General features: G+C 43.7%; 3 protein-coding genes across 9 annotated transcripts in view; all 3 read left to right on the top strand.

The window, feature by feature from the left end:
* The window catches only part of LOC134052122 (myosin heavy chain, skeletal muscle, adult-like), a 14,560-nt gene extending 14,526 nt beyond the window's left edge, over positions 1-34 (top strand). The window contains exon 38 of the mRNA XM_062506389.1: positions 1-34. This exon is cut by the window's left edge and continues 119 nt beyond it. Within this exon, the coding sequence (XP_062362373.1) occupies positions 1-34 (34 nt within the window).
* A 12,748-nt stretch (positions 35-12,782) lies between these two features.
* On the top strand, positions 12,783-28,529 carry LOC134052116 (myosin heavy chain, skeletal muscle, adult-like). 4 transcript variants are annotated; one of them, XM_062506366.1, is made up of 38 exons: positions 12,783-12,989; positions 13,081-13,224; positions 13,316-13,472; positions 15,405-15,432; positions 15,531-15,645; positions 15,728-15,820; positions 15,950-16,013; positions 16,110-16,208; positions 16,316-16,419; positions 16,519-16,657; positions 17,325-17,443; positions 17,545-17,694; positions 18,266-18,436; positions 19,216-19,529; positions 19,685-19,757; positions 20,009-20,096; positions 20,191-20,308; positions 20,630-20,753; positions 20,840-20,976; positions 21,081-21,336; positions 22,124-22,366; positions 22,581-22,757; positions 22,843-22,988; positions 23,076-23,166; positions 23,255-23,644; positions 23,795-23,921; positions 24,099-24,217; positions 24,667-24,863; positions 25,218-25,401; positions 25,488-25,653; positions 25,819-25,943; positions 26,093-26,401; positions 26,496-26,699; positions 26,967-27,092; positions 27,187-27,357; positions 27,445-27,549; positions 27,692-27,787; positions 28,374-28,529. In XM_062506366.1, the coding sequence occupies exons 1-38, from the start codon at positions 12,783-12,785 to the stop codon at positions 28,527-28,529; spliced, it is 5,832 nt and encodes a 1,943-aa protein (XP_062362350.1). The 4 variants fall into 4 exon arrangements, with proteins under 4 accessions (XP_062362350.1, XP_062362349.1, XP_062362351.1 ...); XM_062506365.1 differs by having other exon boundaries at positions 19,216-19,525; positions 19,678-19,757; XM_062506367.1 differs by having other exon boundaries at positions 19,216-19,521; positions 19,680-19,757.
* A 4,498-nt stretch (positions 28,530-33,027) lies between these two features.
* Positions 33,028-49,673, top strand: LOC134052114 (myosin heavy chain, skeletal muscle, adult). Of its 4 annotated transcripts, none has more exons than XM_062506354.1 (38): positions 33,028-33,234; positions 33,322-33,465; positions 33,557-33,713; positions 35,346-35,373; positions 35,472-35,586; positions 35,669-35,761; positions 35,891-35,954; positions 36,051-36,149; positions 36,257-36,360; positions 36,460-36,598; positions 37,266-37,397; positions 37,499-37,635; positions 38,207-38,377; positions 39,157-39,484; positions 39,625-39,698; positions 40,659-40,746; positions 40,841-40,958; positions 41,133-41,256; positions 41,893-42,029; positions 42,132-42,387; positions 43,383-43,625; positions 43,728-43,904; positions 43,990-44,135; positions 44,223-44,313; positions 44,402-44,791; positions 44,942-45,068; positions 45,246-45,364; positions 45,814-46,010; positions 46,365-46,548; positions 46,635-46,800; positions 46,966-47,090; positions 47,240-47,548; positions 47,643-47,846; positions 48,114-48,239; positions 48,334-48,504; positions 48,592-48,696; positions 48,836-48,931; positions 49,518-49,673. In XM_062506354.1, the coding sequence occupies exons 1-38, from the start codon at positions 33,028-33,030 to the stop codon at positions 49,671-49,673; spliced, it is 5,847 nt and encodes a 1,948-aa protein (XP_062362338.1). The 4 variants fall into 4 exon arrangements, with proteins under 4 accessions (XP_062362338.1, XP_062362341.1, XP_062362339.1 ...); XM_062506357.1 differs by having other exon boundaries at positions 39,157-39,466; XM_062506355.1 differs by having other exon boundaries at positions 37,266-37,384; positions 37,486-37,635; positions 39,157-39,475.
* Positions 49,674-70,450: the final 20,777 nt, after the last annotated feature.

A 70,450-nucleotide genomic window follows, 5' to 3' on the forward strand; every position in this document is an offset into this window, starting at 1 on the left:
GGAGTTCCATAGGAGGATAGAAGAGGAAGAGTGAGAATGTCATGAGGCAGTAAAGTGACCTGAGGGGCTGCACAAAATGTGAACCTCTCGGTCGCTTCCTTCTGCCATGAGTCTTTGTACCCATTTCAGTGTCTAGTGAATAAAGACTGTAGTAGATTCCTCTGCATGCACACTATGACCAGTGCCTTCTTTGGGTTTTGCTGTCTTTGGGCAATTGCATTGCAAAAGAAGTTTCCTTACTTTTCTTCCCTGGGACAAGGGAGAAGCTGGTGCCAGTGCTGGATTGAGGGTCCGCAAACTTAGAGGCTGGAGAGACTCCTGAAAATCCAGCCTGTGCTCTCTCCTGTCTCCAGCAGCTCCTAGTCCAGCACGTGCCTTCGTCTTCCTAATGCTCCTCCCATTGTTCCCACAGTTCCTTGACAGAGATGATTCCAGGCACAAAGAGCATGGTTACAAGACACCAACAGTGTCCCTACATTGTGCCACGTCCCTCACTCCAGATTTCCTCAGCTGCTGCCACCAGCTGCTGCCAGTTTCTCTTGAGTGGGCAAACAGTTGAGCCTGCCTGGGGCCAGCTGCTGGAAGGACTCTCAGGATTCTCCCCAAGTGCCCAGTTCTCACACACCACATGGCTCCAACACACCTCTTCACCTCATCAACAGAGAGAACACTCAGCTTTGGAGGATTTTCCCAGAAACCTCAAAGGCCACAGGGCTCTGTCTAGACACTGAGTCAAACACTGTAGTGGCAGCTGATGGCTATGAACTTAATTTGGAAATAATTTCAGCAATATCAGCTCATAAAATTGCATTGGGGTAGTACTGTGCCTTAATGAAGCTGTCACAGCCAGTCACCCCATCTCCTGTTGCAGATGTCCTTGATGTAGGGAGGAGTCAATGAGCCCTACTACCACATGAGACACCTGGAAAGTTTCTTTGATGACTTGTCCAAAAACACCGTCCCAAACACCAGTGGGAAATGACTGGCAAACCCTGAAAAACAACCCATTGTGGGTGCGACTGCATCTCTTCTGACCTACTAAAGCCTTCTTTAAACTCCTCTACAAAGTAAGCAGCTTCTTCCTCCACCTTTCTGCCTGTTTCTCTAGCATGAACGCTCTTCTATCTCTCTCTCTCTGTCATGGGTATGGTTGAGAATCAAGCAGGCAGCCCCATGCCCTGAGCTCAGGGACAGGTGCACACCCTCAGGCCAGAGCTGCCCTGGGCACAGCCAATGGCACTGAGGGCTGGCCCTGTCCTCCAGCAAACTCACAGCTCCCTCTGCCCTCTCCTGTGCTCCAAGGCCACCCCAAATTGCCTCTCAGCCTTCACAAGAGCCATTGCTAGAGGAGGGGACAAGGCTGAAAGGAGCTTTGCAGGAGGCCCCTACCAGGAGGATCAGCCCATCACGTGTCCCCTTTCATCCTCAGTGTCAAAAGCCCAAAATAGCCCCGCTCTCCTAAGACTCCTGTGCGGGGTCGTGCCTGTTTGTGGGGATGGTTTGCTTCCACGAATAGTGCCTGAAGACATTCCTGGGCGGGTAGGCTGCCTTCTATGTGGCAGCGCAACGTGCTGCCGTGGAGGAGCTGGACACGTGTGCTGTGTCCCAAGGCAGCAGCTGCTATTCTTACCCCGGAGAGACTGGCTGCAGCACAGCTCCATTGCCAGCTGAAAGGTTAAACATCAGAATGGGGCCCCAGCGTGCTCTCCCTGCTCAGAGCCTGAATCCAGAGTGCTCCCCACTGGAGCCTGTGCAATGGCCCTGTGCCAGCCCAGCTCCATGGCCATTCCCTGCTGGGATGTGCTGTCCAGGGACAACACAGCAGCTGCCCAGGTACTTCCAGCACTCAGCTGGGGCTCCTCAGGGTGGATGGGGCTTTGCCTCCCTCATATTAGCCACCAAATGGAAAAGACAGGCTGAGACACAGCTCTGGAAGTGCAGCATTTTACAGCTGCTGTCCTGGAGTCCCAGTCTGGGTGAGGGTGAAGGCAGAGGCAGGACTTGCTCCGAGGTCCAGCAGTGCTGCAGGGCCCATCCATGCCCCTTTGCCCAAGCTGTGCTTTACCAGCACTCATTTAGGGAAGGCTGTAGGGCCATACACCAGATGTCCCTCAAGTGCCCCAGGAGTATCAGGGCTGCAGGCAAAGCCCTGGCTGGGCTGGTGGCTCTGACATGATGGTTATGGAGACTCAGCCCTGCCTGCACCCTGACTCCCCTGAGCCTCTGGAGAGCTCAGGAAAGCCGTGTCCCAGCTGGGTAGAGTCACCGTGGGCAATCAGGCAGAGGACAGAGAGCCCAGGACATCAGCTGGGATGCTGGCTGTGCCTTTCCCTTCAGGCCTTGGCTGTTGCTCTGACAGCACAGGCCACATCAGCTTTCTCCTCAGCTTGGGCCTCGTCACCTGGCACTGAAGGACAGATAAGTTCCTTCAGGGATCCTTGGCAGGAAGCTGACAGCATTATTCCTGGAGAGGGGAGCAGGGGGTGCCGGTCCCACGGCCCCACCAGGCTGCTGTCAGTCACAGGGAGCTGACCAGGCCCTCTGCTCCAGGCACCCAGTGCCAGGGGATGGCAGCCTGGAGCCATCGAGGGCACCCTGATCTGGGCCCTGCTCCACTGCAGACCAGCAACGAGATCTGACTGAAACCTGAGGGCTTTAAACCTCCTGAAACTGCCTGGCTTACCTGTTAAGAGCAAATCACAGCAGATGGGTTAAAATCCAGCCAGGTGGGTCAGCCAGTTTCATGTGTTCCCAACTGGACACTACAAAAACCAGGTGGGATGGGCCAAAGAACACCTGGAATTGTTGGGGTCATCAGTGCTGGAAGAAAAGAGCCTGGGCTGACAGAAGCAGCCACTGCTCAGTTTTCAGGGCCTCATCTGCCTGGGCTCTCTGCCCAGAAAGAGAACCAGAGGTGCTTGGGAGTGTGCGACTATCAAAAGAACAAGACACTGTGTCAGTGGCCCTGCCACCTCCACTGCACACCCTGTGGAGCAGCCTGAGGAGAGCGACTACAGGTGTTCCTTTGGTAACTGTGATCTTCATAGTGCAGGCACCAGGAGAGGCTGGCGCTCTGAGCACCCTCACTCCTCTTAGGATGAGGTCCAACTGCTACACATTAGGACTTCCTGGACTCTTAGGCTAGCAGGAGTGACAGAAAAATCTCTTGGCAGCCTAAAATGCAGATGAGCCATTCCCACAGTCTACCTGTATAGAACCTCAAAATACACAAATAACCAAGATATTCTACCCTGTGAAGCAGATTTGAACATGGCACCATGAACCCAAGCAACGTCCACCTGACCTTCCTTCACTGCTCAATAAAAGAGAACAGCAGTACTACATTGGAAAGAAGAAATCCTACTCCTCATCTTCTTTGTCTTCCTCTCCTACCCTGACATTTCCTCCTGCAGAGGGGACATATTCCCCTGGGACATGTCAGAAGGACTAGTTTCAAAAGAGACAGGGATGAGAGGTGGGGTCAGTTTCCAGCACACACTTCAAACCTAGGCTCTTTCTGCCTCAGTCAGTAGAGCAGCATGATAGAAAACGATCAGTGGGGCAGAACAGCAAGTGTTCTTGCTAGCACCTAGCTCTTGGGCTGAAATAGGTTTTCAGGGTAAAGGGTGGAAGTCCCAAGAGGTGAATGCCTGTCTGAGGTGAGAGCACATTCAATGGGCCCCTAGATCATACCTGTAATGCAAATCAAACTGTGGGGCAACAGGGATTTGCTTCAATAGCATTTTCCTGTTTCACACTAAGTATTCATGAGGACATGATCAAAGACTCCCCATGCTGATGCTGATTCCATCATGGCAGAATGTGCAGAAACCAGATGAGGAAGGGCACCCCCAAAGATGCTGTTTCGGTTCCAAAGGGAATGGTTCCATCTAGGAGTCTCTGTGCAGCTGAGGCTGCAGGCACAGAAGTGCCTCCAGCTCCAGTGCCCTCCAGTCACCTCCTTCCTCTTGCTGACAGGGATGAGGTCTTTCCTCTCCTGCCCTGACATGTGGCAGTGAGTTGCCCACAGCTGCAGGGGGAAGGGGTTTTGGAATGCCAGGAACTGGTACTTGCCCTATTTAGGCAACCTGGGGCTTCAGGGGAAAAAGACTCTGGCCTAAAATACCCAGAGCTTAATGGCAGGTAAAGAATACATGAGCATCCTGTGATGTGATTTCTATAGCCTTTTAAAGCAGGGGTATTCAGTGCCACACTTGAAAACCACACCATGTATCTGCCACATGAACTGCCCTCTCAACCACACTGTGACTATCACAATCACCTGCCCTGATTACCTCACATTGTTGTCTCATTGCAGACTTTGTGAAGGTCCTGAGAAATTTTGGAACAGGGACATCCAAGCACTTTGGCAGGGTGAAATGGCATCAGAATTAAAAGTAACTCTGAGAAACTGGAGAATTTGTCTCAAATTTTCAGAAGTAAAATCAATAAAGAGAAATAAAGTAATTTTGTGAAGATTAGTCAAGAAGGTTTATGGCTCTTGAATTAAGATGAAAAGGAAGTTGAGGTTATAACCCATCAAAAGTTAACACTGGGGAGAAAAGGAGGGTTTCTGAAGGTTTCTAGGGAATTTTCTTGTTTGTATTTGTGTTTGTATTTGTGTTTGTATTGTGTCAGACTTAGAACGTTTCTGTAGTAGGAAAGAATTCACTGGGTTGCATTGGTAAATGAGTAAGAAAAACAGCATTTTTATTTTGGAGAATATATTTTGAATGATATAAAATTATTAAAATATCAGCCATGAATTATAAATACCTTGAAAAGAGAATATGCTGTACTTAGGGAAATTATCATATTCCTTAGGATTCTAAATTCATATCACACTTACTCAATGTTTTCTTTTGCAGGGATTTTTAGGATTCTTACAACTTGCTGTAATCTTCAGTCTAAACTAATAATTTCAAACAAGGTGTGCTCTTCCTAAAGCCATCTTTAGATAGATTATTCTAGTCCTACATGTTCTCCTGGGAATTACAGCTTTATTGAAGGTCCATATCACATTATTAGGACACATGTAGAACACCCATGAGAAACCAAAGTTGTATGCTTCTTAATGTGCATCCTCTCAAAACTGAAAGCAAATTTCAACAACCCTCTTCTTCTAATAATGAATATGGTAATTAACAATACAAAACATCTGATATCAATACTGAAAGCTTTTTCTGCACTTGAAAATGCCTGGTACAATTTGGTTTTAATGGTCTTCTTGTTCTATAAAGAAAGGTGGCAAACATTTTTTATGTAAATGCAACATTCACTTAGTGAAAAAAAAGGCTAGTTGTGCAAATCTAAGCAAATCTATTTCCATAGTGTAGTCTCTCTGCTTCTCTTGCAAGTGCAGTCAAAGTGCAAGTGCAGAGAAACAACCAAATTAATCAAGCTAATTTTATTTCATATTGCTGTTCTCATTTCTTCTCCTTCCATGCCACTGTCCAGCTCCTTTTGACTTTTCCTTCTCCTTCTGTTGCCATCAGAGCCTATCCACTTCACTCACCTGTTTGGTAACGGAAGATTTTCAGCTACTTTGGCATGTGATGGAAAGGGCATCCTGAATGTCACCTCTTCATCCAAAACCTGCTGCTCATGTTTCTTTCTCTGACATATGCTGTGAAGATGGAAGGAATTTGACTAACCATAGAAATCTCATGCACACAGAAAGCAGTTTATCATTAAGTCTAAAAATTCTGTGAGTCAACTGTCACTAATCTCTAGCTAGTTTTGCCTTCCCTCTTCACTTTCTTTTGCAAGACTTACTTTTCCTCAGTGGGTAGACACTTAGGTCTCACCAAGCAAAATGAAGACATTCCTAGGTTTAAAATACACTCTTGAAACTTCAGAAGTCACATGTTTTCCATGCTGTTAGGTCAAATAATAACTGTATTGAGCATTGCAGAAATTAGTCTCCAAAGGAAGGAGCAGGATCAGAAGATCACAAAGCCATCTTAGTCCATTCACAGCTACCCTGTGATACAAGGATGTTCGAAGCAGCCAGGCACAAAGGTCAGCTCTCTCATGTTCTGTTCTTGCAATGGCCAAGCCAGTAACTGGCCTGGAGTACCTCACCAGGCTAGTAAATCTCTTCTTTGTTAGGCTCATCACTCTTTTTTTGCTAAACATAATTCCCAACTGTTTTTCTATCCATCCATTTTAGTGCTGTTCATCTGGAATGATAGCTCAAGTCTCTGAAGGACTCATTTTACCCAGGTAAAAAATTAACCAGATTAAATATGCCAAAACCACAGAAAGTACTCAACATATTTAATTTAATTCAACACAACACCCATCTTTCAATAAAATAAGAACTTCTAATGTGAAATTAATTCTTACCATCTCCAGGATCCAGTGTTCAGCCACATCTTAGCAAAAGTGTCACAGTGAGAAGCTTGCACCAGAGGATTAATGTTCTGGCATATCTCCTTGTCTCATTCCAGCATTCCCAAGAGGTCTTATTTTACCCAGGGATCTTCAGTATGAGGCTACACATTCCTTATCAGTCATTAAGGATCCACAGGCAAAAAGGTCCCTCCTGGCATGTTTTATAAATCTTAACAGCATAGCTGAGAATAACATTTGCAAGCTGCAAATCCCACTGCATTTGCAAGCTGCCAATCCCATTGGAAATTCTCCTTCTAGATTAATGTAAAACTAACATGAAGCAGTAAAAAATGCTGAACATCTTCAATTTTTAACAAGAAACTTGGACTTATCTTTGCATTTTGGATTAAGTCAGTCTATGAGGCCTCTTTTCTTGCATGTCAATAATTTCTTTCCTACAGCTAAAGGCAACTCATTAGAAGATAAACTATTCTAATAACCCTGTCTATTTTCCAAATCTATGTAATAATAACCTGTTTTGTCAACAATAAGTATGTGTATGCATATGTGTTCCAGGTGTAGCATTACTTGGTTCAGTCTACTGAAACTAAGTTATTTCTGAAATGAGAAGGGAGAGAATGAATTAAAAGGCTTTCATCACGATTCTCAATTTTCATCTCCAAAATGTGAAGCTCCTCTTGAGGTTTTTGCTCTTTGAGACTGAAAAAGAAATGCTGAAAACTGTTAGCAATAAAAGAACAGTCCATTCCAAAATGAATGGTGTTGTAGTGATTTAGTTTTCTGGATTCCTATAGGAGTGACAGCAGAGCTGAAGCCCTTTCTATTCCAGCAAAAAATTTGCTGCATCAACTTCTCATTTACAATGCACCCACATTACTTCATCATCTCTCTTCACTGCCTGTGCCTCCTCTCTTTGCCTCCCCTATCCTGCGTTACCCCTTCTCAGTTTCCCCACTGATGAGTTCTCTCATTCTTCTCACCCTCGCCCACCTGACCTCGACAGGTTCTTGCAGCTGTGTCCCTTGCAGTACATCTGAGCCCCTGCCCAGGCACAGGGTGGGACCAGCTCACACACACTGCTCTGCTCTCCCAGCTGCCTCTGGGTTTAGTTTACATGGACCACGGTCTGCCAAAGAACCAGCACATCCATGCAGATCCTGCTCATTCCTGGTCCCTCCCATGGCCCTGAGCACCTCCCAGTTCCCAATCAGGGCATCAGAGACCCTAATCACCAGAGAAGGATCTGCAGTGACCTGTCCTCAGGCACTAAGGAGACACTGCTGTCTGTGTAGGCTCCTGAGATGCTCTCCATGTCCTCAACTCAGGAGGTTTCCTGCTGGAGCAGAAGCTGAGCAGCTTTGAGCTCCATCCAACCTCCCAACGCTCACTAACAGGAGTTGTTTCTTTATCCAGTGAGCTTCATGTTGTTAGGGAAATAAGTAAGTCACTCAGAGTCATACTTTTGATCTTAATTAATGTGGTGGTCGTAACTACTTATCAAGACTCAATTTCACTCTGCAATGCATCTTGTTATCCCCCTGAATCTCTACTTCATCTTTCCTATGCCATGCCATGCCTTGCCATGCCATTCTGTAAGCAGTAAAACCTCACAAGGTTTTGTGATCAGAGGACACGTTCATCATGAAAGTATAATTACATTGGATTCTACTGATGCTTATTAACTTGAATAAATTATATCCAAAGATATAGTCAGCTGAAAATAAATGTCATAGCAGCCAATCTTCAGGAAAAGTTTCTGAACTCAAAACTCCTGAATCATAATCTCAGTGAGGTATGATGCTACCTAACATGTGAAGGTTTCTTTATGAATCTATAAATAAGTACTTCTTCATCTACTGCCCACTGAATGAATGTACTACTGAATAAAAACACTTCCTGAAGACATGTCTGAAATTTCAGACTGTACTGGGAGACTAGTGAAAAAGTAGAAACTAATGACACAGCACGAGATAGTTGATGATCATATAAAAATTATAAATTGAACATAAATTCACTGCCACACCATAATGAAAGAGGAAATAGGACCTCACAGTTTATTTTCTACTATAGTGGACCCTGCTGGCTGCCACAGGGCAATCTGCAAGTAAGATTAAACCTAGACAAGATGAAAAAGCCTTCCTTGCCAAATGTGTGAAGCCAGCAGTGCTCATTTTCAATCAGTTTTTTCAAGCTGCAAAACAGAATGGATGAGAATTTTATGGAGATCTGATCACTCTTTTCCTAGGTATATTTTTGTCAATAGGTTCTGACATCAGAACAAGGACCATGGGGCTTCATCCACTGAAGAAACTCATGGATAAAAGTATTGAAACATGGATAAAAGTAATGAAGAAATTATCACTTTTCCAGGCTGTGAAAAAATCTTCCACACTAGAATGTTATAAACTCTAGTGTCCAGTTTGCAATGGAAATCTAAAAATTGTGAGATTTTGCCAGGCCATAGGCTGGAAATCTGTGTATGTACATACTTCTACTTGTTGCTAAGTATTCTCACTCTCTGTGCCTGCTAACACAGAGTCTGATATAGAAGTCATATCCTAAGGGCTGGCAGACAGTGAGGCAGCTGCTTGATGTCTTTCTCAAGATGGTTCTATTTTCAGTGTGCTTCAGTCTCTTCTTCATGGGAAATGTCAGCACTGCAATACCTTGCTCACACCACATTGCTGAGCAGGACATTCTGTATGGGTCTGTGCTCCCTCTCCCTCTCCTCTTTTTGAGTGTGCTTTGCTTTGCTCTCAGCTGCAGCAGCCCAGCCCTGCAGTGACAGTAGCAGAACTGGGAGTGGTAAAGATCAATTTAGTTTTTCTTTTAGCATTAAGGAATTGCTGCTCCTTTCAGTGCACCCTTTCCTGAGGACTGGCAGCCAAACAGCTGCCTGGATATGTGCCTCTCTCTTGCCTGTTGCAAGGGTGGATCCACATCCTGCATGGCACAACAGAAAAAAAAAACCAATAAAAGTGCTTTGCTGAGTAGACTGGCTTTGCCATTTGTCACTGGGAAAGCAAAGATTTGCAGTTCCAAATGTGAGGGGAGAGATCCCCAGCTGCCACCCTAGGAGAAGCATCAGACATCCCTCACTCTTCTTTCATTGTCTCAAGTAAGAGTTGTTACATACTTCCTCTGTCTGAACTTTATAAATCATAACTTTCATAATTTTGCTCAAAGCAGAACACTTCCTTATTTTTACAAACATGGGGATGGTGTAATTTTTAGCTGTTAAAATCAGAAGGCACATTTTGTTCTTATATGGTACATGTAAAAAATCTATACATGTAAAAACATGATAATTTGCAACTAATTTTTCATTATTAGAGACATGCAGAATGTCTTTTGTATCTCATCTTTCAGGGAAACTTAATTGAATATCTTTTAAATGTAATATACCTTCATATTCATCATTATAATATCTTTATATCCATCTGTATGTATCTCAAGATTCTGGAAATCACTTTAAGTGCTCTATATGTGAGCTGTATTTCAAGAGTTGATATATTGTTTGTGAGGGAATGTGACCTACAATATGTTTCTGCTTTTCTATTTTCAGTGGATTTAGTTACAATGGGTTACAGGTTTTTGCCAAATGGCACAGAAAGTCCTTAGCAACTAACCTTTTAATAAAGAAACCAGTTTTAAGATTTGTTTTTTCAGACAGGACAAAAACTATTAGTTCATCATGTGAAAACTAAATAATATTTCCTTTAGTATACATGAAACTGATTGTCTGACCCCTGGCCTCTCTTATTAAATGGTACTCCTGCAGTTTATTTTATTATGGGATAGTTTCATGCATTTTACCATTTTATATGCAGGGTTTTGACAAGATTTTTAGAAGACAAAGTCTCTCTAGTTTCATATGTAGGCCCTAGAGTTGGCTCTGTCATACATAGACTTCTCCTAATGTCAGTACAGACCATGGCCTTTGGAATATAAGAGCTTTCTTAGACCATGTCTAAAAAGTTGAGCTATAATTTTAGTGAATTTTTATATTAAAATTTCTTAAAATAAGTAATTTGGTTTATAAATTTATTTAAAATATCCAAGGAAAGTTTTCTTACTGATAACTATGTAAGGAAAAATACCCATATTGGCTTGGGTCTGTACTCAACAGACCCACATTGACCCTATGTTATCCTTCAGTCAAAGTTGGGAATGAATTTGTGACCAAACCTGTGTCACAAATTCCCTGATAGTCTTAGGGGAATTAGGGAAAACTGCTTTAATGAGGGGATGTGGCTGATAGCCCAGGTGAAATGCTTCTCTACTGTGGCAAACAGACAGAAAGAGCTGGTGGCCACTGCCCAGGCAAGCACTATGGCATTACTGAAACCACAGAAACTTGTTGGGATGAACTGTGTGATTGACATGTGCTGTGACTGACAGCTATAAAATATTTGGAAGGGATAGTCAAGGGGAAGGGATAGGAGAGATGAGGGATTTGCCCTGATGAAAAGCATCCCCAGATCCTGAGAGAACTGGCAGGTAAAATGGATAAACCACTATACATCATATGTGACAAGTTGTGGCTGTGTGATGAAGTTCCACTGACAGAAAAACCCCCATTTTTAAAACGGGACAAAAGAAAGACCCAGGGAACTACAGGCTGCTCAGTTTCCCTTTGCATGGCTAGATCATGGAGCAGATCCTTCTGGAAAGTATGCTATGGTGCATTGGCTGGATGATCATACACAAAGAGTTGTCATCAATGGCCTAAATTTCAGGTGGAAACCAGTAACAAGTTGTGTTTCCTGGCGGGTTGTTTTGAAACCAGAATTATTTAACATATTTGTCAAGAACATAGTGGGATTGAGGGCACTGTCAGCAAGTTTGCTGATAATACCAAGCCATATGTTGCAGTCAACACACTTGAGGGAAGATAGATTCTAGTTGGATATAAAAGTGACATTTTTTTTTAAGAAGAGGTCAGTGAGACAGAACAGAATGGCCCCAGAATAAGGGAATGTCCCATCATTAGAAGTGTGGAAGCTCAGGTTGAATGGGGCTTTGAACAATCTGATCTAGTCAAAGTTATTCCTGCCCACAGCAGTGGTGTTGCACTAGATAATTCTTTTAAGGTACCTTCTAACCCAAACCATTCTGTGATTTATCCTCTAAGATCTGTATGTCCATGGAAGTCAGAGACTGCACAGACACAGAACTTCTGATGTCCCCCTGTGCTCACTGTTTTACACAGGTTGTTTCTGAGCTTCTCCTGCTCAGTGCAGAGGGTGTTTCCACCAGCTGAGCTCTGGGCTTTTTCCCAGGGCTGAGCTCTGCTTTTGAACTCCAGAAAGTTGCATGCTCATCCTTGGAACAAGCTTTCCATGCCCACACCAGTGCTTGATGTTGGATATCTCCTTGGATCACATTTACTGACCTTGCCCTCTGCTCTTCACTGGGCTTTACCCACTGAGCTCTTTTAACAATCAAAACACCAATGACAAGGACAAGAGCATGCTTAAAGGAGCTCCAGTGACAGTGATATTTGTGATGCGATGGAAATGATGGACTGAGGATGTGTCAGAGTAACACCACAGTCATGCAATAAAAATCTGCCTTGAGTACATGGGGAAACCATTGGAAATGCAGTAGTATAGTTCATTCGTGCTACATCCAAATTTTCCAAATGCCTTGACTAACTGAACTTCTGTCCTTATGTCTCTAGACAAATTATTTATAGTCAATACATTCACAGCATTGGTAAGATACAAAACATTTCTAAATATATCTTATTAAATCAAATGACAATTTTGCCCTTAGTTCAGTTTGCCAGACAATGCCTTGCCAAAGAATGCTTGCCAAAAAATGTTTTGACCGAAGAAAGGGGAAGAATCCAGAGCATCTGCCAACCAGACTCTATAAAAGTGTCTTTGCAGCGCTCTGCCCTGTCTACTAGAAAAGTTTCAAGGTAAGTGCACTGGATGTAGCTGTTAGGTATCCCCATTATTTCATATTATGCATATATATTTTTTTCCTTTGAAACTGGTTTCCAACTAATTTTTTTCCATCTTCTTTTAAGGCTATAGTATCTATTCTATTTATATTTTTGTTTTGTTTTGTTTTACAGTGGAATAAAAAAGTTCCCATAACATGCTTCATATTCTCAAATATGACACTACAATCCATAAAGCCAAAGAAAAATCTGTACAGTACCATAAGACACAAATAAAATAAATGTTTACAAGGTTGCTATTATATATCATTTAAGGATGAAAGAATATTTTTCTCTTCTGTATTTAAACACAAGGAAGGCAATTTTTGGTAGTTTTAGTAATTCTAGTAAGCACTCAATTTTAAAACACTAGAAAAGCTGTCCTTGCAAGGAAGGTACATTAATTATCTATTCATGTTACATTTCTTTCCTCTCACAGGGTTCTTTGCTGATGTGCTTTCAGTAAAGCGCAGACATGACCTCTGCAGATGCTGAGTTAGCTTGTTTTGGGGAGGCTGCTCCTTACCTCCGAAAATCGGAAAAGGAGAGAATTGAGGCCCAGAACAAACCTTTTGATGCCAAGACATCTGTCTTTGTGGTTCATCCTAAAGAATCCTTTGTGAAAGGCAAAATTGAGAGCAGGGAATCAGGAAAAGTCACTGTCAAGACTGAAGGGGGAGAGGTGAGTCAAAAAACAAGGCTGAAGGACAACATTTGCTTCCCCACTTTGCGCTTTTAGGTGACACATGTGGAACCTTCTGTTTTCTTGGCAGACCCTGACCGTGAAGGAAGATCAAATCTTCTCCATGAACCCTCCCAAGTATGACAAAATCGAGGACATGGCCATGATGACCCACCTCCACGAACCCGCTGTGCTGTACAACCTCAAAGAGCGTTACGCAGCCTGGATGATCTACGTAAGTGGCAGCAGCAGCTTCCTTTGGGCAGCCTCAGGAGCTGCTGGGCCAGGCTCAGGGGAAGCCAACGTGCTGTGTCCCTTCCTCACAGACCTACTCGGGTCTCTTCTGCGTCACCGTCAACCCCTACAAGTGGCTGCCGGTGTACAACCCCGAGGTGGTGTTGGCCTACCGAGGCAAGAAGCGCCAGGAGGCCCCTCCACACATCTTCTCCATCTCTGACAACGCCTATCAGTTCATGCTGACTGGTGAGTTTCATGATTTTCTTTAAAATCACTTGGCTGTAAACACTCATAAAGGAGAAAAAGTCTTTTCACTGTACAGTAGTTCAGTTTAATGGTTGTGAGGTTTCATGCCTTCTTGTAGTTGGAAATGATGAGAACTTTCCCTTGATTGAAGAGGATCAGGTTAGAGATCATTTAGTCAAACCTAACATCCAGAAGTTCATCCTAATGGGATGCACATGCAAGTGCTGAGGGAACTGAAGGACATCTTATCTTGGCCTCTCTCATTCACCTTGGAATGGTCATGGCAGTCAGGAGACGTGTGTGAGGACTGGAAGAAAGCCAATGTCACAAGTCTTCCAAAAGGGCAAAAAAGAAGATCAAAGGAACTACAGGCCTGTCAGCCTCACCTGGGTGTTGGAATGGCTCATCCTGGAGGCTGTCTCTAAGAATGCAGAATACGAGAAATTGATCAGGAGTAGTCAGCATGGATTCACCAAAGGGAAATTATGCTTAACCAACTTGATTTCTTTCTACAATGGGACAACTTCATGGAGACATGAAGAGAGAGCACTGGATATTGTCTACCTGGATTTCAGCAAGGGTTTAGATGCTGGTTCTCATGATATTCTGATAGGCAAACTCAAGGAGTGAGGGCTAGACAAGTGGATGGTGAGCTGGACTGTGTGGACATCCACTGTGTGGATGGCAGATCTCAAACGGCTTTAAAAGGGTTTGTTCTTGGCCTTCAACTGTTCAACATTTTAAAAAAGATCTGGAAGTGATGAAAATATTTCTGATTTGACCAAGTTCTGAAGGTCCGCAGAAATTAAGTTTAACAATGCAGAATTTCAGAGAGAATTTATTACATTAAGTTCTTATTTAGTGAAGTTGCAAGAAGTTTTTGTGAACAAGAGTGTAAAAAAATGCCATTGGGGAAAAATCCCTCATTACCAAAAACTTTTATATGAATCTTCTAATACAGCTTTAAAATTTTTTATCAAGGATCATAAATATAAAAAGTAAAAAGCTGAAACATGGAGATCACTGAGCAGGAAATAGAGACCAAAACAGAAAGCATTACTATATCATGGATGCTACACAAAGGGTACCTGCACCTGCTGTGCTGTATGCATTTTCAAGCTTCCTTCTTCAAAAAAGAATGTAATAAAAATGGAACAGGTCAAGAAGAAGATGAAAAGGTTTCTCAAAGGTAGTACAGGATGTGCTGGTAACTCTAGAAAGAAGATTTTTATTACTTCATAAAATTATGCATGGCAAGGAGAAGATGAATAGACAACACAGAATACATGATGAAACAAACTCAACACCAGGAACAGATCTTTTCTGTCATAAGTAAGTGATTCAAAACTGGAGCATAACAATGGAACACAAAAAGAAGTGAGCATGGATTAAGAAAGCAAACAGACAAAATTGAGGGAAACAAACTCAGCTCAAGCTACTGAAAAGAGATACAATAATTCTAAAACTTAAGTATTATAGAGTATACGATGATGATAAAGGTTACTTCATGTTTACAATGTTTCTGTGATTTTATTTCAGCAACAATGAATTCAGAACCAACATAAAAACCATTCAGAGGGTCTTGTGGACTGATTAGGAGTGGATGTTCCAAATTAAAAAAGTTTATGAGAAGCAGAGGTTGCAGTTCAATTCAGCTTACTGACAGACCATTTAATCAGTAACTCTGCAAAACTGATCCAGAGTTGGAATCATTTTAATGAACAAAATGAGCAGTGTAACAGGAAGGGAATATCGAGGAAAAAAATCCATGTGTACTACACCTGACACCATGGGAGCGTGGAGATACTAGCTTCCCACCTGCAGCTGGGAACACTGAAGTATTCAAAATTGGTCAAGACATAAGGGTTTATAAAAGGAAATAGCTGCCTATTGCCAGTGCATTAATAAAAATCTCTTCTGCCTTGTTCACAGATCGGGAGAACCAGTCCATCCTGATCACGTACGTACACCCCCTGCGCGGGTCCCTGCGGGGCTGCCCGGTGCCAGGGCACCTCCTGCCTGACCACGCACCCTCTGCTTCCCTCTTGGCTTTGGCAGCGGAGAATCCGGTGCTGGGAAGACTGTGAACACAAAGCGTGTCATCCAGTACTTTGCAACAATTGCAGCCAGTGGAGAAAAGAAGAAGGAGGAGAAGTCATCAGGCAAAATGCAGGTGAGTCAGGGAGAACAGACTGAACGCTTGGCCTGTCATTGCCCTGTCAACTAAACACAGTCACTGAATAATTCCCCTGCAGGGAACGCTTGAGGATCAAATCATCAGCGCCAACCCACTGCTGGAGGCCTTTGGAAACGCCAAGACCGTGAGGAACGACAACTCCTCACGCTTTGTGAGTTCTTGTTTTGCATAAAATCTCTCCTCCTCATGGCATCATAAATGATGCCAGAGCAGTTCTTCATGCAAAGGAGATGTCAGCAGAACACATCCAGGCTGACCTGCTGCTGCTTCTGCTTAACAGGGCAAATTCATCAGAATCCACTTTGGGGCCACAGGCAAACTGGCTTCTGCTGACATTGAAACTTGTAAGAGATTCTCCTGGACTGCTCCCATCCCTTCCCAAATTCCCACATCCGTGTACATTCCCACAAGTGCCTGACTCTTGGTACCTCCCTGGGCAGATCTGCTGGAGAAGTCCAGAGTCACTTTCCAGCTCAAGGCGGAAAGGAGCTACCACATCTTTTATCAGATCATGTCCAACAAGAAGCCAGAGCTAATCGGTAGGAAGGAGCATTGCGGCTTTTTTGGGTTTGATCACTGAGGAACAGTTCCCTCTCTCACCTAATTGGCTAAAGTAAGCCTATGCCTTGCCTCTTCCTTCTTTCAGAAATGCTCCTCATTACCACCAACCCTTATGATTTCCACTTTGTGAGTCAAGGGGAGGTCACTGTCCCCAGCATTGATGACCAGGAGGAGCTGATGGCAACAGATGTAAGTAACACAGCAACAACTTACCTCCTGGGCATGTCTTGAGGGTCACGTCTCTGATCCACTAAGGACATGTTTTTGAATTCATTATTTTGACTGCAGAGTGCCATTGACATCCTGGGCTTCACTGCAGATGAGAAAACAGCCATCTACAAGCTGACCGGGGCTGTCATGCACTACGGGAACTTGAAGTTCAAGCAGAAACAACGAGAGGAGCAGGCAGAGCCTGATGGCACAGAAGGTATCAGCAAATTCAGGGGCTGACTTGTGCCAAGCCCTTCTCTGCCTCCAGAGGTGATATGTTAGTCTCCAGAGGAACACTGCACTTGGCTCATGTCTCCACTTAAACCACTGAGAATTCCATTTTTACTTCTGGTCGCTCTATCTGCAGAAGTGCTTTCCTAGTCATGGGAAGTTCCATTATTCTACCCAATGGTGGCTCCCCAGACACAAACTGCCTGAAAGCAGGAATTTCAATTACAACACAGGATCCCTCTCTCTCTCCCTCTCTCTCTTTCTCTCTCTCTCTTTCTCTTGAAAACCTCCAAGCACTAAGGAATCCAGATTGGCAATTGTGTTTTTGGAGAAATAATTGCTGCAAGCTGTGCTAGCCAGAAATCCCCTCCCCACTGAAAGACAATGGGCCTTGCCTTATGTCTTGCTAGAGGCTCTTGTTGTTCTTCTGGGAATTTCCAGGTTTAAGCTCTTCCTGTCCAAGCCATACCTGTTCTTGCTTTCAAAGAAGGCCATCAGTAGTGTCCAGAGTTTGCATTCCTTCACAGGCCTTCTGTGCAAGATGACATAAATGTTCTTCCATTCCTAGAACATGAACAGCAGAGTTGTTCACATCACCTGAATTCTAGAGAATTTCCATAAATAAATGCTTTTCTCTCTTTCCCCATTTCTAGTGGCTGACAAGGCTGCCTACCTAACGGGCCTTAACTCAGCTGAATTTCTCAAGGCCTTGTGTTATCCCCGAGTCAAGGTTGGGAATGAATACGTGACCAAAGGTCAAAACGTGACACAGGTAACATCAGAGAGTTGCAAATGCACAGCTTGAAGAAGTACATGCACATGTATTTTTTTTGTCACTCAGAGCTAACTCCATTCCTGTCTTCTCTACTCTAGGTGAACAATGCTGTGGGTGCACTGGCAAAGGCAATGTTTGAGAAGATGTTCCTGTGGATGGTTGTTCGCATCAACCAACAGCTAGACACAAAGCAGCCCAGGCAGTACTTCATTGGTGTCCTGGACATTGCTGGCTTTGAGATCTTTGATGTAAGGAGCAAGGATTTGACAGCACAGTCTAGCAATGAGCAAGGAGGGGTCAGGAGGACTCAGAAACATATAGAGGACTAAGGCCCACACAGCTATGGGCTAAAGGGGTGGATGCTCTTGTCAAAGCAGTGGTCTGGGCAAGTTCTCAGCGTGTTTTCTGTGCTGTGAATGCAGTGATGATGCAAGGACTTCTGTGTCAGAGCACAGAAACACCCAGAGAGATTTTTGATCTGGGGCCATGGAAATGCTTGGGTGGGACACTGAGGAGGTTTGTACTGTTCAGGAGCTCAGAGAGCTGATACCAATGGAGCCACTGAGACTACCAAAGATTTGCAGTTGAGTAGTGCAGTGAAGAGGAATTGTAACTTTTGGCTTGATTTGCAAAGTGATAATGAAAATGTTCTTCAAGAGCAGTGAGTATTAGAGTAGAAGACCTGCTAAGGAAACACATGCTGGTACAGTAGGGTTGGGACTGGTGTTTCAACTTCAAGTAGCCTTAGGAGAAGGGCAGGAAGGCCTGTGGATTTTGGCACACGTTGAGAACCTGTGCACCTTTCCTTGCTTTGGGCAGTTCAACAGCTTTGAGCAACTGTGCATCAACTTCACCAATGAGAAACTGCAACAGTTCTTCAACCACCACATGTTCGTGCTGGAGCAGGAGGAGTACAAGAAGGAGGGGATTGAATGGGAGTTCATTGACTTTGGCATGGACCTGGCTGCCTGCATTGAGCTCATTGAGAAGGTACCTTTCCCATGCATGCATATGATGGCTGTTGCAATTCTGTGATGTTTCTGGAGCACAGTCAGCTCAGAAAGAACTCCTAGCCAGACATGTAGCAGCAGTTAAGGAAAATATTCTGCACTGAAATTTAGTTTAGTATGGGCCAGAGAACCGGGAAATGCATGTGTGTGTCATCAGTCTGCATCATCCAGTCTTCAGTTATGGAAAAGTATCATGGACTCCCACCAACAGACTTCTAAACCCAAACCTGATACAGTCTTCTTTTCTTCCATCTCCAAAGGTTCAAATCCAAACTCCACAGCTGAATTTGAGAAATAAATACCTTATCACCTGACCTCCCCAAACTCCATAGCCCCTTGTAGCAGCTTCCCCATTGGTTTTCTCTTTGCCATTGCTCCTCCAATTCTACACCCAATTCTCATGTGAGCCGGGCAGACGTTCCTACCAGTTCCGTGAAGACAGGCTGCAGGGAGGCAAGGGATGGCAGAAATAAACTCCTTGACTGACAACAACTCCTGGTAAACCTAGGCTTTCATCCAGGCTGAGATGCTGCCAACAACACAACCAGTCTGTGATGTTCATAGCACGGGTTTCCTGTCATTGTCATAGAATCACAGAATGGTTTGGGTTGGAAGGGACCATAAAGAACATCTTGTTCCAATCCCCTACCATGGGGAGGGTGTCCTTCCACTAGACCAGGCAGGTAAACATTGCATCCAAAGTGATATTGAACATTTCCATTGTAACCTTTCCGTGTCACTTCTTGTGATTTCTCCCAGCCCATGGGCATCTTCTCCATCCTGGAAGAGGAGTGCATGTTCCCCAAGGCAACTGACACCTCTTTCAAGAACAAGCTCTATGACCAGCACCTGGGCAAGTCCAACAACTTCCAGAAGCCCAAGCCTGCCAAAGGCAAGGCTGAGGCCCACTTCTCCCTGGTGCACTACGCTGGCACAGTGGACTACAACATCACTGGCTGGCTGGAGAAGAACAAGGACCCTCTGAATGAAACTGTCATTGGGCTGTACCAGAAATCATCTGTGAAGACCCTGGCTTTACTCTTTGCCAACTATGGTGGAGCAGATGCTGGTCAGTTTTGTGGAAATTGTATTTTTAATTTGGGACGAAGTTTTTTCAGCATTAAAGCTACAAACACTAGTCAAGTGGCTTTGTGTTCTGTAGTATCCATATTATATTGCCCATAATAAAAGAGGTTTCTTTTTCTTTTCTGTGACTTGCAGAGGCTAGTGGTGGCGGTGGTGGCAAGAAGGGAGGAAAGAAGAAGGGTTCTTCTTTCCAGACTGTCTCAGCTCTTTTCAGGGTAAGAACAGAATTAATTTCCTTATTTAAATGCCCACTGAAAAAACATAGCAGTTCAGTGAAATTGTGGTCAGAAGACAGGCCTGTAATTCACTAAGACTCTGATTCATATTTATACCATTTTTACACCACTATAGTCATGCATTTGCTATAGTTCAATTCACAGAATAACTCAGTTTTTTATGCACATCATAGAGAAGCAGGAGGTTCTTACTAGATTATACCTGGACTTTTTTTTTTATAATCTCACAGGAGAATTTAAACAAGCTGATGGCTAATTTGAGAAGCACTCACCCCCATTTTGTACGGTGCATCATCCCAAATGAAACTAAAACACCTGGTAAGGCATGCCAAGGGGAGGAAAGCTTGAGCAGCAGAAGCTTTTCTCCTGAGTGTCAAACAGCAGGGTAGTCACTAATGGTGGAATTTGCCAGGTGCCATGGAGCACGAGCTGGTGCTGCACCAGCTGCGCTGTAACGGCGTGCTGGAAGGGATCAGGATTTGCAGGAAAGGCTTCCCCAGCAGAGTCCTCTATGCTGACTTCAAACAGAGGTAAGAGCTCTGTATCTCTCTGCCAACTCAGACCAAACAGATGAGCCAGATCATCTTAACAATCTTTACATTTTACATTGTCATGTTTTGTTGTGAATTTATGATTTATTTTATGCTTATTGTGAGAATTCACCTGGACTCTGAGTTATTGGTATGAAAGGTCCTTATATGCTCTTGCAGTGTCTTTCAAGACTTGCACTGTCTTGAATGAATGCACTGTCTAATACATGATATTTAGCTGTTGCTAAGTAGGCTGTGGGGTTCAATCACAGTGATGGTTTCAGAACTGTTGATTTCTTAATGTTTTGCTTTCTCCTATAGATACAGAGTACTTAATGCCAGTGCTATTCCAGAAGGTCAGTTTATGGATAACAAGAAGGCTTCAGAGAAGCTTCTTGGGTCCATCGATGTTGACCACACCCAGTACAGATTTGGTCACACCAAGGTAGAATGAAGTCCTGTGTTTAAATACAGTGTGTCCCAATAATGCACTACCCAATACTGATGTACTGCAATCTTGCCTTTCTCAAGGTGTTCTTCAAAGCTGGACTGATAGGTGTGCTAGAGGAGATGAGAGATGAGAAACTGGCAGAGATCATGACCATGATACAAGCCAGGTGTAGGGGCTTCCTGATGAGAGTGGAGTACCAGAGAATGGTGGAGCGGAGGTAGATACTTCACACTCCTTTGTTACATTCTGATGGTAGTTGGCAAATTTAGTTGAAACTCACCAAACACAGGATATTCTATAACCCTGTGGATTTGTTTTCAGGGATTCCATCTTCTGTATCCAGTACAATGTTCGTGCATTCATGAATGTCAAACACTGGCCATGGATGAAGCTGTTCTTCAAGATCAAGCCCTTGCTGAAGAGTGCAGAGTCTGAGAAAGAAATGGCCAACATGAAACAAGAGTTTGAGAAAACCAAGGAGGAGCTTGCAAAGTCAGAAGCAAAGCGGAAGGAGCTGGAGGAGAAAATGGTGGCCCTGGTGCAGGAGAAAAATGACCTGCAGCTCCAAGTGCAGGCTGTGAGTTTATCACTGTTCATTTTTCCCTGGAAAAAGAATGATACATTGTCAGAATGCTTCTTGTCCCACACAGAGACTCACAGGAATTAATGGGTGTTAGAAAACAGTCTAACTCACACACTCTGAGGCACTCTAATGTTGAGTAAACAGGCACTGGCAAAGGCATAAGTGAGACTCCTGGCAGACCCACATGACGCTCACCATTGCTGTTGTGTGAGGACAGAGCCATGTAATACCAGCCAGCGTGTACTGAATGGTGGAGAACTTGGAGCTGGATGAGAAATAATTTTCAAAGTGCTTCTATCTAACACAATAAAGGCAAACCAGAGAAGGACCCACTTATCCTCCAAACTCAATTAGGATAATGCAGTTTCACCAAAGAAAGCAAATCTTTCTCCACTGAAGTATTCTCACAAATATTCTATTGCTGAAATATTATAAACTTGACTAGGCAATTAAATGAGAGAAGATATTGCATATTTTTACTTGAGAAAAATACCCAAGTCATTTTTCGTGCAGAAACTAGAAACTGAAATAACCCCTGCTCCATTTTGCTTGTGTGTGCATGAGGCATTCTTGTAGCTAGTCACCCTGGGGACATACTTAGGAGACATAACAACTTTGGAATAAATATTGATTCCAAATGACAAGGTTTCTCACTAGACACCACTCAAGATATATCTATTGCTGAATTGAAAGTCAGGTTCAGCTGCTACTCAGTGATAAAAGAGGCAGAGCAGAGAAAGTTTAAAACATTAGAACCAACAAAATTCTGTCTCCCTACCAGGAAGCAGACAGCTTGGCTGATGCTGAGGAAAGGTGTGACCAGCTCATCAAAACCAAAATCCAGCTGGAAGCCAAAATTAAGGAGGTGACTGAAAGGGCTGAAGAAGAAGAGGAAATTAATGCTGAGCTGACAGCCAAGAAGAGGAAACTGGAGGATGAATGTTCAGAGCTGAAGAAAGACATTGATGACCTTGAGCTAACACTGGCCAAGGTGGAGAAGGAAAAACATGCCACGGAAAACAAGGTAAAGCACCAGGCGTCATTGAACTGGTCAAAAACTTCAGTGTTTCTATAAGAAATAGAAGAAGGACATATTGCCTTTTGAACATAGGACCTGAGCCTGGCCTAAGGAGTGAAACGAAAAGCACAATTTCTGGCTAACCAAGGCAGAGGGAAAATTTCAACCGATCAGCCTGCATCTTTTTCCAATAAATTTTGACAAATGCTTTTATTTTTAGGTGAAAAACCTGACTGAAGAGATGGCAGCCCTGGATGAGACCATTGCCAAGCTGACAAAAGAGAAGAAAGCCCTCCAAGAGGCCCATCAGCAGACCCTGGATGACCTGCAGGTAGAGGAGGACAAAGTCAATACTCTGACCAAAGCCAAGACCAAGCTGGAACAGCAAGTGGACGATGTAAGCACACAGACATAGAGCAGGAACAGGACAGGTGTGGAGCCTGGCCTGGCTGTTAGAGCACTGATGGTTTTGTTGTGTTTAGCTGGAAGGGTCCCTGGAGCAAGAGAAGAAACTGCGCATGGACCTGGAGAGAGCTAAGAGGAAACTGGAAGGGGACCTGAAGCTGGCCCAGGACAGCATCATGGATTTGGAGAATGACAAGCAGCAGCTGGATGAGAAACTGAAGAAGTAAGTGTGGCTCTGGGGCACCTGAGTGCTGGGCTGCAGCACTTGTCTTTTTCCTTTGAGCTCTAACACGGTTCACTTTTCCCAAAGGAAAGACTTTGAAATCAGCCAGATCCAGAGCAAGATCGAGGATGAACAAGCCTTGGGCATGCAATTTCAGAAGAAGATCAAGGAGTTGCAGGCAAGTGTCTGTTCCTTGCCCTGCCTTGCTCAGGTGCAGCACAGGCATGAGGAGGACATGGGTGTGAAGGGTCCCTGCTGTTCTGCAGGCCCGTATTGAGGAGCTGGAGGAGGAAATTGAGGCAGAGAGAACCTCTCGCGCTAAAGCAGAGAAGCATCGGGCTGACCTGTCCAGGGAGCTGGAGGAGATCAGCGAGCGCCTGGAAGAAGCAGGAGGGGCCACAGCAGCTCAGATTGAGATGAACAAGAAGCGTGAGGCAGAATTCCAGAAGATGCGCCGTGACCTGGAAGAGGCCACGCTGCAGCACGAGGCCACGGCTTCCGCCCTGCGCAAGAAGCACGCGGACAGCACAGCTGAGCTGGGGGAGCAGATCGACAACCTGCAACGTGTGAAGCAGAAGCTGGAGAAGGAGAAGAGTGAGCTGAAGATGGAGATTGATGACTTGGCCAGCAATATGGAGTCTGTCTCCAAAGCCAAGGTACGGATAGCGGGAGAAAATGCTGACAGGGACAAAGTGTGGCACAAAAGCTGCCTCTTCCAGACACATTCCATAAAACAAAGTCCCCTCTGTGACAATAATGCAGAGTGCAGACAATCATCTTTTCTCTCTTCCGTGTTTCATCACTAGGCCAACCTGGAGAAGATGTGCCGCACACTGGAAGATCAGCTGAGTGAGCTTAAAACGAAGGAGGAGCAGAATCAGCGCATGATCAATGACCTCAATACGCAAAGAGCTCGTCTGCAGACAGAGTCTGGTGAGACATCCTCATCCCCAAAGTTCAATGGCCAGACCTGCATGCCCTGAGCAAGCCAGAGCATGCAAGGTGGCAGCTGGTATAAGCTGTCCAAGCCATTCCTGGTCACGTGGCTTCACAGGCAGAAAGTATCATGGGAGGAACAATCTGCTTCCTTTTCCCCCTTTCCCTTCCCAGGTGAATATTCCCGCCAGGTGGAGGAGAAAGATGCTCTGATTTCTCAACTGTCTAGGGGCAAGCAAGGATTTACCCAACAGATTGAGGAACTCAAGAGACATCTGGAGGAAGAAATCAAGGTCTGGAAGAACCCTAGTGTCCCCAGCCTACATGACCCCCAAAAGCACCAGCAGAATCCTGTCCAACACTAGATTGCTCCACTCTTCCTCCCCTAAACACACATAGGTCTGCAGGGAACAGCACTAATGCACAACCCTCCACTCTTCAACTAGAGAGGGAAGGAAGCAGGATACTTTAGGTGCTGGAGGAAGTCATCCACAAGGCTTCCACAAGATTCTGATGATCCTCTCTAGGACATGATTCAGACACATATTTACACAAACAGCAGATTACTGTCCCCAGAGGAGCTGTCACTGATGTGTCCTGATGCTCCAGAGCATGTCAATGAGGGCTTCAGCAGCTCCAAGCTCTCCATATTCCCAATATCATTCCAATTTCAATGCCAAGTTCACAGTCAAGAGGCATTTCAAGGTAAGTATTCAGGTTACCAAACCCAATGTCCTCACAGGCCAAGAATGCCCTGGCCCACGCCCTGCAGTCCGCTCGCCATGACTGTGACTTGCTCCGGGAACAATATGAGGAGGAGCAGGAGGCCAAGGCGGAGCTGCAACGAGCCATGTCCAAGGCCAACAGTGAAGTGGCCCAGTGGAGAACCAAATATGAGACGGACGCGATTCAGCGCACGGAGGAGCTCGAGGAGGCCAAGTACGTGGGAAGTAGGATGGGAAATGATGGGAGAAGACAGAAACTGGTCAAGGGAAATTGGAGTTTCTAGTCTCTAAAAGAGTAGGTTAAGCGAAGAATGGGATGGAGGGAATGATATACTGTCATTGTAAAAGAAGGGGAGGGAGGGAGGGAGAGAAAAAGTGTAAATTGAAAATACTGGGTTTAGAAGTGCTAAAACAGGCTTAATCCTCAATAGGAGATAAGACATCAAATAATAGATTTTTTTTTCTGTGAAAAATGCTTGGATTAAAACTGCCAGACTCTCCTCTCATGACAGCATAGAATGGATGCCCTTCCAAGCTCTAACAAGGCATTGTACTTCTCTCCTGCCAGGAAGAAGCTGGCACAACGTCTGCAGGATGCAGAGGAACATGTTGAGGCTGTCAATGCCAAATGTGCCTCCCTGGAAAAGACAAAGCAGAGGCTGCAGAATGAAGTGGAGGACCTGATGATTGATGTGGAGAGATCCAATGCTGCCTGTGCTGCTCTGGATAAGAAGCAGAAGAACTTTGACAAGGTCTTTTGGCCTCCAGCACCAGCACTCCTGCCCAGAGCATGCCCCCATGATGGCCACAGCCCTACTCACAGCCCGTTTCTCTGCAGATCCTGGCAGAATGGAAGCAGAAGTATGAGGAAACGCAGGCTGAGCTGGAGGCCTCCCAGAAGGAGTCACGCTCTCTCAGCACAGAGCTGTTCAAGATGAAGAATGCCTATGAGGAGTCCTTGGACCACCTGGAAACAATGAAGCGGGAGAACAAGAACTTGCAGCGTAAGTCCCTGGCCCTCTGCTCCTCCCTGACCTTTCTCAGCCATTACCACCATTGCTCATGGGTCTGTGCCTGCAGGTCTGCAGAGATGCCTGTAACCTTGGTGGGACAGGACCCTTCCCATTCTGCTCTGTGCCTGACCATGCCATTGATCTTTGTTCCCACAGAGGAGATTTCCGACCTCACGGAGCAGATTGCTGAGGGAGGAAAAGCGATTCATGAGCTGGAGAAAGTCAAGAAGCAGATTGAGCAGGAGAAGTCTGAACTTCAAGCCTCACTGGAGGAAGCTGAGGTACCTACAGTGCTAATAAATGTTGCCCCCATTTAGGTGTATGTTTCTAGTTCTTTGGAGAGACAGAAGGAAAGCGAGTCCACCTTTCATGAGGAACTGCATAAAAGATTACTTAGAAATTAAGACATTCTTCATGCTGAATTGTCCAGGCCTCGCTGGAACATGAGGAAGGGAAGATCCTGCGCCTGCAGCTTGAGCTCAACCAAGTGAAGTCTGAGATTGACAGGAAGATAGCTGAGAAAGATGAGGAGATTGACCAGCTGAAGAGAAACCACCTCAGAATTGTAGAGTCCATGCAGAGCACTCTGGATGCTGAGATCAGGAGCAGGAATGAAGCCCTGAGACTGAAGAAGAAGATGGAGGGAGATCTGAATGAAATGGAGATTCAGCTGAGCCATGCCAACCGCCAGGCTGCAGAGGCACAAAAGAACCTGAGAAACACCCAGGCAGTGCTCAAGGTCAGTTCAGCAGAGCTACAGAAATAGAAATTAGTTCCATGACATTTTCTCCACAGAACTGATTCTGGACAATTTCTCTTGTCTCTCTTTCCAGGATACCCAGCTGCACTTGGATGATGCTCTCAGGACACAGGACGACCTGAAGGAGCAGGTGGCCATGGTGGAGCGCAGAGCAAACCTGCTGCAGGCTGAAGTTGAGGAGCTCCGGGCAGCCCTGGAGCAGACAGAGCGGTCGAGGAAACTGGCTGAGCAGGAGCTTCTGGATGCCACTGAACGTGCACAGCTCCTCCACACCCAGGTCAGATGCTACTGAAAATTATTCTCATTCATAAGTGATAACAAAGAATTCAATTGATATTCATCTTGTAAATTATTACTGTGTAAATATTTGAAGAACTGTGCTGCAATATGTCTCCTCCAGTCAGTCCTCAATATCTGGTTTACTGCTCTGGTGCTAAAGAAGTCTCTTGCACTGAAGACTTTCCTAAACTCTACCCACATTTTCAGGCCTTAATATGGAGGCATTTCATTTGACAGTAGGATTCTTGCCTTTTGTCTTGCACAGAACACCAGCTTGATCAACACCAAGAAGAAGCTGGAAACGGACATTTCCCAGATCCAGAGTGAAATGGAGGATACCATCCAGGAAGCCCGCAATGCTGAGGAGAAGGCCAAGAAGGCCATCACAGATGTGAGTTGGGTTCTCCTGGCATTGCTGATGGTCAGTGTACTCTGCCCAAAATATCTCCAGTCCTAAAGTGGCTTTGACCCTTGGCTCTGATCAGGCGGCCATGATGGCAGAAGAGCTGAAGAAGGAGCAGGACACCAGTGCCCACCTGGAGAGGATGAAGAAGAACCTGGACCAGACAGTGAAGGACCTGCAGCACCGTCTGGAAGAGGCTGAGCAGCTGGCACTGAAGGGAGGGAAGAAGCAGATCCAGAAGCTGGAGGCCAGGGTGTGTAGGGCTGGGGCTGTGGCTGAGTGAGCATGTCCTTGGAGAGACATTGGCAGGGAAGCTGCAGGGATGGGCTTGTCCTTGCAGGTGCGGGAGCTGGAAGGGGAGGTTGATGCTGAGCAGAAGCGCAGCGCTGAAGCCGTGAAGGGTGTGCGCAAGTACGAGCGGAGGGTGAAGGAACTGACCTACCAGGTAAGGCAGGAGGTCTCCTGCTCTGACAGGCTTTTCTCACAGTGAGTCACCTTTTGCACACACCATCCCCAAGGGGAACTGTTAACCTTGCCTGATGGAGGACCAAGAATTGACTCTCTATCCTTTTTGCCAACCTCCCTAGTCTGAGGAAGACAGGAAGAATGTCCTCAGGCTGCAGGATCTGGTGGACAAGCTGCAAATGAAAGTGAAATCCTACAAGAGACAAGCTGAGGAGGCTGTAAGTATTGCTTGGAGAATGTGCAAAGGCCACATTCCATTGGGGCAGGACCCACATTGAATGAGGCTGAATACCTGGAGAGGGCTATGAAAGAAACTCCTGAGACACAAGTGTCTTGGTTACATTGTTTTGGTATTTTGTCATGAGGCCTTGGTGAGCTCTGGGCGCCCTGCAGTCAGGCAGGTTCATTAAGGGAAGTTCTGCAGCCTGTTTCACACAGGAGACCAGAACAAATAAACCCAGGGACACACCCTCTGATTTACCAGCTCCTGAATCTCTGCTAATTATCAGCAGCACAAGTCATCCTGGCCTTCTTAACCCAATAACTCCTACAGACAAGTAGTGTGAGGGTAAATATAGAAATGACAAAGTGAAGTTATGAAATTCCTCTCACATGTGATGCAGTCCTGGTGAAGCTCGTCCCAGTAATGTCCTGAAAAGGGGATGATGAGGAGCTCTGTGTGAGGCTGATGTGTGAGCAGTGGTGGGAGGGGGATGAAGATTTGCAGCCCCATTAGGCTGACTTGCAGCAGGAGTGAAACCTCTGCCCTGTACTCCTGAGCCCTGATTCCCTTTTCACTCACAGGAGGAGCTGTCCAATGTCAACCTGTCCAAGTTCCGCAAGATCCAGCACGAGCTGGAGGAAGCTGAGGAGCGGGCTGACATTGCAGAGTCACAGGTCAACAAGCTCCGAGCCAAGAGCCGTGACATTCATGGCAAGAAGATAGAAGAGGAAGAGTGAGAATGTCACAAGTCAGCAAAGTGACCCGAGGGCTGCACAGAATGTGACCCCTCTGTCACTTGCTTCTTTCTTCAGTTTTTGTTTTGAGCCATTTTAATGTCTAGAGAATAAACCCCATAGATTTCTTCGTGTGCATACCATGAGCTGTGCTTTTATTTTTTTTCTGGTTTTATTGGTTAGAATTTTATTACCATTTTTGGTACTGTTTTGCACACTTTTGTTTTATAATCTCTGTGTCATAATGGAGCTGTTTTTCATCTAGCTCCTGACAACTTATCCTTTCTTTCTTCCTTAGTGAGGTCTGAATATAAAAATAACATCACATGAAGAGAAATCAAGCACAATAATTCGTGACTGTGACTCCTGCAAGTTCTTCCTAATGGTGTACTCCAGACAATATATTATATTCACCCTCATGGAACCTCAGCACTTTACAGCTTGTAATTTTCAGGTGTGCGATGGTCCTTTTGCTGCCCTCTTAGAGTGATTTATAGAGCGCTAATAACCCAAAGGGTTCATGGTTTTTGTGAAGATGATAGAAGGTAGTCTTTAGCCTCCACTATTTTTTCTTCTTGAATTTAATTAGAAGACCAAGAAGAGTATTACATCCCCTTGAATTAAAACTGGAGAAGGTTGGTGACAGTTGTGTGAGGATTCCTTTAGTTTCTATAAATTAGATCAGTGTCTACAATAGCTGAGTTTTGGCCACATTACTTTCTGAAACACTGCCCTGTCTTGTGGAATATTTCTTTCCTGATGAGAAAGACCAGCTGTTTTATGTGATGTTTTCCTTACTGGTGCTGTATAAACTCAAAACTCTCAGCAGGAGCTTCTCTCACTAGTCTATGGCAAGAGAAATCAGAGTAGGCAGTGAAAAGGGAAGAGACAGCTTGCAGTAGTCCAGTAGTGAAAGGAAAACAATTAATAGATATAATTTCCTGTCTACACTAATGATTTTCCATTCAATGTGCAAAAGAAACGATAACAAAGATGGGCAATTGAATGGCAGATTCTGAGCCTAACCTGAGATCCATATAAACTGACAATGAAGACTTGAGTGCAGGGGAGAAAGTTACCATGTGCAGTCCCAGGCCCTGCCTCCTAGGGCAGAGTACGCTGCAGATTCTGAATTCCTAGTGAGCAGTGGACCAAGCATATGTAACGCCTCCAGGGAAAAAAATGGTATAGGAAACTGAGGACAGATAATTTATGACCTTCCAAAAGGAGTACTCTGTTAAATTCCAGTCAGCCTTATGTATGAAAAAGCACACAAATCTTTGAGAAGATACATGAGCACGTGGGCGGGGAGATACAGTAGACATAATCCACATTTGGATTTGAAGAATAGTATCTTCAAAACCTTTCAGCAAGGCTTCCTTCTTAACCCATAGCTTCATCACTTCTATAAAAACCTCATACTCAGATAGAGACAGAATGCAAGAGAAGATTTATATGTGCTGGGGCCTGTTCAATCTACTAATAAAACGTATTATTTAACATATTTGTCAAGAACATAGTGGGATTGAGGGCACTGTCAGCAAGTTTGCTGATAATACCAAGCCATATGTTGCAGTCAACACACTTGAGGGAAGATAGATTCTAGTTGGATATAAAAGTGACATTTTTTTTTAAGAAGAGGTCAGTGAGACAGAACAGAATGGCCCCAGAATAAGGGAATGTCCCATCATTAGAAGTGTGGAAGCTCAGGTTGAATGGGGCTTTGAACAATCTGATCTAGTCAAAGTTATTCCTGCCCACAGCAGTGGTGTTGCACTAGATAATTCTTCTAAGGTACCTTCCAACCCAAACCATTCTGTGATTTATCCTCTAAGATCTGTATGTCCATGGAAGTCAGAGACTGCACAGACACAGAACTTCTGATGTCCCCCTGTGCTCACTGTTTTACACAGGTTGTTTCTGAGCTTCTCCTGCTCAGTGCAGAGGGTGTTTCCACCAGCTGAGCTCTGGGCTTTTTCCCAGGGCTGAGCTCTGCTTTTGAACTCCAGAAAGTTGCATGCTCATCCTTGGAACAAGCTTTCCATGCCCACACCAGTGCTTGATGTTGGATATCTCCTTGGATCACATTTACTGACCTTGCCCTCTGCTCTTCACTGGGCTTTACCCACTGAGCTCTTTTAATGCCAATGACCAGGAGAGGAGTACATTCACAATTGACACTGTTTAAAGAAGCTTAAGTGACAGTGCCCTTTTTCCTAGAACTTGACCACTCATTCTCCAGAACTACTGGCAAATTCCCCCTTTCTTAGAATATTGCCTAAAGCAATACTGCTCCAAAACAGGCAATACCATGCTGAGAGCTCTTGTTGCTGGAGCTGTATGAATATGTAAAAGTGCAAGATATTTATGATTTGGGAACGCTGGGCTGCAGATGTATCAGGGTGCAGAGGATCCCAGACCACTGCTCTGTGTGTGTGAATGTGGGCAGAGCTGTGTTTTGGCAGAAGGGTTGAGAGTTTTTTTGGAGTTGTAGGTAGTGAAGTCCTGACTTGGTTGAGAGCATTGCTTGGTATACATTGACAATAGGCACACAAATATTAACAACATGGGCCTCAGCTCTTTTAGGCATGTTAGCACTTCATGTTTGTGTGAGATGAAACAGGAAGTATCACAGTATATTTATTGACTGTATGTCTACTGGGGGTTGAAAGCATTTCCTGGTCTAGGTTACTTTTGCCTCTTAGGCTGTTTTAACTCTTAGAAAAGTTTGAGAAACATAAATATTTTTTTATTAATAATTTTCCTATTAATAGAAGTGCTTATTCTAAAATGTTATACATTGCTTCTGTATAAGTTCTGTAAGAGAAGCATCAACTTTTTTGCAACATGAAATTATTTGCAAAAACTGTATAATTTTTTTTTCCAAGTGTGAAATATTATGAACAATTTGTTTTTTTAAAACTATGAAGAATTTTCTGTTATATCGCTTATGACTGACTATTGCAATAGTGATCATTCCTCTAGTATGCACAGTTTGACTTTTTTGATTTCTGCAAAATACCAAGTGAGGATTTATTCATATACATATTCAATTGCTTTTATAGCTAAGGAGTCACATTTCACACTGAAGGCACAAACTGCATGTCCAAACTTGAAACCATATTTGACCTTGCTGTCTTTTGGATTCTTCTCTATCTGATATTCCTGGCCCACAATACATCTGGTTTTCCCCTTTTAATTCTAATATATAATGAATTGCTAAAAGAGTTTTAATAATAATTTGTCTTTTGTAGAACTGATTTTTCTAATGATGCAAAAGCAAGCTCTAGGTTCATATGACCACATGTATGAGATATATTACATTATTTCCCTTTTACATCTGTAAAAGTACAGAAATGCCAAAGAATCCCATCTGGATCGAAGATTAAGTTACCTGTAAAGACCATAGAAGAGCCAATAAATCATACTCCCAAGTTCTTTAAGTGCCTTGACTAGTCCAGATTCCAATATTAATAGCCCAGTCAGACTATTTATAGGAAATGTATCCACGGGAATGGTAAGATGCAAAACATTTCTAAATATATCAGATCAAATGACAATTATGCCATTAGTTAAGTTTGCCGGACAATATTTTGCCAAAGATGGTTTGCCAAAATATATTTTGACAGAAGGAAAAGGAAACATCCAAAGCATCTGCATACCAGAGTCTATAAAAGTCTCTTTCGAGTGCTGTGCCCAGTCTTGGCAGAAAATTTCAAGGTAAGTGTTTGGCTCCTGTGAACTGCTGGGCAAAACATATACCTTTTAATTCCAATTAACTTCCTACAGGACTTGGATATCCACTTTTGTCATGGACTCATGGACTGCTCTATGAGCAGTAGCTTTATTATAGGTTTGAAGACAACATGTTTTCCTTCAACTTACATATTAGATCTGGATATCTGTGCAACACAAAATGACTTGTTATGTTCTCAAGCAGCAGTGACGTCTGCCACCAAAATCAATACCAAAATTTAACAACTTTTAAGGAGCAGGATGAAATCCAAGAGTTTAAGATTTGTGGAAGGAAGAACAGGCAATAGTAACATTTATATCTGTCATAATGCAAGATGAATTATCCATAGCAAGTAATTTTTAGAAAGCCACTATTTGCTATCAGAAAAAGAATAATTTCAGAGACTCTCAGTAGCATTAAAAAAAAAATAGTCAGGTACTCTGTTATGGGAACAGACAAATTTGCTGGAGTTCACAAAGTTGAAATACTACTGTTAAACTTCACAATATACTGTACACTTAACTGCTGTTCTGTACATGATCTCTTAGCTGGATGTCTAAGGATTAATTTTAGAGAACTATATAAGTATTTTCAGCCAAGACAGGGAAGTTTAAATCCAACTTGTTTACACCTACTTTAATATTTGAAAAGACCAAAGTGCAAGAGATGTCCTTTCTTTTGCATACAGAACTTCATTCACTGACACAAGATCTCTTGTAGCCTACATTGGACCCTGCAGACTGTGGCTCCTGAAGAAGTGCAGCAATGTCAACTCCAGACGCTGACATGGCTGCCTTTGGCGAGGCGGCTCCGTACCTTCGGAAGTCAGAGAAAGAGAGAATTGAGGCCCAGAACAAACCTTTTGATGCCAAGACCTGTGTCTTTGTGGTACATGCAAAGGAGTCCTATGTGAAAGGCAAAATCGAGAGTAAGGATGCAGGGAAGGTCACTGTCAAGACTGAAGGGGGAGAGGTGAATAAATACAAAATTTATAAATAAAACTTAATTCCCATTCTGGGTTCTTAGCTGACATATATGCATCTCTCTATTCTGTGGCAGACCCTGACCGTGAAGGAAGATCAAATCTTCTCCATGAACCCTCCCAAGTATGACAAAATCGAGGACATGGCCATGATGACCCACCTCCACGAACCCGCTGTGCTGTACAACCTCAAAGAGCGTTACGCAGCCTGGATGATCTACGTAAGTGGCAGCAGCAGCTTCCTTTGGGCAGCCTCAGGAGCTGCTGGGCCAGGCTCAGGGGAAGCCAACGTGCTGTGTCCCTTCCTCACAGACCTACTCGGGTCTCTTCTGCGTCACCGTCAACCCCTACAAGTGGCTGCCGGTGTACAACCCCGAGGTGGTGTTGGCCTACCGAGGCAAGAAGCGCCAGGAGGCCCCTCCACACATCTTCTCCATCTCTGACAACGCCTATCAGTTCATGCTGACTGGTGAGTTTCATGATTTTCTTTAAAATCACTTGGCTGTAAACACTCATAAAGGAGAAAAAGTCTTTTCACTGCACAGTAGTTCAGTTTAATGTTGCTGGAAATGTGGATGTTCTGTTGTCACTGCGAATAGATATTTTTACTGAACATCATCATTTAGATTAAGTTTATGGAAATAAATTCTAAAATTTCATGTCCAGTATATTTGGGAGAATATGATTTAACAATGAATATATTGTCAGATTTTCCACCAAAGAAATTTGGATATACCTTAATGTTCTGCTTTTTCTCAGATAAAAGGATTGTTCTTTGAATGATTTGCTATGAAGGACTGAAAATGGCTAGGGTGAATTTCTGTAAATAAAATTGTGTATAAAAGAAATGTACATTCAATGTTAGAGCCAATGCTTCCTACATATTGGTAGCTATGCATTTGTAGCTTTACAAAAACTCTGGAAACAGTCTCAGAATAGTCAGAAATTCCAGTGAAACCTGGTCGGAAAATTGATAACTTCCTTCCTCCATGTCAGAAACAATTTTTTCTTTTCCATTCATTAATATAAAAGAAGGAAATACCAAAGAAAAGTAGTGACAAGTTTTCCAGCATTATCTAAATATTCAGAATTTAAGGAAAGATCAGATGGGTCGGAAATACAGATAACAGTCCAATAATATGAATTTTAATTTGTTAAATCTTCTTCCCCCTCTTGTCCTCAATTACTGTATTTAGTTTTGTAGCATTCAGAGCATTAAGAAGGTTAATTGGAAGAGAATACAATGAAAACAAACAATATTAAATTAATGTTTGAGCAGTGTGTTTTATCAAGGTTGTATTCATGTAAGTTGTCATATATTTACCCTTGATGACACCTTCATAAGACATGCAGAAACTCTGTGAGTACAAACCCAGACTCCTTCTCTAAGACTTTGATGACTGATGGCTTAATCTCTTCCCATTTCCCAGAGATTTTTCAGTTTTTACGGTGCAAAGATTTTGTCAATGGAGTCGCAATGGGAGCATGGGTTAAAAAAGCAACCAGACAAAATTGTGGAAAGTAAACTCAGCTCAAGATACAGCACAGAGAAATATTTAATCTAGTTATGGAAGTACCAATATTTGAATATTCTAGAGCATGACAGACTACTCTGGTAAATGTTAGTACACATTTATGATGTTACTCTGATTCTCTTTAGGCAATAGTCAATGGAATAATAACATAAAAACATTTAGGAGGCTTATTGACTGATCAGGAATGGGTGTTCCGATGTAACAGTATTTATGAGAAGAACATACTCCAGTTTAATTCAGCTTACTGATAGACCATTTAATCAGAAACTTTACAAAACTGATCTTTAGATTGAATCATTTTCATAAACAAAATGAGTAGTGTAACGGGAAGGGAAAACCCAGAAAAAGAAGTGCATGTGTCCTATATCTGGCATAACCTCAGGGTCAAGACATCAGCTTCCCAGTTGAATCTAACAACATTAAATATTGAAAAGGAAGTAGGGGTGAAGGTAGAAATGTATATTAATGGATGGTCCTAATGCAACTTGTAAAAGTCACAGGAACAATTTTATCAATTATATTCAGGACACAGAATAAAAATCTCTTCTTTCCTGCCTTGTTCACAGATCGGGAGAACCAGTCCATCCTGATCACGTACGTACACCCCCTGCGCGGGTCCCTGCGGGGCTGCCCGGTGCCAGGGCACCTCCTGCCTGACCACGCACCCTCTGCTTCTCTCTTGGCTTTGGCAGCGGAGAATCCGGTGCTGGGAAGACTGTGAACACAAAGCGTGTCATCCAGTACTTTGCAACAATTGCAGCCAGTGGGGACAAGAAGAAAGAGGAGCAGACATCAGGCAAAATGCAGGTGAGTCAGGGAGAACAGACTGAATGCTTGGCCTGTCATTGCCCTGTCAACTAAACACAGTCACTGAATAATTCCCCTGCAGGGAACGCTTGAGGATCAAATCATCAGCGCCAACCCACTGCTGGAGGCCTTTGGAAACGCCAAGACCGTGAGGAACGACAACTCCTCACGCTTTGTGAGTTCTTGCTTTGCATAAAATCTCTCCTCCTCATGGCATCATAAATGATGCCGGAGCAGTTCTTCACGCAAAGGAGATGTCAGCAGAACACATCCAGGCTGACCTGCTGCTGCTTCTGCTTAACAGGGCAAATTCATCAGAATCCACTTTGGGGCCACAGGCAAACTGGCTTCTGCTGACATTGAAACTTGTAAGAGATTCTCCTGGACTGCTCCCATCCCTTCCCAAATTCCCACATCCGTGTACATTCCCACAAGTGCCTGACTCTTGGTACCTCCCTGGGCAGATCTGCTGGAGAAGTCCAGAGTCACTTTCCAGCTCAAGGCGGAAAGGAGCTACCACATCTTTTATCAGATCATGTCCAACAAGAAGCCAGAGCTAATCGGTAGGAAGGAGCATTGCGGCGTTTTTGGGTTTGATCACTGAGGAACAGTTCCCTCTCTCACCTAATTGGCTAAAATAAGCCTATGCCCTGCCTCTTCTTGCTTTCAGAAATGCTCCTCATTACCACCAACCCTTATGATTTCCACTATGTGAGTCAAGGGGAGGTCACTGTCCCCAGCATTGATGACCAGGAGGAGCTGATGGCAACAGATGTAAGTAACACAGCAACAACTTACCTCCTGGGCATGTCTTGAGGGTCACGTCTCTGATCCACTAAGGACATGTTTTTGAATTCATTATTTTGACTGCAGAGTGCCATTGACATCCTGGGCTTCACTGCAGATGAGAAAACAGCCATCTACAAGCTGACCGGGGCTGTCATGCACTACGGGAACTTGAAGTTCAAGCAGAAACAACGAGAGGAGCAGGCAGAGCCTGATGGCACAGAAGGTATCAGCAAATTCAGGGGCTGACTTGTGCCAAGCCCTTCTCTGCCTCCAGAGGTGATATGTTAGTCTCCAGAGGAACACTGCACTTGGCTCATGTCTCCACTTAAACCACTGAGAATTCCATTTTTACTTCTGGTCGCTCTATCTGCAGAAGTGCTTTCCTAGTCATGGGAAGTTCCATTATTCTACCCAATGGTGGCTCCCCAAACACAAACTGCCTGAAAGCAGGAATTTCAATTACAACACAGGATCTCTCTCTCTCTCCCTCTCTCTCTTTCTCTCACTCTCTTTCTCTTGAAAACCTCCAAGCACTAAGGAATCCAGATTGGCAATTGTGTTTTTGGAGAAATAATTGCTGCAAGCTGTGCTAGCCAGAAATCCCCTCCCCACTGAAAGACAATGGGCCTTGCCTTATGTCTTGCTAGAGGCTTTTGTTGTTCTTCTGGGAATTTCCAGGTTTAAGCTCTTCCTGTCCAAGCCATACCTGTTCTTGCTTTCAAAGAAGGCCATCAGTAGTGTCCAGAGTTTGCATTCCTTCACAGGCCTTCTGTGCAAGATGACATAAATGTTCTTCCATTCCTAGAACATGAACAGCAGAGTTGTTCACATCACCTGAATTCTAGAGAATTTCCATAAATAAATGCTTTTCTCTCTTTCCCCATTTCTAGTGGCTGACAAGGCTGCCTACCTAACGGGCCTTAACTCAGCTGAATTTCTCAAGGCCTTGTGTTATCCCCGAGTCAAGGTTGGGAATGAATACGTGACCAAAGGTCAAAACGTGACACAGGTAACATCAGAGAGTTGCAAATGCACAGCTTGAAGAAGTACATGCACATGTATTTTTTTTGTCACTCAGAGCTAACTCCATTCCTGTCTTCTCTACTCTAGGTGAACAATTCAGTAGGTGCACTGGCAAAGGCAATGTTTGAGAAGATGTTCCTGTGGATGGTTGTTCGCATCAACCAACAGCTGGACACAAAGCAGCCCAGGCAGTACTTCATTGGTGTCCTGGACATTGCTGGCTTTGAGATCTTTGATGTAAAGAGCAAGGATTTGACAGCACAGTCTAGCAATGAGCAAGGAGGGGTCAGGAGGACTCAGAAACATATAGAGGACTAAGGCCCACACAGCTATGGGCTAAAGGGGTGGATGCTCTTGTCAAAGCAGTGGTCTGGGCAAGTTCTCAGCGTGTTTTCTGTGCTGTGAATGCAGTGATGATGCAAGGACTTCTGTGTCAGAGCACAGAAACACCCAGAGAGATTTTTGATCTGGGGCCATGGAAATGCTTGGGTGGGACACTGAGGAGGTTTGTACTGTTCAGGAGCTCAGAGAGCTGATACCAATGGAGCCACTGAGACTACCAAAGATTTGCAGTTGAGTAGTGCAGTGAAGAGGAATTGTAACTTTTGGCTTGATTTGCATAGTGATAATGAAAATGTTCTTCAAGAGCAGTGAGTATTAGAGTAGAAGACCTGCTAAGGAAACACATGCTGGTACAGTAGGGTTGGGACTGGTGTTTCAACTTCAAGTAGCCTTAGGAGAAGGGCAGGAAGGCCTGTGGATTTTGGCACACGTTGAGAACCTGTGCACCTTTCCTTGCTTTGGGCAGTTCAACAGCTTTGAGCAACTGTGCATCAACTTCACCAATGAGAAACTGCAACAGTTCTTCAACCACCACATGTTCGTGCTGGAGCAGGAGGAGTACAAGAAGGAGGGGATTGAATGGGAGTTCATTGACTTTGGCATGGACCTGGCTGCCTGCATTGAGCTCATTGAGAAGGTACCTTTCCCATGCATGCATATGATGGCTGTTGCAATTCTGTGATGTTTCTGGAGCACAGTCAGCTCAGAAAGAACTCCTAGCCAGACATGTAGCAGCAGTTAAGGAAAATATTCTGCACTGAAATTTAGTTTAGTATGGGCCAGAGAACTGGGAAATGCATGTGTGTGTCATCAGTCTGCATCATCCAGTCTTCAGTTATGGAAAAGTATCATGGACTCCCACCAACAGACTTCTAAACCCAAAACTGATACAGTCTTCTTTTCTTCCATCTCCAAAGGTTCAAATCCAAACTCCACAGCTGAATTTGAGAAATAAATACCTTATCACCTGACCTCCCCAAACTCCATAGCCCCTTGTAGCAGCTTCCCCATTGGTTTTCTCTTTGCCATTGCTCCTCCAATTCTACACCCAATTCTCGTGTGAGCCGGGCAGACGTTCCTACCAGTTCCGTGAAGACAGGCTGCAGGGAGGCAAGGGATGGCAGAAATAAACTCCTTGACTGACAACAACTCCTGGTAAACCTAGGCTTTCATCCAGGCTGAGATGCTGCCAACAACACAACCAGTCTGTGATGTTCATAGCACGGGTTTCCTGTCATTGTCATAGAATCACAGAATGGTTTGGGTTGGAAGGGACCATAAAGAACATCTTGTTCCAATCCCCTACCATGGGGAGGGTGTCCTTCCACTAGACCAAGCAGGTAAACATTGCATCCAAAGTGATATTGAACATTTCCATTGTAACCTTTCCGTGTCACTTCTTGTGATTTCTCCCAGCCCATGGGCATCTTCTCCATCCTGGAAGAGGAGTGCATGTTCCCCAAGGCAACTGACACCTCTTTCAAGAACAAGCTCTATGACCAGCACCTGGGCAAGTCCAACAACTTCCAGAAGCCCAAGCCTGCCAAAGGCAAGGCTGAGGCCCACTTCTCCCTGGTGCACTACGCTGGCACAGTGGACTACAACATCACTGGCTGGCTGGAGAAGAACAAGGACCCTCTGAATGAAACTGTCATTGGGCTGTACCAGAAATCATCTGTGAAGACCCTGGCTTTACTCTTTGCCAACTATGGTGGAGCAGATGCTGGTCAGTTTTGTGGAAATTGTATTTTTAATGTGGGACGAAGTTTTCTCAACATTAAAGCTCCAAGCACTACAAAAATAAAGTGGCTTTGTGTTCTATAGTATCCAATATATATTGTCCATATTATTTAACTTTTTTTTTATTTTTTTTTTTATTTTCAGATGCTGGTGGTGGTGGCAAGAAGGGAGGAAAGAAGAAGGGTTCTTCTTTCCAGACTGTCTCAGCTCTTTTTAGGGTAATTAGTGTATTCATTATCTCCTTGAAGCTGGGAAATAATTTTTATTCTTAATCTGAAAGGTCTCTTTCTATTTTCATTATAAATCTAGTTATCCTTTAAAATCCTTCCTTTTCCATTCTTGGAACTTACAGAATATTCCTTTTATGATCCCATGCCCTTTTTTGAATATTCTACAATAATATCTGAAGGGTTAAGTTCTCCTGCTTAGGTGGGAGTGAGTAACTTATTGGCTAACTTCTTCAAATCCTGTCCATAGCATTCAGATATATTTTCTAGACTAGGCAGATTTTCGGTACTGACTCTTAGTAAAATTTCAAAATAATACATCAAACATAAAAAGTAAAATAAATCATCCAAGTCATAGGATTTTAAGACAATGACTTGTCTTCAATGTGGAAAAAGTTAAGGTTACATTATATCAAAATAATGATTCATGAGGTCAGTTTTCAGTCTTCTAAGTTTGAGACTGAATTACTATTAAAAGGGTCATTTTAAATGGATTATAAAATCCATATATATGGATATAATATGGATATGGATATCATATCCATATATGGATATGGATATCATATCCATATATGGATTATAAAACTATCCCCTCCATTTAGAAACATCTTACTTCGATGACAAATCATATAGTCATGTTTGATCAGGAGTACATAATTTATTTAAGATCCCCAACAGTATAACACAAGAATTACCAGCTTAAAGGAAAACTGTGCAATGATGGCCCTGTATTTGGATGATGTCAAGGAAAAGTAATTCTAACCATTATTCTATAAAAGAACTTCAAACCCCAAATTTGGGAGCCTTCAGCTTCCAGTTTTTCTTTAGGGAGTTCTGCAAGTTGTTTTAGAGAAGACCGGTCTGCATACTAAAACAACAGTTTGATACAGCCACTGTTAAGATTCCAGTGTTTACACTTAATAACATAAACTTCATTTCATAATCTCACAGGAGAATTTAAACAAGCTGATGGCTAATTTGAGAAGCACTCACCCCCATTTTGTACGGTGCATCATCCCAAATGAAACTAAAACACCTGGTAAGGCATGCCAAGGGGAGGAAAGCTTGAGCAGCAGAAGCTTTTCTCCTGAGTGTCAAACAGCAGGGTAGTCACTAATGGTGGAATTTGCCAGGTGCCATGGAGCACGAGCTGGTGCTGCACCAGCTGCGCTGTAACGGCGTGCTGGAAGGGATCAGGATTTGCAGGAAAGGCTTCCCCAGCAGAGTCCTCTATGCTGACTTCAAACAGAGGTAAGAGATCTGGACTGTATTTTACTAAGAATTACTGTTAAAAAACATTGCAATATCCTGTCCTGAAAGGATTAACTGTCTCCAGGTACGAGGTTGGTTCAATGGTACAGTCTGAAAACTTCTGGTCGTGGTTTTAACAATTGTGATTTCTTCATGTTTTATTTCCTGTTGCAGATATAGAGTACTTAATGCCAGTGCTATCCCAGAGGGACAGTTCATGGACAACAAGAAAGCTTCAGAGAAGCTCCTTGGGTCCATTGATGTAGATCATACCCAGTACAAATTTGGTCACACCAAGGTAAAAACAAGTCCTGTGTTAAAAGTTTGTCAAAAGCAGTAAAAGAGGGCTCAGTCAGGGAATCAGGCACAGCACAGTAACATAATAGAGCTGCCAGACTAGGGGCCACTATCAGCAAGTGCCCAGTCTCAGAGTACTCAGTCAAGGCAATTGAGGTTGACCCAGGAATCGTAGTCAGACTCAACTGAGAGTCCACACCATCAGTTAAGTTTGTTACAATAAGCAAGGTCTAAGTTGAAGCCATAAAACCTTCATTTTCAAGATTTGTCAGGGTCACATATGGGTAGGCTAAAAAGCCAAGGCCCTAGTCATTAATTCATGGACATATACACAGCAGTGAGATTGGTCTACCATCAAGCCAGAAACTAATAGGTAGAGCTCACTAGTTTCCATGACCAGGCAAGGGAGTGGCTGAGGCTGAACTGGAAACCAGTACTCATGACGCATAGCTCAGACAAGGACTGAATGCTTAGGGCTGAGATTATGGGAAGTTCTAAACCCTTGGACATAAGATTTGGGAGAGGACCCAAGGTGACACTGATCATGGCCATTAAAGTCTTTCAGCAATCTGAATAACCCCCAGATTCTATTCGGTCCTACATCACAATGACATGGTGAAATATTTCCTTTCTCAAGGTGTTCTTCAAAGCTGGGTTGCTGGGACTCCTGGAGGAAATGAGAGATGACAAGTTGGCAGAAATCATCACTCGCACACAAGCCAGGTGCAGGGGCTTCCTGATGAGAGTGGAGTACAAGAAAATGGTGGAGAGGAGGTAGATATTTCTCATATTCAGTCGATTTTCATGAAACTTTACTGATGAAGTTTAAATGAATCACACCAAAACCATGCAATAACTGCGTGAATTTAATTACAGGGAGTCCATTTTCTGCATCCAGTACAATGTTCGTTCATTCATGAATGTCAAACACTGGCCATGGATGAAGCTGTTCTTCAAGATCAAGCCCTTGCTGAAGAGTGCAGAGTCTGAGAAGGAGATGGCCAACATGAAGGAAGAGTTTGAGAAAACCAAGGAAGAGCTTGCCAAGTCTGAGGCTAAGAGGAAGGAGCTGGAGGAGAAAATGGTGGCCCTGGTGCAGGAGAAAAATGACCTGCAGCTCCAAGTGCAGGCTGTGAGTTTATCACTGTTCATTTTTCCCTGGAAAAAGAATGATACATTGTCAGAATGCTTCTTGTCCCACACAGAGACTCACAGGAATTAATGGGTGTTAGAAAACAGTCTAACTCACACACTCTGAGGCACTCTAATGTTGAGTAAACAGGCACTGGCAAAGGCATAAGTGAGACTCCTGGCAGACCCACATGACGCTCACCATTGCTGTTGTGTGAGGACAGAGCCATGTAATACCAGCCAGCGTGTACTGAATGGTGGAGAACTTGGAGCTGGATGAGAAATAATTTTCAAAGTGCTTCTGACTAACACAGCAAAGGCGAACCTAAGAAAGACCTACTTTTCCTACTTACAGCTTCACAAGAAAGCCTTTTTTGTTTTCAGAAATATGGATGCTTCCCATTCAAACTCAAATATGACAAGGGAGTTTCTGAACACTCAATGAAAAGAGCAGCTAGTTACCACAGGAGATCCTAGACATGGCCTAGAAAGAAGCCACAAAGGAAGCTGATAGGCCTGAAATCTATTGGCCATATATTCTGTAGAAAAGTGATACATTTCTATCTCAAAAAAAATGTTCTCAGAAATGGAAATGCCTCTAAATAACAAAAATTGTAAGGCTTTGTTGAGACAACTACAAAGAAAAAGCAAGGGGACAAAATTTCCATGAGAAGAAAATATATATTCCAGGCTCTTTTTGATGCGGAAGTTAGAAATTGAATTAGGATGATGTGTTCTGCATGAGTGCTTGTGCTATGAGGCGTTCTCATAGATAACTGCCCTGGGACACAAATTTAGGAGACACAAAAACATTGGAATACATATTGATTTCTAATGACAAGGTTTACCAGTAAACACCACGCAAGATCTATCTGTGGCTGGACTTGAAGGTCAGATTCAGCTGCTGTATTTTAACATACCTACTTTGTGATTAAAAAAGGCAGAGAAGAGAAAGTTTAAAACATTAGAACCCACAAAATTCTGTCACCCTACCAGGAAGCAGACAGCTTGGCTGATGCTGAGGAAAGGTGTGACCAGCTCATCAAAACCAAAATCCAGCTGGAAGCCAAAATTAAGGAGGTGACTGAAAGGGCTGAGGATGAAGAGGAAATTAATGCTGAGCTGACAGCCAAGAAGAGGAAACTGGAGGATGAATGTTCAGAGCTGAAGAAAGACATTGATGACCTTGAGCTAACACTGGCCAAGGTGGAGAAGGAAAAACATGCCACGGAAAACAAGGTATGAGGCAAAACCTGTCACTCGCACTCTGGAAAAGATTTGTCTTGTTATGAGGTTTTTAAGCGCGATTTTCTATCTGTGCTTGCTCCTTTCTTCTCAAAGGTGAAAAACCTGACTGAAGAGATGGCAGCCCTGGATGAGACCATTGCCAAGCTGACAAAAGAGAAGAAAGCCCTCCAAGAGGCCCATCAGCAGACCCTGGATGACCTGCAGGTAGAGGAGGACAAAGTCAATACTCTGACCAAAGCCAAGACCAAGCTGGAACAGCAAGTGGACGATGTAAGCACACAGACATAGAGCAGGAACAGGACAGGTGTGGAGCCTGGCCTGGCTGTTAGAGCACTGATGGTTTTGTTGTGTTTAGCTGGAAGGGTCCCTGGAGCAAGAGAAGAAACTGCGCATGGACCTGGAGAGAGCTAAGAGGAAACTGGAAGGGGACCTGAAGCTGGCCCAGGACAGCATCATGGATTTGGAGAATGACAAGCAGCAGCTGGATGAGAAACTGAAGAAGTAAGTGTGGCTCTGGGGCACCTGAGTGCTGGGCTGCAGCACTTGTCTTTTTCCTTTGAGCTCTAACACGGTTCACTTTTCCCAAAGGAAAGACTTTGAAATCAGCCAGATCCAGAGCAAGATCGAGGATGAACAAGCCTTGGGCATGCAATTTCAGAAGAAGATCAAGGAGTTGCAGGCAAGTGTCTGTTCCTTGCCCTGCCTTGCTCAGGTGCAGCACAGGCATGAGGAGGACATGGGTGTGAAGGGTCCCTGCTGTTCTGCAGGCCCGTATTGAGGAGCTGGAGGAGGAAATTGAGGCAGAGAGAACCTCTCGCGCTAAAGCAGAGAAGCATCGGGCTGACCTGTCCAGGGAGCTGGAGGAGATCAGCGAGCGCCTGGAAGAAGCAGGAGGGGCCACAGCAGCTCAGATTGAGATGAACAAGAAGCGTGAGGCAGAATTCCAGAAGATGCGCCGTGACCTGGAAGAGGCCACGCTGCAGCACGAGGCCACGGCTTCCGCCCTGCGCAAGAAGCACGCGGACAGCACAGCTGAGCTGGGGGAGCAGATCGACAACCTGCAACGTGTGAAGCAGAAGCTGGAGAAGGAGAAGAGTGAGCTGAAGATGGAGATTGATGACTTGGCCAGCAATATGGAGTCTGTCTCCAAAGCCAAGGTACGGATAGCGGGAGAAAATGCTGACAGGGACAAAGTGTGGCACAAAAGCTGCCTCTTCCAGACACATTCCACAAAACAAAGTCCCCTCTGTGACAATAATGCAGAGTGCAGACAATCATCTTTTCTCTCTTCCGTGTTTCATCACTAGGCCAACCTGGAGAAGATGTGCCGCACACTGGAAGATCAGCTGAGTGAGCTTAAAACGAAGGAGGAGCAGAATCAGCGCATGATCAATGACCTCAATACGCAAAGAGCTCGTCTGCAGACAGAGTCTGGTGAGACATCCTCATCCCCAAAGTTCAATGGCCAGACCTGCATGCCCTGAGCAAGCCAGAGCATGCAAGGTGGCAGCTGGTATAAGCTGTCCAAGCCATTCCTGGTCACGTGGCTTCACAGGCAGAAAGTATCATGGGAGGAACAATCTGCTTCCTTTTCCCCCTTTCCCTTCCCAGGTGAATATTCCCGCCAGGTGGAGGAGAAAGATGCTCTGATTTCTCAACTGTCTAGGGGCAAGCAAGGATTTACCCAACAGATTGAGGAACTCAAGAGACATCTGGAGGAAGAAATCAAGGTCTGGAAGAACCCTAGTGTCCCCAGCCTACATGACCCCCAAAAGCACCAGCAGAATCCTGTCCAACACTAGATTGCTCCACTCTTCCTCCCCTAAACACACATAGGTCTGCAGGGAACAGCACTAATGCACAACCCTCCACTCTTCAACTAGAGAGGGAAGGAAGCAGGATACTTTAGGTGCTGGAGGAAGTCATCCACAAGGCTTCCACAAGATTCTGATGATCCTCTCTAGGACATGATTCAGACACATATTTACACAAACAGCAGATTACTGTCCCCAGAGGAGCTGTCACTGATGTGTCCTGATGCTCCAGAGCATGTCAATGAGGGCTTCAGCAGCTCCAAGCTCTCCATATTCCCAATATCATTCCAATTTCAATGCCAAGTTCACAGTCAAGAGGCATTTCAAGGTAAGTATTCAGGTTACCAAACCCAATGTCCTCACAGGCCAAGAATGCCCTGGCCCACGCCCTGCAGTCCGCTCGCCATGACTGTGACTTGCTCCGGGAACAATATGAGGAGGAGCAGGAGGCCAAGGCGGAGCTGCAACGAGCCATGTCCAAGGCCAACAGTGAAGTGGCCCAGTGGAGAACCAAATATGAGACGGACGCGATTCAGCGCACGGAGGAGCTCGAGGAGGCCAAGTACGTGGGAAGTAGGATGGGAAATGATGGGAGAAGACAGAAACTGGTCAAGGGAAATTGGAGTTTCTAGTCTCTAAAAGAGTAGGTTAAGCGAAGAATGGGATGGAGGGAATGATATACTGTCATTGTAAAAGAAGGGGAGGGAGGGAGGGAGAGAAAAAGTGTAAATTGAAAATACTGGGTTTAGAAGTGCTAAAACAGGCTTAATCCTCAATAGGAGATAAGACATCAAATAATAGATTTTTTTTTCTGTGAAAAATGCTTGGATTAAAACTGCCAGACTCTCCTCTCATGACAGCATAGAATGGATGCCCTTCCAAGCTCTAACAAGGCATTGTACTTCTCTCCTGCCAGGAAGAAGCTGGCACAACGTCTGCAGGATGCAGAGGAACATGTTGAGGCTGTCAATGCCAAATGTGCCTCCCTGGAAAAGACAAAGCAGAGGCTGCAGAATGAAGTGGAGGACCTGATGATTGATGTGGAGAGATCCAATGCTGCCTGTGCTGCTCTGGATAAGAAGCAGAAGAACTTTGACAAGGTCTTTTGGCCTCCAGCACCAGCACTCCTGCCCAGAGCATGCCCCCATGATGGCCACAGCCCTACTCACAGCCCGTTTCTCTGCAGATCCTGGCAGAATGGAAGCAGAAGTATGAGGAAACGCAGGCTGAGCTGGAGGCCTCCCAGAAGGAGTCACGCTCTCTCAGCACGGAGCTGTTCAAGATGAAGAATGCCTATGAGGAGTCCTTGGACCACCTGGAAACAATGAAGCGGGAGAACAAGAACTTGCAGCGTAAGTCCCTGGCCCTCTGCTCCTCCCTGACCTTTCTCAGCCATTACCACCATTGCTCATGGGTCTGTGCCTGCAGGTCTGCAGAGATGCCTGTAACCTTGGTGGGACAGGACCCTTCCCATTCTGCTCTGTGCCTGACCATGCCATTGATCTTTGTTCCCACAGAGGAGATTTCCGACCTCACGGAGCAGATTGCTGAGGGAGGAAAAGCGATTCATGAGCTGGAGAAAGTCAAGAAGCAGATTGAGCAGGAGAAGTCTGAACTTCAAGCCTCACTGGAGGAAGCTGAGGTACCTACAGTGCTAATAAATGTTGCCCCCATTTAGGTGTATGTTTCTAGTTCTTTGGAGAGACAGAAGGAAAGCGAGTCCACCTTTCATGAGGAACTGCATAAAAGATTACTTAGAAATTAAGACATTCTTCATGCTGAATTGTCCAGGCCTCGCTGGAACATGAGGAAGGGAAGATCCTGCGCCTGCAGCTTGAGCTCAACCAAGTGAAGTCTGAGATTGACAGGAAGATAGCTGAGAAAGATGAGGAGATTGACCAGCTGAAGAGAAACCACCTCAGAATTGTAGAGTCCATGCAGAGCACTCTGGATGCTGAGATCAGGAGCAGGAATGAAGCCCTGAGACTGAAGAAGAAGATGGAGGGAGATCTGAATGAAATGGAGATTCAGCTGAGCCATGCCAACCGCCAGGCTGCAGAGGCACAAAAGAACCTGAGAAACACCCAGGCAGTGCTCAAGGTCAGTTCAGCAGAGCTACAGAAATAGAAATTAGTTCCATGACATTTTCTCCACAGAACTGATTCTGGACAATTTCTCTTGTCTCTCTTTCCAGGATACCCAGCTGCACTTGGATGATGCTCTCAGGACACAGGACGACCTGAAGGAGCAGGTGGCCATGGTGGAGCGCAGAGCAAACCTGCTGCAGGCTGAAGTTGAGGAGCTCCGGGCAGCCCTGGAGCAGACAGAGCGGTCGAGGAAACTGGCTGAGCAGGAGCTTCTGGATGCCACTGAACGTGCACAGCTCCTCCACACCCAGGTCAGATGCTACTGAAAATTATTCTCATTCATAAGTGATAACAAAGAATTCAATTGATATTCATCTTGTAAATTATTACTGTGTAAATATTTGAAGAACTGTGCTGCAATATGTCTCCTCCAGTCAGTCCTCAATATCTGGTTTACTGCTCTGGTGCTAAAGAAGTCTCTTGCACTGAAGACTTTCCTAAACTCTACCCACATTTTCAGGCCTTAATATGGAAGCATTTCATTTGACAGTAGGATTCTTGCCTTTTGTCTTGCACAGAACACCAGCTTGATCAACACCAAGAAGAAGCTGGAAACGGACATTTCCCAGATCCAGAATGAAATGGAGGATACCATCCAGGAAGCCCGCAATGCTGAGGAGAAGGCCAAGAAGGCCATCACAGATGTGAGTTGGGTTCTCCTGGCATTTCTGATGGTCAGTGTACTCTGCCCAAAATATCTCCAGTCCTAAAGTGGCTTTGACCCTTGGCTCTGATCAGGCGGCCATGATGGCAGAAGAGCTGAAGAAGGAGCAGGACACCAGTGCCCACCTGGAGAGGATGAAGAAGAACCTGGACCAGACAGTGAAGGACCTGCAGCACCGTCTGGAAGAGGCTGAGCAGCTGGCACTGAAGGGAGGGAAGAAACAACTGCAGAAGCTGGAGGCCAGGGTGTGTAGGGCTGGGGCTGTGGCTGGGTGAGCGTGTCCTTGGAGAGACATTGGCAGGGAAGCTGCAGGGATGGGCTTGTCCTTGCAGGTGCGGGAGCTGGAAGGGGAGGTTGATGCTGAGCAGAAGCGCAGCGCTGAAGCCGTGAAGGGTGTGCGCAAGTACGAGCGGAGGGTGAAGGAACTGACCTACCAGGTAAGGCAGGAGGTCTCCTTGGGCTGATGCACCCTTATTACATGAAACAAAAGATGTTCTCATGGACTTCAAGGATAAATGCTATATTGTGGTGTGCAGAAAGCAATAGTTCACTCTTTCTTGTTTGCCAACCCTCCAGTCTGAGGAAGACAGGAAGAATGTCCTCAGGCTGCAGGATCTGGTGGACAAGCTGCAAATGAAAGTGAAATCCTACAAGAGACAAGCTGAGGAGGCTGTGAGTATTGCTTGGAGAATGTGCAAAGGCCACATTCCATTGGGGCAGGACCCACATTGAATGAGGCTGAATACCTGGAGAGGGCTATGAAAGAAACTCCTGAGACACAAGTGTCTTGGTCACACTGTTTTGGTATTGTGTCATGAGGCCTTGGTGAGCTCTGGGCGCCCTGCAGTCAGGCAGGTTCATTAAGGGAAGTTCTGCAGCCTGTTTCACACAGGAGACCAGAACAAACAAACCCAGGGACACACCCTCTGATTTACCAGCTCCTGAATCTCTGCTAATTATCAGCAGCACAAGTCATCCTGGCCTTCTTAACCCAATAACTCCTACAGACAAGTAGTGTGAGGGTAAATATAGAAATGACAAAGTGAAGTTATTAAATTCCTCTCACATGTGATGCAGTCCTGGTGAAGCTCGTCCCAGTAATGTCCTGAAAAGGGGAGGATGAGGAGCTCTGTGTGAGGCTGATGTGTGAGCAGTGGTGGGAGGGGGATGAAGATTTGCAGCCCCATTAGGCTGACTTGCAGCAGGAGTGAAACCTCTGCCCTGTACTCCTGAGCCCTGATTCCCTTTTCACTCACAGGAGGAGCTGTCCAATGTCAACCTGTCCAAGTTCCGCAAGATCCAGCACGAGCTGGAGGAAGCTGAGGAGCGGGCTGACATTGCAGAGTCACAGGTCAATAAGCTCCGAGTGAAAAGCCGTGACATTCATGGCAAGAAGATAGAAGAGGAAGAGTGAGAATGTCACAAGTCAGCAAAGTGACCAGAGGGCTGCACAAAATGTGACCCCTCTGTCACCATCTAACAGATCTGAGATTTGCAAGCATGTTAATACCTAGGAAATAAAGTGTAGATTTATTTGCAGTCATATTATGTGCAGTAGTTTTCATTTGTTTTTGTTTTTTATGGGTGAGGTCTATATCAGCATTAATCTTTTGACATGGTTTTGCCTTATAAAACCTCTGTGTAGTTTTCTGGTGGTACAGTTTTTATCATCGAATTACCAAATTATTATCCCTTCTATGATACTTAGTCAATGCTCGAAGGAAGTTTCTTACTCTCATAAGTAGTTTTTAAAGACAAAGTGTGAAACAGAAACTTCCTTGTGCTGTTGCTTGTGTTGGTTAAGCTTCTATCAGAGTAAGTCAAAGTGATGGGTCGGCAGGAAGAACACATTTGCAATGAAGTTATGTTATTTCAGGCACAAAGGACAAGGAATGATACATTAGAAATGTACATTAGAAGGCTCCCTTGACACTCGGGAAATGGTGCCATTAAATGGTACACCAGATTTGATACTGTTAAATCACAAAACTGTACAGATAGAGTAACACAATGCAGTTTCATTTGTAAAGAGATGGACTCTGGGCTGACAAAGGGAGTTCTTCCACATGTTCTAAGTAATTGTGTGAAAATATCAGCCCATTTCTCATCAGCGGTAGCAGAAGGGAAAATAAGAAGAAAAGGTGAAGGAGACCAATTACATCCAGGGACTTAGGAAGATAAGTTTTCTAACCTTTTATAAAAGGAAAATGGCAAACTGTACTTCTGTAAGAAGATGGAGCATTTATTGGAAATGTGTATAAAATTCCCCGTCTCAGTTGATAGCCATAAATGTTTGAACCCTGCAGGTGGGCCTAAAATCTTGGGATGTATACATGGAGGTATATGAAATGGTACTAGTCCCATCAGAGAGATCATCTTCAGGCTGGAGGCCCAAGGCAATGTTGGGGAGTGGGCAGGAAGGTGAGCACCCCGCCAGCTTTGTGGAAGTTAAGATGAGGGATAAGCACTGTCAGGGATTGCAAGGAAACTGCCTGTCTTCTCCCTCACAGGTGAAGAGGCCCTGAACAGACCATGGGTGCAATCAGGCAGTAGCCCCCTGCCCCACACTTGTATCTGTCCCAGGCATTGGTGACACGTGAAGAAAGCACAGACAGCTGTGGTGATGGCCCAGGGTGTGTGCTGGTGCAGGGCAAAAGACATCAGCTGGGCTGTGGCTGTCGATTTTGCCTCACCATTTAGGCTGTTGATATGAGGGCAGGCTTTATTCCCGGCTTCAGCCCCACCAGGCTGCTGTCAGTCACAGGGAGCTGACCAGGCCCTCTGCTCCAGGCACCCAGTGCCAGGGGATGGCAGCCTGGAGCCATCGAGGGCACCCTGATCTGGGCCCTGCTCCACTGCAGACCAGCAACGAGATCTGACTGAAACCTGAGGGCTTTAAACCTCCTGAAACTGCCTGGCTTACCTGTTAAGAGCAAATCACAGCAGATGGGTTAAAATCCAGCCAGGTGGGTCAGCCAGTTTCATGTGTTCCCAACTGGGACACTACAAAAACCAGGTGGGATGGGCCAAAGAACACCTGGAATTGTTGGGGTCATCAGTGCTGGAAGAAAAGAGCCTGGGCTGACAGAAGCAGCCTGTCCTAGTTTGAAAGATAGGTGTTTGTTAAGGAAAGCAAAAGCCTTCTTTTGAACTTAAAAATGTGATTCTTTCTTTTTACAGATTATTATGATTTTGAAATTAAGGGAGCTCTTCGGTGAAGATATGGGGATAGGAATAACAGTTCTTTACTAGTATATTCAACAAGACAAACAAGAACAACAACAGCTATGAAATTACCCACAAACAGAACAGTAACTCAGTCCCAGTGTTTTTTGGCTGCAGGCACCTTTTCCCTGAGCTGCAGTTCCCGGTGCTGGGGGCGGGCGGGTCCCGCAGAGCCGCAGGAGGGCTGGGGGTGATGGCAGCGCTGTCCCAGGGGGAGAGAGAGATGGAGAGAGAGCTCTCCGCTCATGGTGTGGGTCCCAGTGCTCAGCAGAGTGCTGGATGGTGGTAGTTCACAGCGAGAAGGCAGCAGGGCAGGGTCCCACAGCAGTGAGGATGGCTCCTGGCACTAGGATGGCAGGGATGGGACAGAGGCGGCGATCGTCCTTCTTGTCCGAACTCCGCGGGGGAAATGGGCTGAGGCCCAGCCTTCCGCTTCCTCTTCTGGATGTTTGAATCTCGTAGGGTTTCCCTCCTCTCTTGCTCTCCTCCCCCTTGCCACCAGGGCCCAGTCAACAGGTATCTTAGCATGACAATGGGGAAAATTCCACAGAGGGAAAAGGGAAAGAACCAACACCCAACACAGCCACTGCTCAGTGTACAGGGCTTCATCTGCACTGGGCACTCTGCCCAGAAAGGGAACCAGAGGTGCTTGGGAGTGTGCGACTATCAAAAGGACAAGACACTGTGTCAGTGGCCCTGCCACCTCCACTGCACACCCTGTGGAGCAGCCTGAGGAGAGCGACTGCAGGAGAAGAAAAGGCTTCAAGGAGACCTCATTGTGGCCTTCAGTACATAAAGGAGTCTTATAAAAAAAAGGGAGTGATTTCACATAGTCAGGTAGTCATATGAAAAGAAGGGAAAGGTTTTAAACTAAAAAAGGAGAGGTTTAGAAGAGATATTAGGAAGGAATTGTTCCCTGTGAGGGTGGGCAGGCCCTGGCACAGGGTGCCCAGAGCAGCTGTGGCTGTCCCTGGATCCCTGGCAGTGCCCAAGGCCAGGATGGACATTGGGGCTTGGAGCAGCCTGGGACAGTGGAAGATGTCACTGCCTGACACCCTGGAAGGTGTCAGACCAGTCTTGGGAATTACAAGTAATGAACTTGCCCCACTCTTAGACTTTCTGAGAGGAGACTGTGACATCAAACCTCCGAACACTTTAGCATCTGAAGCACAGGCAGCCCTTGAAAATGTCACAGAAGCTTTCCAGAAGAGACAAGATATATTAAGTAAAGTTTATTAATATAGCCTAGTTCAGAAAGCTGGTAATGCTGTTTTGCTAGATAAGGAAAAATGCACTGTAGTAGAGCTACGTAATGCAAGATAGTAAACATTCAACAAGGTGATTAAAATAATTTCTTTAGGGTTGAACTGAGAGGGGAACTCTGGGAAATAGAAAAAGTATAAAACCCTCGGAAAGCTGTGTGAAAGCAAATCTTACGATGGAGAAATGCAAGAACACTGAAGATGCAAGGACAAGAAACAATAGGGCTATAAGCTGTGTGAAGATAGGCCTCAGAAAAATATGTTAAGCAAGATAGAAATACGTAAGCTTAATAATGAAGCTTTATCCATTGTTTTAAGCTATTACAAACAAGCATAATTCAAAGCAAGATGTATGTGCAGCTTTATTAGTTGATGTAAGCAAGCGCTTGTCAGTTTTAATATTATCTTATTGGCTAAAAACTTTCAAAAGACCATGTAACTGAGAACAACTTTTCTGCTGTTGTAAGTGGCTGAAGCTGATTCGATCTCCCTTGCTTGGTTCTGTAAAATGAGGCTGATGGCTGTGATGGAACAAAGGCTTTGGGACAGCTGCTCCAGCAGACTCATCCCATTGTTTATATATATATATATGCAAATATAAGATAAGAGAAAAATATCCCCAAACCAACAAGGAAAGGCATGGGAGATGCCCACCCCCAAAGACGTTGTTTCTGTCCCAAAGGGGATGGTTCCATCTGGGAGTCTGTGTAGCTGAGGCTGCAGGCACAAAAGTGCCTCCAGCTCCAGTGCCCTCCAGTCACCTCCTTCCACTTGCTGACAGGGATGAAGTCTTTCCTCTCCTTCTGCCCTGGCATGTGGCAGTGAGTTGCCCATCATTTTTGAAGATATTAAAAAAAAAATAAATTTATATAGTGAGAAACCAGTGATGAATGAAATGGTCTTCATAGCTTAAGTTGGATAGGAAATATGCTAACAAATTTCGAGCAAAACACAGTTTAGTTTTCTTTTCATGCATCATGTCTGAGAGTCCTCTATCAGAGTTATGCTAATCTTCCTGCACCATGAAACCTCTCCAATCCTGTGACAGACAAGGGTCAGCTAAGGAAATCTGCCCCCTGACTCCTTTTTCAGAGTAATTTGCATCCTTACAGTAATGTCAAGCTAGCAGCTGTAATTTCCCTTCCATACACCTCTCTATCCTTCTCCGAATCTTTTCATCACCTGTTGTCTCTCTGCTTTCTGCACTTTACTCAGATATTTTCAAGTCTTTTTACTTCACTGAGCTGTTCTGTAACTGGAGTCACTCAGCTGCTTAAATGTGTGAAGGAAATTACATTCTGCATGTCACCTAAGTGTTGCCTACTATTTGCTGTGGAAATAGATACATGTATTGCTCACCTTGTCTGTACCTTCAGTACCATCCTTTTCCAATCACAGGATGCACATTCACCCACCTTTCTACCCTCAGCTGGCTATTTCAGCACCTCTCCAAGCTGCTTCAGACTTTCGTGTGAAACAGCCTATTGTACTGCTGGAAAGAGAAGACATCATGTATATGGAAGTAAATTTTCCACATTCTCTGTGTGGTAACATGTAATGTTTGCTTCGCTTTTAATGTAGTACAGGTAAATTATAAATATGCAAGGCATTACAGATATTGGTTCTTGAAAACAAGTGCAAGATTAGAAAAGAGGATGGACATCTCTGCTACTACCTTCTATGAACTGTAGCACAAGCTAATCTTCCTCAATAATATTTTTGGGAGATTTGCATTTAGTCCCAGTCACTGCCTTATACATAAGCAGATAAATTATTGATTCCAAATGCCTTTCTTCCTAGAGAATGACTCAGCAACTCCCATTAGTAATTGTAATTACTGGGTATCTCAACAAATCAATTCAAAATTGCATCTCTGTCCTCCCCAGTACACCAAGTCTTTATCAGGAACATTCAAATGGGTTCTTAGAGGAGAATTAAGAAAGTAGGACAGCATGTTAAGCTCTCTATTTAACAATCAAGTTCTGTGGAAGATATAGAAGGTGCTCACTATAATTATTTTAATCTAAACCAGTATTTATAAAATTTAATAAAAAAGTGTTTCCTTACCATCTCCATGTCCTGTTCACAGCAACAAGTTAGTCAAAGTATAGCAATGAGAAGATTTGCTCTGGAGGATTAGTGTCCTAACATTTCTGCTAATCATCTGCCAACATTCCTAGAAGATCTCCTTTTACCCAGAGCAGAATGAGGCTATGCTCCCTGCATCATATCATACACACTAATGGTTTGCAGGCCATATTAATCTTTCCAAGCATGCTGTTCCACTTCTGATAGCAGAGCTGACAGCAGTATTTGCAAGTTTATGCAGTTTACATAAAGAAAATTTTTGTGTCTTTGTTGTTTTGGGATTTTTTTAATATAATTTGTCAATAGACCTAAACATTACATGGAGAAGTATTTTGCTCCACGTGGAATGACAAATGATCTGGTTTTTATATGGGCTGTTGATTGGGCAGAGCCACCTTGTGAAGTTTTCTGCAGTTTGCTCAAAACCTTAGTAACCCAGTTGTCTAAGATACCATAATTAATGGGGAAGCATGAAATAAGTAGACATAATTTCAAGTTCCAACATTCTTTACAGAGCTCCTCTCAAAATCATCTCAAAAGTCTATTTGTTGTTTCTCATGAGAATACCATTAACTTCTTAACAGTACGTCTGTTGGAAAACAGTTGTGTTCCCACTCTCTGCAAAACATTCTTTCTCTTCCTATTTAATTCTTCCTCAAATTACTAATTTATGATGATTTCTCCTGAACTGTCAGTACACAGATCTAGCAGTATTGATAGCCTGTACTATCTCTTTACTGTCTACTCTGTCTACCCCTGCCACAAGTAGATGTTAACCTACATGTCCATAAAAGCTGACTGACCTAACTCTGCAGATTTATAACATCATAAGCAATGTTACTGTCTATTTCAACCTCTGCTTCATATCTCAAGCCTTCAAAAATTACATTGAAATTACTGCATTAACATCTTTATAATATTTATGTATTTTTATAGCACTTTTTTAAAACTTCCAGGTCTCGGACATATGTTGTGCTACCACACCATCGTAAATTTTAAGTCAATAAATAATATTTCAACACATGTAATGACTTCACCCATGTGAGACTTAAGACTGTCTTCCCATACACTGCCAGTGAGATCTGTGTGAGGCCTCTATCATCTTTTTGATCATGTGGCTAATATGAAACTTTCTGTAGGAGACATGCGCTGGTGAGTGAAGAAAGGGATCAACCTTATACCCACTGGTGTCTTAGCTACAGGGCAGATTATTGGATTGACTGTTTGAGAAAAATAATATATTTCCCTTCAGTAACTGAATACTCTCTTCCTCCAAAAGGAGTGTTCTGACTTGAGTACTGCCAGAGCCATAGTTGAAGGGATTGAAAACTTTTTGTTATTGCACTGCCTATTACACAAGGTTTCTGAGAATATCTTTGGTTTTCAGATCTCCCTTTCTTTCTATGCAAAGACTTGGGCTCTTGGACTCTCTGCTGACAAAGCAGCCTGACATTTACTTGGCTTCCATGTGGAATTTTGGTCATTCTTCAGGAGGATGGGAACCCCCTCTTTACGAGCAGACTAGCTACTTTTTCTGACAATCAAAGGCAGGGATTTATGGTCCATGAACTTGCTTTGAAAACTGGTGTAGAGACATTCTTTCTGTCCTTCAAAGAAATCACTGTGCATAACAGCCTGTAACCCTTACTTCAAAGATTCATATCTCCTTTCTTGATATCTAAGTGGCTTCCCCATGTCTTCAGTTACTTCTGGTTCCATATGTAATGACTTTACTGGTACTTTTATGGCTTTACCTTGTCTTTCTCAACTATAGATTTTGCTATTCTGGATTTATTCTAAAACTTGTTTTTTGCAGTGTGAGCTGAGCTGAAAGATTTCAGCTGCATGGACTTCAAGTGACTGGTTTATATGATCTGAACTAGAACTACTTAGCAGCTGGCAGAATCACAATATCATGCAATTTAGCTAATGTATTTCAAGAAGATGAAACATATGTGAACATTTTTAACCTTTCCATGTGCTCTGCCATATTAACATTCATTTATGTCAGTATTGACCCTTTCAGAATTTTTCCATCACAATGCTTTATTTCTTTATGTACTACAGCTGCAAATTTGCTGAGCACCCTTAGGGTTCAGGTCTCCTTCACAGTATCTAGCTACATTGCATCTTATTAGGAAAGTGACCCACTTCTGCTGACTGCAAACCCAGGTCTGCTGGCCATGTTCTCTTATCTGTTGCTCTTCTGATCCACAAATCCTGAAAATGGAATACTGTTCTATGTGAAATGGGCTATATCCCAATGATTAGAGCATTGTCATTATGTTATTTGACAGTCACTTTAACTGAGGAGCACCCAGATTTCACTGTTCAGATAGTTCACTGTTTCATCATGTGCTGTAGGGACCATACACATCTGCACCATACGTTTATTTAATCACACATCCTGGAAACTGAATAGATTTTTAGATAACATCCTGTCTAACCTAGATCCCAAAAGATTTAGGGAGCAGAAAGGCACTTCTCTCCAGGTGGAGACTGCTTCTGAATGAACAAATCACCCAGCACAGGACATCTAAAAAAACTTACAGCTGGTCCTTACTTATGCAGTAAGTTTAGCTAGAGCTACAGAGAAGACAATCAGGATTGTATTTAATAGAAAGTAAGTGACTGACATTTTCTTCTTTTGGCAATGTTGAGGCATATTAAAAAAGAGGGCAAGACTTCCTTCTGGTTTAGTGTTTCTATGCCACTCTTCTAGGTTTGTTTTCTTATTATAAATATAACCTTTTGTCTGGTCTTAATTCGGTGGGAAGACATGCAATGACTACTGAAGATATTTTGGCAGTGTCTCAGGTACCTAGTGAATGACAAGCATGTTTGGAAAGCTCCAGAGTCTGCCTGGCTTGTAAGTCAGAAATGCTACCATTTCCCATCTATTTAAAACCCACTAATTAACCATTCAGCGTTGACAGGTAGGAAGCCTGTTGGAAAGTACATCAGTCAATGAAGAAAGAAAAAAGATCTTTCAAGATAAATAGGATTCTGGAAGGTAAGGTGTCCTACTTCTAAGTCTTGTTAAATAAAGTCTGAGCTACTAAGCCAAATTCAGTCATGTTTAGAAACCATTCCCACACGTATCAGTATAACAGTATATCAGTATATCAGTATATCAGTATAACAGTATATCAGTATAACAGTATATCAGTATAGATGGAGAAGACATCTACAGAGCATTTGGCTTATAAAAGATACAAATATAATCAGGAAGAGCTCCTTTTATTCAGCAGTAATTCTGAGTTACAGAAACATCTCAAGAACAAACACTTCATTAAACTCTCAAGCTCTTTGTCATGCTCTAGACAATCTCAAACATTTTGTCACACCTTCTCAAAGAGTCAGAAGTGGGAAACTTGATAATAAATAGCAGTTGGCTAGAGCAGCATTTCCTGTCTGAATCTGAAGTTGTCTCCTATGGAAATAATGAAGTATTTTTTCCTTTTATCATTAGATTTTTTTGGTTAACTCTCAAGAAAAAAGTAAAATATTGCTCAGAGAACAGGCAACTGGGGTAAAGGACTTTCATTTTTAGATGTCAAATGAGACAGTCAAAGAAACAGAACATAGTAAAATAGCAATTCATCTGTCATTTCTTCTTAGAACCATTATCTTATTAGGTAATTCCTATTAACGTAGAGGTGAAACTAAATATGAGATGTCAAACAGATGATGATGTGCTGTAAATGTAACTTTTGAACCAATCTACTGAAATTGGAGTTTTCTCATTTTTTGTGTGTTGGTTTGAATGGTCTGTGAGGAAAATTATTCCATAAAGAATAATTTCCATTAATACCTTATTTATTGGTCCTGTAATGACACTCTATTTGACTGTTTCCAGTTTATTAAGAGAATGGGCTAAAAAATGTGGCAGATCATTTGGTTTTAGATACTTTTCTCAGGCTTTCTCTCCTTTGACTATGTGAGAAGGTTGTGATAATGGCAGATTCAGAAATTTGAATTTTGTATTTTGGAAGCTCAAAGATAATCAATTCCCTAAATTCTTCCAGGTACCTCCAGAGAGGAATTCTGGAACCCAAAATTTGCCAAATCTTTAGTTCATTAACTTTGAAGGGTTGTTTCTAAGAAGAGCTAATGGCTTTAAAATTAACTGGCCTGTTGAACAACATTTCATTCTGCTTCAGTACACAAAGTATGGACAAAGAGAGGGCAATATTTTACTAAATTCCAAGAATTATATTAAGGAACCAAAAACTGAACAAACTACAGCCAAGAATATAATTACTGAATGCATATTAAAATTCCCATCAGAGAGATTTTGAGGCATCAGAAAGGACAGCGTATATTTATTTTCACTATGGTATTACTGTTCACTCTCAGATGACTTGTCTTATTAACATAAGCCAAATGGGTCACTGGCTGCCTGTCTGAGGGAATGTCTAGCATGAGAGATTCTGTACACAGAGCTAAATCAACAGGGAAATGCAAGGCAAACTACCTTCCCTCCAATGCACAGAGCTTAAGGTAGGTGCAAAGATTCGTCTTTGAGCTCCTGTGGCATCCAGCTGCCTCCTGGCATCCTCAGTAGTCTGGCATACTCTGGAAAGGGCACATTTCTGAATGGCTCAGCCACTTACTGCTCCAAAACAGGCTAAACTGAAAGCAGTTATGTCCAGCCCAGGAGAAGTGGCAGGTAAAATTAGAATTAAATCCCACATTAGAAAACTGTTACTGCAAACTGTCCTCTACTGATGCTCGTTCTGAGAGCTCTGGCCCCACTGTTGTGCCACAGACAGATATTTGGCTTTTCTCCACATATACCTGCTCTTTCACGTGAGATTTTTTACAGGTCCACATGGTTTGTTCCTCTTGAACCCTTCATGATTGTCCTTAAGCCCTTTTTGTTTTGTCTTCCCCCAGGTTTTGTTTGTATGCCTTTCGTAAATCAGGATCTGTGCTGAGTAAGAATCTGGTGATGACAGAGAATAATCTTTCCTTGGTAAGCATGCCATCTTGTGCCCAAAATCTTTTAGTTCCCAGTGTCTTCTTGACTGGATGTGTCCCTGTGTGGTATGAGAACACGTTACACAGGTTTATGCCTCATTTCTGTGTTCAGTACTGAAATGAAGAAGAATTGTCAGATGATGATGTCTTTGGTACTTTGCCAGCTGTTTTGTTCCATTGGTTATGTTCACAATCCAACTCTGAAACTATTAACGTGGCTAATTGTGTGACTATAGAGGTAAATTTGTTAAGAGAAACTTGTTAAATAAGAACTAAGCTACTGGGCAATCTGACAATGCTCAGCTTTGTTTTGCTTCATGGGGAATGAAATTACACACTCATGAAGATTTGCCAAAGTCTAGAGGCATGCATGTCATGCACCTGCTCCTGTCAAAAAGGTGTTGAATTTCTTATGTGATTTACTAACATGTCATGACTAATGACTGCTGCTGATCCAGCATGAACTTCTGCTATAGAGCATGAGCTGTGCTGTTCAGAACCAGTGTTTGCAGGAAGTCCTTCTCCAGTGCACTCTGATGCATACACTTAAAATATATCAGACTGTATTACTCCATCTCCAGGGTCTTTTTCTGTTCTTTCATTTCCAAACTATTTAATCTAGATGGATAATTTTACTTCATATTTCTTATGATTATGCAAAAAATATAAAAAATATTTAGGGGCACACTGCTATGCACTATAATGTAGAACTGTGTGTGTGAGGGAACAGGCTGGGACCTCAGCTGTGGCAGAAAATCTCACAGCCAAAGGAAGAACTGTGTACAGGAAAACATGGCAGGGGCTTGGTGTTTTCCTATGGATTATTGATGAGATTTACATTTTCCATAGCCACAGAATGGTCAAAGGTTTGTTTGTTCCCCATTGTGGGAGACCTTGCACAGGGGTAAGGACTGCTGTGCCAGGAAACGAGATTCTTCAGGGTTACTCTTTTGGTGTATTGATTGTTAGAGAATTATTTTCACCATGCTGGGCTCAAAACCAACAACAACAACAACAACAATGCCTAAAATTTTTTACAATGTTGAAATGATCTGACTCTCTTGAAATTTGAAGAACAGTTTAAATACTTAGGCAGATAGAGAGTGAAAGACTGTGATTTGTATGCTGGTCTGCTTCCAGGGCAGGGGTGCCCTACCCTGAAATGCTGTGCTATTTTGAAAATCTTGCCAGTCATGACAGCAGCAATTTATAATTGTAGCCAAAAGACAAGGGATACAGCTTGTGTGAGCCTGGGAGTTGGTTATCAAGCACCCTCTCTTGAGGACAGTGTTCTGTATCAGTGGTTGTCAAATAAGAAATGAGTAGAGGCTGTCCTTCCTGCAGCCTAGAATACCTTCCCAAGGTGTCAGACTGAGCCTTAAACCCTTCAAATAAAAATCCAGTTATAATTGTTTATATTAGTCTTTCTGGAGGAAAACCATGAATTGTGCAAGGGCATGCAGTCCCTGACCTAAGAGCAAAAGCTAACATGTCATTTTGCCTTCCTGAACTCAGCATCTAACAGCTTAAAATTTCTGAAACAACAGTTTGTTACACTTTTGTGGTCCCTCACAGGTGATTTGCATTGATATACTTCACGTTTTGACTTTCTTGTAGGGAAAAAAATTTTAACAGAAAAATGGTGTTGTGTTCCAGTGATCAAAACAAATGCCCACATTCTTTTAACATCTTCATGAGCATTTTAGAGTGCACACTCAGCAAATATGCTGATGATACAGAACTGAAAGGTGTGGTTGATACATTACATAGCTGTGCTCTTATTCAGAGGGGTCTTGACAAGTTGGAGGAACAGGCTGATATAAGTTCAGTAAATGAAAATGGACAGTTCCATACCTGGGGAGCAATAACCCCATGTACCAGCACAAGTTTGGGGATGACTGGCTGGAAAGCAGAAAAAGACCTGGTAGACACAGCAGGAGGCCAACAGCATGCTGGGTTTCACAATGAAAAGTGTTCAGAGGTTTTGCATAAGATTATAGAAACAACAAATTCAACCCAGTAAAGGGTTATTGAGCACTAGTGATAATATTTGGTACCTGGATACCAGTCTGGTGTCCTCCAGAGGGACTGAAAGTGATTGGAGCCACCCCACAATTTTCCATAACATCATAAAAGAAAGGACAGAATGTGAATCCTTTAATTTACATGCTGCTTTTGTGAATTCCCTAAAAAATTGCATTTATAGTGTAGAAAAGTTTGAAGTCTATGTCTATTAGCTGAAGGGCAAATCGACTTTAAAACTAGCCATAATCTATTCTCTTTGCTTTGAATGATGTCACAAAAGATATGGAATGGATGGTATAGATTAATTTTAAAGCAATCACAACATGTTTTAAATCCAATGTTTTATTTCTTTCTTTCTTATTAAATTGTTATCTTACAATGCTTTGCACAAACTACTGATATTGTGGAATTTTTTAATAGAAAGAAATGTGCAAATTTTAAATTTAAAAATAGCAGTTGTCTTTTCTGTTATAAATGGCACATTCAGGCAACAAAAAATTCCCACACATTGCTCTGTGCAGAACTTCACGAGACATCCTGTTACTTACAGAGGATTATCAGGATCAAAATGGAATATTAATAGAGGTGAAATGGAAAATCAATTTCACCTCACTTTGTGACTTGTGTCCATACATGGAGGACAGGCATCATTTTGCAGTGACACGCTATTCCTGGAGTCAGGCTGCCTGTCAGCTGGTAAGTGCTGATGTAAAGGTAACTGATCTTGGGAAAAACATGGATCCATAATAGGCATAAATATACACCTCTGAGAGAAAGCTTAAAATAGATGCATCTGATACCTTGTTTTTACTGCAGAGAGTTCAAAGTCCATAATAATCTTGTTGTGAAAGAGTGACCAGTATTTCTTAGAATATTTCTTAGAGCTCTTTCCTGTCATCAGACATGGATGAACACATCTCTGTTCCACAGAAACTATTTTTCTTGCAACTTTATTTCCTTTAGAGTAACTGGTGAAAGTGGTTTACCATGAATAATCTAATGCCCCCCAAAAAACAGCATCTGATTTGCAACATGCAATTTAAGGCTTGATAGTGGTAATTTTTTTTTCACTGTGGGGAATGTACATAATTTGCACATGCTGCCAGGCTTTTTCAAAATAAAAATGAATTATGAATAATTATTATTTAAGCAGTGATAAGTAGAAGTTTAAAGGAAAATGTATAATTTCAAAAGAAAGAGCAAAGATGAATCTCTGGGAAATGTCTGAAGAAAAGATCTACCAGCTTTGGGAGTATTCTGCGTTTTTCCACCCAATTTCATGCCCATTGCCCAGTACCTTGATGACTATCTCTTTGAGCCATGGATGCCATGGAAAACAGATCAATTTGCCAAATCTCTTCATTTTCCTGGCATTGCAGGAGGGGTACCAGGTTATATCTGGTGCCTTCTTACACCACAAATGCTTGTGAGCAGGAGCGCCCACAGAAACCTCCAAGGAGGGGAGAAGAGGTACTGGTGGTGACTGGAAGGACAGAAAGTATTTAGGACACTCCTGAGAGACTATGTGCCCACTGGGCACTGCAGGGTGAGCTATTTACAAGCAGGTGACTCTTGTAAATACAGATTGAGTGTGACCTTCATGCAAGCAACTGTGAAGCATAGAGCAGTGAGATCATGGTCCTTCTCATGAGGCCAGCCTGACCCCTGAAGTGGAATATCCAATGCACAAACACTGTGAGTCTTGGGTGCCTTGGAAAACACTTTGAGACAGTTGCTGTCAAGTTACTGAAAGGATTAATTTGAGAAAAAAGAAATACTCCTTTCTAAGCAAGGTGGTCATTAGAGTTAGTACTGAGCAGTAAACGCTTTCTCCCACTGCTTGAAAACAGCTTTCCCTTCACTCACCTCCGTAGTGCTTTTTGTTTTCTCCTCTCTCCTAGTCCATACTGCATGTCTCTCTCTCCCTGTCTTTCTTGCTCTGCCCCTACAGAATTAATAAAATGTTCATGAGAATGGATGAACTCCTTTATGATGAGACACTTGATAAGATTGGCTTGAATGATGATGGGTCACACTTGCTGAGTGATTGAAAAGATAGTCTAGAGAGATGAAACTGATGCAAGATGGATTTATTTATATAACTCCATAAAAGGAGAAAAAAAGGCTGAAGGAAAATATTAGGAGCAAAATGAATGAATACAAAGAGTCCATTTGCTAATGTTGTGAATTAGAGGTACATTTCTGATCCTCAAACACCTATAAATCCATATTTTGAGAATTTTAGAGGTAAACAAATTTTATAGAAATTAAGATCTGGAAGATGCCATAAAATTCTGCTCACTGCAGTGGTGAGCACCATATCAGAAATTTTTCTCCATCCCACTTTTGGTTTTCTTTATAACTTGGCAATAATTTGTGACCTGTTGAGATTACAGAATTGAATGTAAGTTAGTTTGATTGTTACAAGCAGACTTGGGAAAGTGTCTGTTTTTGTGTTCTTATCCTTCTTGTTTCCAAATGACAGCAGTCTTGCTTTTAATGTAAGGCTCAATCCTCTTTTTTTGTTGCAGATGGATTTCCAGGAATTCCAATGCTCTTCTGCTCCAGATGTTTTATCTTTGTCATGGATAGCAAATGAATGACAGGGATATTTATCAAGTTTCTCTATCCAGACAGATATGTAGAGCACAAACTATAGTCTTAGACAGACAAACGATATACCAAAATGTCTACTCATGAATAGCAATCTGCAAAATTCCAAAAATCATCTAACAAAAGCCTTCATGACATGCCAAACATTTCTCACCATTAGGGAGAGAATTGTCTGGGGGAGAACCATGAGCCTTGTAAATACTGAATTTACAACAAGGGCTGGGAATTTTGCACTGGCTGTTGTGACTTTATAGCCTCTTTCCAGTGTTACTGTTCATCATTATATTACATCACATCATTATTTTTTACTTTGCTTCTCTTTGTCTATGTTATTAGCAGGAGATTAGTTCTCCCTGTGCTCTCTGGCATGCACCTGCCTTCTCTTCTGGATGAGCTGCTCACTGGAGGTTATACAATACCATGCTAGGAAAGGGTTCATTCATACCACATTGTACTCCTGACACTAGCAGGGGAATCACATTCTTCCTGCACATGCCACTTTGTTGGCCTGCATCAGAAGAGCCCTGGATGCTCTGCATAAAACAAAATCCAGACTTCCTTGTTATGCAGATAATCCACTGTCTAATAGATGCCATGCCATGGGCTCTTCCCAAACAATCCAAGAAGCCATTGCATGTGTGGATTGTTTCCTGGGCATGTTAACAAGTCTTTTGCCACGACTGCTCTGTCAGGACTGCCACATGGACATCTCAGCTGAGGACATGAGGGAACTGCTGCTCCAGCAACAACTGCATGGAGCCCAGCAACTTCCTGCGAGCTAAATGCAAGTCACCATCAACAGCCCTGCTTCCCTACAGCTTTGAGGACACCCACACCAGGTGGCTGCTCTGTCATGCCAGGGGACCAGAACTTTTCTCTGAGGAGGAAAACTGTCTGATTGACACAGGGTCAGTGATTTTTTTTATAGTTTGGAGAGGCTGAGTTATTTCAGCTGCACTACCACCAGATGACTTCTAAGACTCCTCTCTGGCCCAGTTTTCCCTTCCTTCTATCCCTGTCCCTCAGGAGATGACAATGCTGTTCTGACCCAGGGCTGGCTGAACCATGATGACTGTGGTAGGCAGGTTCCAGGCTCTCCCACTCCTCCCTGTTCAGTGGGTCTGTTCTGACAGCAGAAGAGGATAACAGCACCCCCCATCACTAACTCCTACTCCCAGAACTTCTGGGAGATGCTTGGTTAAGCAGCAGTCAAGGAGGGCAGGACACATCTAAGCACAGAGCATATTGTTGTGTGAAATCTTCCACAGGAAAATTCAGGAAATTACCTGACAACTTTACTGCATCAGTGCCTACTACAGTTTTTGATACTAACGATGTCGGTAGGGACAGTAGTGGAATAGCACAGAGAAGTTCATGCAGACATTTCTTAGGGTGCCTGTTATGTTCCCAACACATTCCCTAAGGAGCCCTGATGCCACACAGGAAATACCTGTCCAGGTGAATTCTATGGAAACCAGGCAAGGGGGACATTTCTATCACTTCATTCATCCTGCCAAAAAACCAAAAATTGTCCTCACCACCAACATGGAAAATCAGCATTGGAAAAATCTGTTTTACAGGAATTTTTTCAGCACAACAAACTAGGAAGGTTTCCACCCCTCCTGTGCATTCATGCAGACATTTCTTCCCAAGGTGAGTTCAAGCTCTGCACAGCCACTGCAGGATCGACATAAAAAGAAAATATGACAGTAACATAAACAGTGTGCAGGCAAATGTGAGTTTACTTCCATTTTTCCATGAATTTACATTTCAGTTTCCTGAATTCGGAAGACCTCCACATTTTAGCATAATTTATGATGTCCTGAATAGTAAAAATCTTGGTGCTCTTTTTATAGGAACAGATTATATACTCTGTGCAGCTGACAGAGACAAATGCCACGCTTACTCCCTGGAGAATTCTAATCTCCCCCTCAAATTTTAAGATGTCAGTGAAAAACAATCTCCCTGTTTCTGAAACTCAACCCCAAGGAGCAATGATATTACCATCCATAAAAATAACTGATCTGGGATCCTTAGGGAAGTATCGCTGACAGACTTATTCAGGTCAAGACAGTACAGATGTCCACATCATAAATCTGAAAAGGTTGTGGTCCATGTGTGGCAGAAAATAAGAGGAGAGAACATTCATGGCCCAAAGAATGCCTCCCCTGTGAGAAGAACCATCCTTTGGGGACCATTTAGAGTCACATATTCCTCAAAATACTTGTAATTAATCTGCATAGCTCATCACCACCAATGCAGTGGCTACTGAAGGTTTGCATGAATGATGCAAAAAATCTGCCAGACAAATCCATGAGAAGAAAACCAGGAGCAGACTCCTGATCCCACACTGAACAAAGACAGCAGGACTGGGATGTGCCCAAGCCAGGAGCAGCTGAAGAATGGGGTAATGTTGAGGAGAAGATTGAGGACATCTGCCTGTCTCATTGTTCCTGTGCTTTTCAACCTCAGATGTCATCGAGGCTGAGCCACTGCCAGGACAATGCTCTGGGCTGGCCTTTGTGTCCTGCCATGTCTGTCACAAGAAGCCAACAGGCAGCATCAGGGCAGGGACATCCCCCTTGCCAAGGGGCCATGGAGAGCCTGGAGCCCAGGTGCTGCTGCTCTGCAGCCAGGACAGCTCTGTTTGCACAGGCAGTGCCGGGCACAGTCACTGCTTGTGGCTCTGGGCAGAGCACACAGCTGGGAGAGGAAAAGCTCTCTGTGTGTTCATGGAGTGCACGGGAAGCTGCTGCAGCCAGCCAGGGCCAGCTGGGGCCTCTCCTTGCATGGGCAAAGCAGCTGGTGCTGTGCCTGGTGATACTGGCTCCAGGCTGATGTGGGTTCCACACTTGGCAAGTCAAGCTTGCAAAGTGCATGAGACAGAGCCTGAGGAGGCAACGTGCTGTAAGGATCTGAAGCATCTAAAAGCAAGTGGGTGGCTCACGAGTGCCCCTTGGGTGCTGGCCAACGCCCAAGAGCTTTAAGTTGAGCTTTTCCAAGCTCCTCCCTCAAGGGAGTTTCTTTGCCCCACTGTGCTCACACAAACTCCCCTTTTCCCCTTGAGTCAGTAATTCTGAATGTGCAATGCTGGGATAACACAGAATATTTCAGCAGAGATGCCACCAGAGCTTTGCACAGAGCCACCTGTGTTGTCCCTAGCAGTTTCCAAAGTACCACACTGGTGCATTCCACATCACTGTGCCTTGTTTGGGAAACCCACAGAACACATGATTTTTTCTAATGCTCTCAACTCTTATTTTCAGTCACTCTGCTGCTGTGCTCTCATCTTACCTCTGAACTAATGGGGGATTGTTTTATTTACTGTAATGCTGCACATTTGATCCATGTGGATCAAATATCAAGTTACCATCTCAGCTGTCAAGACAGAAACAAACAATCCAGATTTTCATGTTATAATGCAGATTTTCCAGTAGTCACAGCTAACTTGGTACACCTTTGACTGGCTTTAGATGCAAGGGATTTAATGAGTAGTACAGGCTTCTCCCACAAGGCTTGTGGTGTTCCCTATTTCTCAGAAGAGTTACTGCAAGAACTCTGCCAATTAAAAAAGTGACATCATACCTCCTGTTGCTCTTTCACCCTGGGACTTCCTATTAGTTTCTTTAATTAGAGCTTTTTGCTAGCTTTGAGCTGATTGAATACTGATGCCCAAGATAGCTTTTAAGGCTGAAGTATGGGCAAGTTGCTAGTCCAGTAAAATATACAGGTATTATCTTCCATTCTCCCTCCCCATTGCCTTTTTCATCCTTCTACACTGCAGATCAGGAAAGATATCTTGACCTGAAATTTTCTTAGCAGGACAGGACTACACCTACAATAAACCTTTACCACCTATAGTCCAGACAACAGCCATGGCCAGCAGTACCACTCACACCCATATGCTGGGGGATCCCTCAGGGACCCCTTTATCCACCTGCAAAGAGTTTGCAAATTCTGTCTGCTCTTCTTTAATGTGACCTGTGTCCTCTGGGGGAGCAGCAGCTGATTAAAACCAGGACCCTGATAAGCCTGGGAGTTATGGAAGGCCTGTGCTCATGGATGTTAAGGGAGGGCCAGCCCATGACGTGGGGAAAGGTATACTTCTTGGATCCTGACATCCCTGCTGACTTTTTTACTGCCATCCCCATGAGGTAATTCTGTGGTTTGTAGCTCTGGCCTGCAGTCCACATGCCCTACTGATGGCTTAATCAAAAGCTTTTATCTTTCTGTGTGTGATTTTTCATTTGCTTAAGGTAACAAGCAGCTAGCAGCTGACAGGAAAGGCTCCAGCAGGCCAGTGCCCCCATTTTCAAACCAAAATGCATCTATAACTTAGTTTTTTAATGTCCTTTGGATGATGGAGGTGCATGATTCCCTTATGCTGAGACAATCCCTAAATATTCACAGTATCTCCTATCCCATTTTCTTAGCTACAGGATACAGAAGCCCAGCTGAGACATTTCTTGTCTGTGACACATCTGCTTTCATTCTATGACTCTCTTTAAAGGCATTGTTTTATTAATACTTGCAGGAAATAGTGACATATGTAAAGATATATTTTTGCTCTCTACTTATTAGAGCATGAATTCCCACCTGAGAATGGCTTTGGGCTTGCTTGCCATTCCTGCCTTCTCTAGCTGGGACTACAGTAGTTCAAGAACACTTGGGCATGGCTGTCCATGGAGTCTGTTTTCTTATCCCAACTGCCTCCAACTTCCGTTTGATAGGAAATGTCTGTAAGAGTGTCACTGATAAGAGTGTCACTGGCACGTTAAACACTGGGACTCTCCATGTTCACTGAGGCAGAGGATTGCTACCACAGCTATAAGCAGAAGAAATCTGAATGCAAGGGCAACAAAAAGGAAATCTGAATGAGCTGGGAAATATACATCCCTGCATGTGTACAAAAGATTGCATTTACAATGGCTGAGAACAGTCTGAATGCATCTGAATCACCCCACTGGCCTGAGGAAGAAGAAAAGCTCAGTTAACTGCAATAAGCTTTATCTGACAAGCCCAGTTCCTTCAAAGTTGCAGACAGATTAAATCTCTGTCACTCAAATCCCTTAAAGTTATTGGCAAATTTGCCAAAGGTGCAATCTTGTGACTCACTCATAGGGCTTTGATGGAGATTTTGAAAGATAAGAGTCTCCTTGTGAGCCTCAGGGTTATTGTTCTCATTAACAACTGCTAGCCAGCTACTAATTAGCTGCTGATTGAACAGCTGAGACAGTTCAGATAATTTTCAGACGTTACAAGCACCCATTTGTCCAGCCCATCCTCAGCTTCCAGATGAGATATCTGCAAGATATACTGTGGAAACACTTTACATAGCCTCAAGATGTTCAGCAAGGTATTTCATATCATGTGCTGTTTCCACCTCTATCTCCTCATCCAGACGCTAAAGTCAAATTTCTAGCTTGTGAGCTGAATGGTTCCAACATAAAAACATGGATGCGGGCTTCAGGATGATGTCCTAATGGGGTACAGGCTAATAATGCTGAGATGACTCCACTTTCCCACTTGACTCTGCTGCCTTGCTATAGTTCCTGCTCCTGAATTCACAGCCAGTCACAGAACACGGGGGAGGGGAAGCCATGGTTAAGAGCTGGCAAAGGGTGAAGCAGCTGCCAGGTCTCCATCTCAAGAAGGATCTATTTTCAGCACAATAAAACCCTCTCTCTTCCATGGGAATGTCAGCACTGCAGATCCTTGCCCCCTCCTTGCTACTGTGCAGGACAGCCTGTAGCTGGAGTCCACCCTCAATCTGCCTCTTCTCTTTTGACTCCGCCGTGTTTTGCATCCAGCTGTAGGGGACCCCAGCCCTGAAGAGATGGAAGCACTGGCAGGAAGTTAATAGAGGCACAATCAATTTTAATCCCCTTTTTTCATCAAGGTGGTGGTCCTTCTTTTCCCGAGGGCAGACACATACCACTGTTGCTCCTACAAACCTTTCCAGAGTAACACTGCAGCTACACCAGTAAATTAAACA

Source organism: Cinclus cinclus, chromosome 20, assembly GCF_963662255.1.
Source record: "Cinclus cinclus chromosome 20, bCinCin1.1, whole genome shotgun sequence".
Classification (NCBI taxonomy): Eukaryota; Metazoa; Chordata; class Aves; order Passeriformes; family Cinclidae; genus Cinclus; species Cinclus cinclus.

What these genes read in the sequence shown, in the direction of transcription:
- LOC134052116 (XM_062506365.1), top strand. Translation starts at nt 12,783, where the DNA reads ATGACCTCTGCAGATGCTGAGTTAGCTTGTTTTGGGGAGGCTGCTCCT. An exon ending in CACAGCTCCTCCACACCCAG is followed by an intron (nt 26,700 to 26,966) that starts GTCAGATGCTAC and finishes TGTCTTGCACAG; the next exon opens with AACACCAGCTTGATCAACAC. An exon ending in TCCAGAAGCTGGAGGCCAGG is followed by an intron (nt 27,358 to 27,444) that starts GTGTGTAGGGCT and finishes TTGTCCTTGCAG; the next exon opens with GTGCGGGAGCTGGAAGGGGA.
- LOC134052114 (XM_062506354.1), top strand. Translation starts at nt 33,028, where the DNA reads ATGTCAACTCCAGACGCTGACATGGCTGCCTTTGGCGAGGCGGCTCCG. An exon ending in GACACAGGTAACATCAGAGA is followed by an intron (nt 37,398 to 37,498) that starts GTTGCAAATGCA and finishes TGAACAATTCAG; the next exon opens with TAGGTGCACTGGCAAAGGCA. An exon ending in GAGGAGCTCGAGGAGGCCAA is followed by an intron (nt 46,011 to 46,364) that starts GTACGTGGGAAG and finishes CTCTCCTGCCAG; the next exon opens with GAAGAAGCTGGCACAACGTC.